The 72,089-nt window shown below is 37.6% G+C and overlaps 1 protein-coding gene across 5 annotated transcripts; it reads left to right on the top strand.

Annotated features, from left to right (window-relative positions):
- Nucleotides 1-27,947: 27,947 nt before the first annotated feature.
- atp11c (ATPase phospholipid transporting 11C) lies at nt 27,948-69,708 on the top strand. 5 transcript variants are annotated; one of them, XM_007892863.2, is made up of 30 exons: nt 27,948-28,454; nt 42,372-42,491; nt 43,032-43,121; nt 43,397-43,477; nt 44,059-44,166; nt 45,182-45,310; nt 46,370-46,473; nt 47,503-47,553; nt 48,198-48,262; nt 48,486-48,567; nt 49,176-49,326; nt 50,620-50,817; nt 51,271-51,444; nt 51,751-51,899; nt 52,841-52,912; nt 54,075-54,148; nt 54,447-54,550; nt 55,003-55,184; nt 55,689-55,955; nt 56,239-56,413; nt 58,094-58,196; nt 58,595-58,740; nt 58,862-58,921; nt 59,220-59,347; nt 59,741-59,876; nt 60,657-60,722; nt 61,144-61,247; nt 62,421-62,577; nt 66,351-66,459; nt 68,537-68,597. In XM_007892863.2, exons 1-29 carry the CDS (start codon nt 28,428-28,430, stop codon nt 66,444-66,446), a joined length of 3,399 nt encoding a protein of 1,132 aa, XP_007891054.2. In that variant the 5' UTR covers nt 27,948-28,427; the 3' UTR covers nt 66,447-66,459; nt 68,537-68,597. The 5 variants fall into 5 exon arrangements, with proteins under 5 accessions (XP_007891054.2, XP_007891055.2, XP_007891057.2 ...); XM_007892865.2 differs by lacking the exon at nt 27,948-28,454 and adding an exon at nt 34,288-34,340; XM_007892864.2 differs by lacking the exon at nt 66,351-66,459 and having other exon boundaries at nt 68,537-69,708.
- Nucleotides 69,709-72,089: the final 2,381 nt, after the last annotated feature.

Below are 72,089 nucleotides of genomic sequence, written 5' to 3'. Positions count from 1 at the left end.
TTTGGAGTTCTGCTCATGAATTGCCTTTGCACAGAACTCCAAAATCAGGTGTTAGCTTCTAAAATATATTGAAAGTTCAAGGTTCAACATATCCAAGAACTTTTAAATCTGCCCATTTCAAACCTGCCCTTCCTGGCCAAAGCCCTGGAAAAAATTAAGCGTTCCGAGATGCCGTCCGACATGAAGGGCGCTATATAAATGCAAGTTGTTGTTGTTGTTTAAGCACGAATTGCCACTGGAATGAGATGGTATAAATTTGTGCTGCAGTGTTCAAGTTGTAGTGTTACATTTATACTGCAGTGCTGGGTTTCTACTGCAGTGCCACATTTATATTCCTGTCTATACTGTGTTGCTGACTGTATATACTGAGGTGCTGGACTTATACTACGATGCTGCTGAAACAACATTGCTGTATTTATATGGCAGTTCTATTTTTGTACTGTGGAGCTGCTCTTGTATTGCCATGATAGGTTTCAGTGCAGTGCTGGGTTCATAGAGCAGTGCTACAAATGTATGTGCATCTGAAACTATCATCAAGATCTTCTCAATGCAATCTGCCTCTGAATCTTGTGTGAAAGCCGGAGGCACAGCATAAATACTTTGTTGGGAAAATACAGAAGCTCCTATTGTAAAGCCTCTATGTCCAGTAATATGCTGAAGAGTATACCTTCAGCATCTCACAGACTTCAGTTTATGTTTATGATCCGATATAATCTGAAGGGCAATATTTGACCACGTAGAGCCTGAAAATTACAGTCCTCTGTTAACTTTTTTCCAGTGGCAATTCTTCATCTATGGGCCTTGACAATGATTGGTGGCAATCTGTTTGATAGCGAGGAGTATTACACACAAGCTCATCAACAGCAACAATTCGCATTTATATAGCACCCTTCACATAGAATCATTTCTCAGACTCTGAAAGTACAACGCAGTACACTTCCCCTCACTGCCACAACTGAGATTAGGCAACCATATAACCCCAGGAATTGAACATTGTTAACACAATTAACAATTTGCATGACAAAACTGTCTTTGTTTGAGAACTATCGCATAAGTACAAGTCATAGGAAACCAAGAAACAAGCTATTTTCTATTAACTTCACTTTCCAATGGTGCGACTGCATAGGAGTGTAATTATTTTAGTGATGTAAAGAGACATTTCGAAGGTGGCATTGGAAAGTGCTCTGACCTTGTTCAAACAGAAGAAAACTGTTACGCTTTCATTTAATTGAATTCCACCAGACTTATCAATTTCTGCAGGAAAATCTAAGGAGCAAATTTATTTTTACCTTGTCCATCAGTACTGATGTCGATGAATGTTAGAAAGGTATTTAACCTTGTTCAGAATGACCTATCTTTTTGGATAAAGGAGACCGTTGTTGTCATGATTAAAGAATGTTATCTAGAAAAACAACAGCAACAACAATGTGCATTTATAAAGCTCTTTCACTGAACAATGGTGGAGTTTGAAGCCAAGCCAGGGAGAAAGCAGAGGGTGACCATAGGCATGGTCGAAGATGAAAGTCATCAGATGCAATTTGAAGACAGGTAAAGAGAACGCAAGGTGGAGGGATTAAGGAAGGGAGTTCCCATAGGTTCAGGGTACAGTGGCTGAAGGCATGGTCACCTTGGGGGGGGAGGGGGCAGACGTGTTGGAGGATGCACAGAACGCCCGAGCCAGCTGAATGAAGGGTGGGTCAGAGGGTACAAAAGGGTCAGACAGGTAGGGAGGTTCTAGGATATGAAGGAATTTGTATGTGAGGGTGAGGATCATGAAATTGATTCTTTTGTATACAGGGAGTCAGTGGATCCTAGCAAGGAATTAACATGAAAATTAGATTTATAGATTTATCGCAAGACATGTGATTCAACTGAACAGGGATGATGTGCAAACTGTTGCACTGTCGTACAAACCGTCATTTAAATTCAACTGTTCTCGTGTCATCTGTTAGACTTAAATATACATACATAGCAATTAGCAGGTAAGGGTAGAGTCGGATTCTGATCTACTGACCTCCACATCTAAATAATCTGCTGACCCTTACAATTTAGCCTATGGCATGAATATTGGCTTCTTGGACATGGTACTGGAGAGAAAACCGTGGACAGCCTTCCAACAAGAGAAACGTGCTTAGCAGATGAAGCATTGGTGGAAAAAATGGTAGATAATATACCTGATAGTAGAGCTCCACCTGCTGGGCCTGATAACACATTGTTAATGCTATACTTGTAAAGGGAGTTCAGGGTTTCTCAGGCAGAAAAATATTATATTTGGAAAATCAACCTCACTATGAACAAATCCTGATTAAAATCTACATTTAAAGAAGCACACATATTAATGTACAGTAACTTTATTGTTCACAATCTTGTACAGTATTTTGTTGACTATCAACTTTTTCTTCAACCAATGGATCTTATTGGGGCTTCAGGGTTTCAAATTTTTGAATGGATAATGTCTCTTAAAGGGGGATTTAAAATCCTACTTTCCTCAGCTTCTCCAGAATATAACTCCTGCGTATCGTACTGCATGTTAAGTTATAATTTTCAGAAATTAGCCCAAATCCCCTGGGCCTGGTCACTATGCAATGAATTTTGCTGAAAGGTATCTATGAAGGGAGAATTAGATCAGGTTATATTATTATGCTTTGATGCCTCAAATGTTGAATATCCTGACAATTGTCTGGATATATACACGAAGAATAGTTGCTTGGGCAAGTTGTTTGGCACCTGTGTAACACTAACCCAGTACGAGCAAGAATAACACAGATTTTCACATTTACAAATGTACTCTTATCATTATTTCCATCCCTTCATAGGTTTATTCACTAACATATGTATTTTTCTGTTGTCAAAAGACTTTTCAGAATCAATGCTCTTTCTCCCTCTGGAATGAATGCAGCATTAATTCTAATTGGAATAAGAGTATTCCAGTCTTGGCACTACCAGTCTTTGAGTACCTCATAAAATCGGATATTATTATTATTATTCAGTAACAATATTGGAGTTCTTCAGTGGACTTACATTTCTAGTACATTCCTACTTTTCGATTGTTTATTCTCCATAACTCACTTGTTTCATGTGTTAAAAGGTACTTGATATTTGTAAGCTCAGTAACATTTATAGCCATTGAGAATACCCTCAGATTTTTGTAGCTAACCTAATTTATTGTCTAATGTGATTATTTTAGGAGCTGAACAGGCTATCATTCTAAGACATATGGACATCTTCAAAAAACTGACCTTATTCCATGAATCAGCCTTTATATATTTGATAGTTATTTTCATTGTATAAATACAGATCGTATTTGTCATTAAGTGGATTGATTATTGTAACCTAATGGATTCTACAATCTTATTGCTAACATCCATGACACTTTCAGCTGCCTTATCTACAGATGTGCTTCTGTGAATACAGGCAGCAGGGGCAGTATTACTATGAAGTATTGTTGTTTAATCACCATTTACATGGAAACCAGTGTGACACTAAAATGACCTACTTCACTTTAACTCTGCTTCCCTGTAGTGATTACAGGGCTGTAGTGGAGCATCCTAATGGGAAGCTGTGTGACAGAGATTCTCTTCTTTTCAGTGAAAGAGCAATGGCCCTTTCTACATGTCATGTACAAGCTTTGAAAGCAGGCATTGCTTGAGGGAACAGAAGGTATGGAATTCTCAATCCTAATGCCACAGGCGTGGGTCTCAGGTGCTTTCTGCTTTTAGTAAAAGGGTGGAAGTTAAATGGATAAATATATTATTTGGAGCAAAGCGTTTTTATCAGATGAAATGTACTCTAAACGGAAGAGAAAACCTTACCAAACTAAAGTATTTTTTATTATAATGAGGTTGCTGGATATTAAAACTGTACAAAACCAAATCCTAGATTTGCGACATGTACTGTAATACATTGTTCTCATCCATAGATATGTATGTGTTTAATCCTAAAATGTTTCATAGGCAATGTCCCTCCTCTACACATGAGTCATTAATTCATCCTCTTTTGCTAAAACATTACCTAGTTCTTGCCCATAATTCTGCCCATGAAAAATAACCAAAAACATATCAGGGTAAATAAAGTGCAGAAAAGAATAAGTGATTGTTAATAAACACGTTCAATTAATATCAGAGATGCAAAGTTACAGGAATATACTATTTCATATTTGTAAAAATGTGTAATTTACATGAACATGATTTTCGGTAAGTACATGGAATGTGGGAATCAAATGCATTGCATTTTATTACTTTAAAATGCAAAGATTGACTTCAAGATATTTTTGGCTCCTGGAAATGTTTCAGGAAATGAATAATTGATAGGATGTGTCAATTGTTGGCAGGAGTCTGAGCCAAAACCCAGAGTGCAAACCCAGCACCTTTCAAATCAATCTGTTTTGGTCTATGTCAACCCACAATATTGAAAGAGGATACAGGAGAGAGAACACTATACACATGTTTAATTTTACCTTCAGCAATGTATTATTTTACATAGCGTGCATTTCAGCCTTATATCAATATCCGTGTGTTACTAGATCTTCCTCGCAAACTTTCAGGTACTTTGCTTCAAACTAAGTTTCATCTTGCAGTCTGCGATTATTGATGAGAATACAAATAGGGGACAAAGGTGGGAAATTCTGTGCTAAGAAAGATGATTTGCCGAGTTTCAAGCATTTCTGACACCCAGTTACACTTGACTTAAAATAAAAATTTATACTTATCTACATTGAATCACATTTCATCTATCAATACATGTACCCCAAATAACTGAAATCTAACTGCTTTATCTCCTATTTTGCTACTGTACTTTAACTATAAATTCTACCATCAAAAAAATAAAGCGCTATATCAAATATAAGTATTATTATTATTGCCTATTTTCTCAGCTACAATTTGTCTCTCTGCTGTGACACTCAACACACTTACATAGTTCCTTTGTTTTTGCACAGATCGGAAAAAGAGTAAAGTTCTCACTATTGCTCCACAAAAGTGAACCTAAGCCTCAATCTTAGGAAAGCAGCTTCATTGCATCAATATGATTTTTTTCTACTTCCCACACAGCCATTACTTTGGTGTGTCTAAGTGAGATTGCCAAATTGTACTACATTATGGTCAGTTTTCTGCTGTGGGCCTGCACTCACTAGGAACTGTGTTGACAGCCAAATTCATTTCAAGTAGGATCCTTACAGCCGGTAGAAAGAGAGAGAGGTGTTTTATTCCATTAGTGTGGACAGGATTCAAACTCAGAGGTGAAAGAGCAGTACCATCCCATTCTTTCTCATGTCATAACATCATGACACACTTTGTATTATGGGCTGTTGTTTTCACTCCAGGTGTTTGGTTGTAACTGACACAACATTAATCCATTGGTGCACTACCTCATTTAGGTAGTTCTATGCTGAGATTTTCACACCACACTACTGCCTCTATGAGGAAAATTCTAGTATAACATGCATAAATATTAAATAGAACAACTGTCCTCATATAACGTTGGGAGTCCCTAACCAAGTCAAGAACTCCCTCTGGTGGAATGTTCAGTGAGCACTTTTGTAAAAATAAATATTTTCTCATGCATGATGAGCTTCATTGCAGTAAGGTATGCTTATTGTTTATTGTGGTGAGATAGTGTTGTGATTTATAACCCATTTGTGGGTCAGTTCAATTCAATTCTTAACGTTGAGGCCCAAACAATGCGATGTATGGAGCTCCCAGTTTGGTTTGGCTGCTCTTAAGTTTGGTGATGGGTTTCCCCATGTGTCAGACACCCAGCTGACCAAAAAAAAGATACTGATGTCTGACAACTTTCCCCTCCAAATGCAACATAGATGAGAAGATGAGTTTTCCCCACTGTCTGCTTCAGTTTCTAAATATTAACAGTCGTATTATAACATTTGATGGGGTTTTGCACTGCAGAGTGGAGTGACAAGAGAAGCTTAGGACAATAAGTAACAAAGAGATTGCAAAAGAAAAGCAATGAGAAACAACAAAAAGAAAAAAACGGGAGAGAAACTTTCGTCAGGGAAAGAGAGAGGAGAAATATAGGGAATAAAATCTGGCAGATAGCTGTGTTTTTTTCTAAATTCAGAACTAATTGATGGTGAAAGTCTGTGTCTCATTCAGTCAAAGAGAGGAAACATTCCAGCTGAGAATTGGGAGCAGAAAGGAATAAGCCATAAAGCCTTTCTATAACTCTGGTCCAAAATGCTTATAGTTTAATTGTTTTTAGAATACACAAAATTGGTAATGTACCATGAGAACGTATAACTTAGGATTGTAAAGGTATTTGTAAAGTTCATTTACTTTTTTTTGTGGGGGTGAGGGGAGGGGAGGAGAGAAGGGCAAAAAAAAAAGTAGGGAAAATTGGTCTCAGCTTAAATGGATTGGGTGGTTTCAAGCTTAAATTGATTGTATGTATACTTCATATGTGGATAGAATGGTCTTTTCTCCTTAGTTTTCTTATACAGGGGGAGGAGGGGGTGGGTGGGGGGAGGGATATCTGTTGCGGTTGGAAAGAGATGAAAGTGATTATTTGGACTTCCTCGTCTTGCACCAACGTACACAGAAGTGACCAGATGAGTTGAAGGGGAATTTTTTGTTTGGTGGTGGTGGTGGTGATGGTGGTTGTTGCTGTATTTTCTTTTCTTTTTTGTTTTTCTTTTTTGTTTTTTTAGCCTGTTCCCTTAGGTGGTGGGGTGGGTGGGTGGGTGGGGTGGGGTCTTGAGGTGGTGGGTGGGTGGGGTGGGGTAGTGGTGGTGGGTGGGTGGGGTGGGGAGGTGGTGGTGGGTGGGTGGGTGGGGTGGGGAGGTGGTGGTGGGTGGGTGGGTGGGGTGGGGAGGTGGTGGTGGGTGGGTGGGTGGGGTGGGGAGGTGGTGGTGGGTGGGTGGGTGGGGTGGGGAGGTGGTGGGTGGGTGGGGGTAGTGGTGGTGGTGGGTGGGTGGTGGGTGGGTGGGGTGGGGTCTTGAGGTGGTGGGTGGGTGGGGGTAGTGGTGGGGGTGGGTGGGTGGGGAGGTGGTGGTGGGTGGGTGGGTGGGGTGGGGTCTTGAGGTGGTGGGTGGGTGGGGGTAGTGGTGGTGGTGGGTGGGTGGGGAGGTGGTGGTGGGTGGGTGGGGTGGGGTCTTGAGGTGGTGGGTGGGTGGGGGTAGTGGTGGTGGTGGGTGGGTGGGTGGGGTGGGGAGGTGGTGGGTGGGTGGGGTGGGGAGGTGCTGGGGTGGGGAGGTGGTGGGTGGGTGGGGTGGGGAGGTGGATGGGAGGGTATGGATGGTGGGTGGGGGGGTGTGGGTGGGTATGGATGGTGGGTGGGGTGGGGTGGGGTAGGTGGATGGGGTGGGGTAGGTGGATGCGGATGGGTTTGGACCAAGGCGGACCCTGAAGATGAAGGGTGCGGTCGGCGGGTGGCCCCCAGTGTGAGGTGTCGGTGATGGGACAATGGCCTCGGCGGCTCGGCGTCACAATGGGGTTGCCTAGTGGCCGCTTCGGGTGCGAGACGCGGGGGGGACGCGGCTCCCCGGCGCTCCTCATTCACCCGAGCGGCCCCGCGCCCGCTGGCAGCCGCTCCCTTGCTTTTTCCACATGATTTTCCATGACTTGTAACCCGCTTCTTGTCACCCTCTTGCTGCTGGTCACGGGACACGTTCACGAGAGAGCCGAGGCGGAGCCGCTCGTTGGTTCCCAATGGAGAAGTAGGGTCGCATTTTATATTTCTGTGTTGGATGCATTACATACATATATGTGTGTGTGTGTGTGTGTAACATATGTATACACACACACACATATATATATACATATACACTAACACCCTCCCCAGGTTTTAGTGTACAAAAGCAACCCATTTGTAAATAAATGCATAGCCCAACCCAACCTCCTGTCATCACCTGTTTGATTCTTTCCAGGATTCCCAAGATCTTCTCCCGAGTTTTATGATGGGGATGAGGACGTAGTGGAATTTGAAGAAGAACTCGCTGATTCACTGGGTGGTAAGGAACTCGTGCAAATCCTTATTCCCCCCTCCGGTACCATTTGTCCAATAAAATCAATACGGATGGTGATGGTGGTGATGATGATAGTGATAATAATCTTCGCGTTTGCATTTGATGCAGCGCCGCGTCGCTGAGACGTCTCAGACGCGCGCTTCACGGAATGCAGTATATTGGAAAGTGGATTTGTAGGTGAAAAATAAAACAAAAAATCCTAAAAATACTTACTGTGAATGCTTTTTCGCATTATCCCGAGGAATTATTTCAGACCTTACATCATACGTTATTCATGCTTGACTGGTTATCAGTCTTAGCATGATTAAATTCTCACAGGCTCAAGTGTGATCAGAGGGGTTAAAGCAAACATGTATCCGAGTGAAGGAAATGTCAGAGATAACAGAGACCTATACTCATGCCTTAGTCAAAAAATGGACAGAAATCAGCATCGTATGATTTCTTAAGTAATTTTGCAATTCATGCGTTCAAGTTGTGAATATGACGTTGTGAGTATTTTTTTACTTCCACATTTTTGGCATCAGATGATCATTTTTAATTCAGATAAGCTTTGTTCACAATTTACAACCTCTTGAGCTTGGTCTGTGTTCTCTCACTTGCAATTGATTGACACCATTTGCCCATACAGGTAAAGAGGATTGAGGGAGATATTGAGGGAGGCTATGATGTCCTCTGTAATATAAGTGACACTCACTCATCTGTCTAGGTTCATGCTACTTGGTGAGCCATCAATGAGATTTCACCAAAAGTTTATTTCGCCAAAGGTTGGCAGCTTCAAGAGCAGGGAGGGGAGAACAACTGGTCCAAATAAGTAAAAGCGCTATATCTAATGCAAGGATTATTATTGTTGAAAAATAGTTCAATATAGTAACAAGATTAAATGATGTTCTATATATTAGATAAGTCTTCAGGAAGTAGAGTAAACAGAAAGTCAGTAATTTTTTTAGTTATTTAATAAAGATAATAAATGCTTTCAAAGAGCATTAATATACAGCTACATTCAAGTTATTAAAATGCTGTTTCTTTTATAGATAATGATCCTGATTGGGAGGCTGAAGATATTGAAATAATAGAGAATGATAACCAAACGATAGTGGAAATATTGGAAAGAATACAAGATGAGTGCCGTAAGTATCATTCAGAAAGCGGTTTATTTTGCCTTGTCTCAATATGCTAATTGGACACCCCCCACCACCACACCCCCATCAATAGGAGTAACTTTCACTGTTCATTGTAGAGTATGTCATACTTTAATCATTTCCTCTTAAACATTTTTTTTTTTAAAAATCTTCTGGTTTGTTATAATTTACAGCAAGAATGAATAAATGGCAACCTTTACTTAAATTTGGGCCTCTATGTCTACCAGTGGGTCCATGGAAACTTTTCTGTGAGCCAATGCTGACATTGACCTTAAAAAAATATTAACACTGCAGCAGTATTGCTTTCCAAATGTAAGGATAGCATCAACCCTAAAATAACTAAAATAAATATTAAATCCAAATCAAATATTTTGTGAACTAATGAAAATTTAAAATATTGATGAATGAAATGCCTTAACATAGTTGTAATCAAGTCAATCACAATGTGATTATCACATATGAAATAAAGAATAAGGACTGTAAACAAGGAAAGCCATCTGGGAATGTCTGGTAAAATGACATTGAAGGTTATACTCTTATATATTCTAGGAATATTTTCTTCATGGCATGGCATACTTATGCATTTATTGAATAAAAATTATTCTTCCATCTCTAGTTGTGAAATAAATATTACAATTTTATTAAAATTATCTTTTTGCTGAGACATAATCTGAATACGAAATATGGTGTACTGCATATATTTCTTTGTGAACCAATGAATATAAATATTGCATGGGGAGGAAACATTACACAAATTGGTTAATGAATGCATGTGGGCTTATATTTTTATTTTCTTAAGTAATTCTTATTTTTTTCTAGGAATTAACATGTCCAAAAAGAACAATGAAAAACCTTTACCTGAAAATTATCATGAAGCAGTGAAAGTAATAATACAAAAGCTAGAGGAAATGGAAACAGATGGTGTGTATAAATTGGATAGAAATCACATTTGTTTTTTGATGTAACCTGACTGAAGTTTGAACGGGAACATTTGTGTAAAGTCGCGCTTATGTCTTCCTTTGTCGAGATGAATATAACTTTTAGTGCTCTATGTCTTATATTTTCTTAGAATCCGTGAACTGTGACATAAATAAGGAAATTGAACATTTAAGAGCAGTAAAACCCAGGGTGATAATTGAAGAAGGTACGAAAATAAACACAGCAATCATTTTTCTTGCTTTTTTTTATTTTGGAATAAAATCACATCTAGACAGTAAAGTTAAATGGTAATCTTTTCTTGGAGATTTTTCAAAATTGCATTGCTCCTATAAGCTTGATTGGTTATAGATATTTTTCTCCTTATTTGAGTATTTATTAATAGTAGCCCTGAGTACCTGTCTGTGCCTTTGTTAGGTATATCATCAGGGAGACATTGCTTAACTCTCCCTATCAATGACAGTTCAAATTCTGAGCAGTTTATTGAAAGTATCAGGCTATACCCCTTGTTTCATGAGGGGTTCTTTTTTACATATTTATACTGCAGTAAAGCTATGATTCTGAACTGTTGTCATTAAATGTATATTACAGTTGAAGATGTGAAGCACTTTGAAAAAGAAATACCAACTAAAATGCCGGCTACAGTGAAAATTATAAAAGATTATGATGGTGAAGAGATTACGAATAGGTTGTTGGAATTGGGGTCACATTTGTTGCCAGGTCAGAATACTTGCCAACTTCTGTTTGTTTACATTTTGATTTAAAAAAACTGATCGAAAATACATGTCTTCAATATTCTAAAGAATAAGCAACTACAAAGATTAAAACAAGAATAGTCCTTGCATTTCATATAGGGCTTTTCACATCTTCTAGATGTCTTAAAACGCTTCATAGAATATCCTGTAAAGTGAATTAACTGTATATTTGTGGGCGAAACAGTGCAGTCGATTGCACACAGCAGTGTCCCAACAGTCGTGGATTTACGTGACCAAATTATTATTGTGGTTTTTTTGAGGGATTATTAAACCCCGGAAAAGCGATCCGCCAATCGACTGACAACCGGGTTCCTACTTACTGCTAGGTAAACAGAGGCATGTAGAGTAAGGAAACTTGCCCAACATTTCCGCCTGCTGGGAATACAACCCAGGTCTCTTGCTTGTGAGGCGAGTGCTCTAACCACTGAGCTACAGGACTCCATAAAATAATAAACCAGTTTATAAGTTACAGTTATTCTATAAAGATGTGCTCTGTCCGCGAGTGCTCTAACCACTGAGCTACAGGACTCCATAAAATAATAAACCAGTTTATAAGTTACAGTTATTCTATAAAGATGTGCTCTGTCCACTTCATTGTAAAAGACAATGCATAATTGCTGCAGACTTGTGCTGTGCTGTTTAAGATACACTTTTTAAAAAATTGTTTCCAGATACTGTCTGAATAATGAAAACAATTTGTGAATGTTTTCATTCACTCTCGGCTACCAAGCCTTCCACAACTTTTTTCTATATTGTTTATTTTTTTAAATGAATTAGCAACCTTTTTGAATCTATTTGGGTACAGGATACATTTATTATGTTACATTGTTGCTGCACTAAGAAGTTTTCAGAAATGTTAATCATGTTAGCAATCAGGATAACTTTATATTGGAAAGGAAACTATTGCTGCTCATCATTTTTAAACTATACAGTTATAAATTCTCTTGGTAGTGAAAAGTGATTATATAATGTTACTGTTAAAAGACTTGACCAATTGTCTTCCGAAATATGTTGCCAGACAAAGAAAATGTTTTCTGGTTGCAAAAACAATTTTACACTTTAATTTGTAAAGAAATCTTTAACAAGTCTGTTATCCCAATTTATGTAACACTGAAAAGTGACTGTAAGGCAAGTGAAATATTTCTGTTGTCATATGAAACCATAAATTGTTTTCCTGTATCAAATATATTATTACAGTTAGAATGAAAATTGGCACACCTCGAAATAAATTTCCTGAAGAAACAGTCATTCTGGAAACTAATGAAGAAACATTTGAGGAGTCTATGGATGGGGTGAAATCACCATTAATGCATGGTTAGAACTTTATTCATCATGTTGTTTAAATGTTGATTTACAAAATCTGAAGTATTATTTCCTTGGGTGAGGTTACCAGTGCCGCAATCTATATTAGTATTCCCAAAGTATTAACTTTTACACGTACATGGAGTCTACAATGAAGTGACTATCAAGTCCTGGTATCCCAAACACTGCTTCAAATCCTACACTTGCTCTTGATCAAAACTATTTTCTTCCATCACCAGAATGTTGCCCACTTGCATCCTTATTTTATTCCCCATACAACTGAAACCCTTATCCATGCCTTTATCATTTCAAAGTTAGATTTTTCCAATGCTCTCCTGGTCAGTCGCCTAACCTCCAATTCAACCAAAACTATGCAGCTTGTATCCTCTCTCACACCTGCCTGTGCACATCCATTTAGTTCACACTCATAAGACTCTACTGGTTCCCAGTACTTGATTTCAAAAAAAGCACTTTTAAGTTATTTGAGATATTTTTCCGACATGAAAGGCACTATATACACTAAAACCCTGGTTAGCTGGACTAATGGTGGGGGGAGAGATCCAGTGCGGCAAGCTGGAATTTCTGGCTAAGTATAATTACAACGCTGGCTTTTTCAGTGCTGAAAAATGCTGGCAAATGGCAGTACTGGCATTGTAACTGTAACTGTTTGAATCCCGGGAACAGAAGATAGCAAATATGCTGCTTGCAAGATTCAAACTGAGTCAAAGTCGAAATCCCTGGCCGCTGAAACCAAGAAGGGCGGTGAGATGGTGCCAAGCTCTAGGACAGTGAGAGGCAGGAGGCATGCCTGTGGCTTTCATGATCTCGCCCCTTCCTATCTATGCCTCAGTGCATTCTCCTGCAACCGTACTCTCCTACGCCTGCTCTCCAATAATCATAATAATAATCCTTGCATTTGATATAGCACCTTATGATGTCGTTTAGCTGTCTCAAAGCGCTTCACGGAATATATTGTAAAGTGGATTGACTGTATTTTGTGGGCAACACTACATGATGAAAGTACAAGAGTTAGCAGGACACCAATTGTAATGAAAGTGGCGATTCTTGAGAGAATTTATTTTTATTTGGGAGTATCCAAATTGTTTCTCTTATTGTAACTTGTAATGCTACTCATCCCAACTACTGTATGGAAATTGCTTTTAAATTATCTTTGGTTTCATTTCTTTCCCGGTAACCTCTTTGCCATTTCTTCTTTTGATGAAATTGTCCTTCAGTTGTGTGTTCGACTCTTGCTGTCTGGAGTACTGTACCTTCTGTTCACACTCTTAGCCTTAATGTTTACAATTATTGGTGCTAATGTTTTGCTGTAGGCCGCTACACTATATTCTGTATAAAACATTACCTGTAATTTATGATGAAGAATAGCATGGTTAATGCAAAGATTAAGTTGCACATATTTTTGTTGTAACCCCTAAATTGAAAAAGGTAAAAATAGAAATCGAACGGGCCGCTTAATCACTGATGAAGAGGTGGTTCAAAGAAGTATAAATGAATTGCAAGCAACACCTTTAGAAGGTTGGTGTATATAGTGATTTTTCTTTCCTTATTTTATTCAAAATAAGATAGCAATATCTTCTTAGAATTAATTGTTCACTGAATACAATCCTACTAATAAGCAACCATATCTTAATATACAGAGCTGTTAAACTCATGATGTGTATCTGCGTGTATTATGTACAACCTAACGTGCATTCTGTCTTATGCCAAAACCTGAGAAAGCATGTAAATGTTACTATTTTTAAAAAAGGAAATAACGTTTTAAAATAGTCCCTATATAGATAGATCAAGTCAACTTTTTAATGTAAATTGGCTTATTTATTTTTAAATAAGGCCTTAAAATAATAAATTACAATGCTATGCCTCTATCACTCAATAGCATGTCAAAGTTCCAGATTTTAAATAGGATAATGATTGTTTCCTTTTATAATGGGAAATGTAAATAAATCAATTTGGCCATTCAGTTAATTTTCAAGTCCAGAAGGCAAAATCAACATCAATTAGTGATAGACTGAGAAGTTTAATATTATAGATAGATAATAATTGACTGAGTGTTTGATTATTAAAAAGGCTTAAGAATGGATGAGGTAGTCCAGGTATATGAACTAGATTTTCCAACAAAAACTGTAATGCTGTGTTGATCAACTTCTTGAAACAACAACTGGTTAAGTATCTGCTCAAGAACAATATTAGAAGATATAGATAGGTACAGTGTGAGATTAATAAATGTTCAATGGAAAACAATGCGTTTTGTGCTTCAGGTGCTCAGCAGAAATGACTAGGTTTAAAAATAGAACACAGTTATAACATGCTTTTTTATAGCATAAATTCAGTTATAGCATGATTGCAGTGTGGACCCTATTCAACCTTCATGCATGCAGCCACCTCTCTCTCTTCTCGTGCACCAACTGGCTCTCATGCTAATATTGCTGTGTTCCAGGCCATTAGATCACTCATGATGGGCCATGATGTTAATGGAGATGTGATGACCTGGAAGTCAGACATAACGTCACTTCCTGAATTGTGCATGCATAGCAAACAGAGATGTCAGCGGTGACCAATGACTCAAACATTGATGAGGTTAAACTTCACTTGTACTCAGAAAAAAAGACTGTCACTTCTCCCACAAAATCAAGCACCTTGATACATGAAACAAATTTAATTTCTTGCCATGTCAAATGTGCATTGCAGGTGAAGAAAAAGGTAACAATCCTATGTTGTCTGGTGAAGGGATAATTGAGGACTCACAAAACTCAGGTAAGAACACTTGTAATTAGACAAGCTAGAGCTCTTTAATCATGAAATGAGATGTCTCAGAGAAACTCTGATGGAGATGCATAAGATGCATAAATGGGATTGAGAAAATAAACTCAAAACAATACATTTGGATGCACCAAGACAGCAGAACATGAAGGCACAGAGTAATGGTTACAAAGAGCAATTTTAGACAGACACTGAGAAGGATTTAATCGCTCTGAGACGCCGTTCAGCATGGAGGGCGTTATATAAATCCAAGTTGTTGTTGATTTGTTTTTACCCAGAAGGTAATCAACAATAAAGGGGTTCCCAGGGAGGGTGGTTGAGGCCAGGTCACTGAACTCATTTAAAAAAAAGCTTGGTGATGTAATAGGATGATGGTTAAGTTGGTATTCTGGAAGGATGAGCCAAAATGCTTTCTACTTTCAATTCTCCCTTGGGATCTTTTGCGTGCTTTGAAGTTGGATTTAAAAAAATCAGGATAAAAATGCTTGCATTTTCAAATAAGAAGAAATTTAACTAAGTTAAATGATAATATAAATAATGTAGATTAGCTGGAAAGCTTTTAAGAGAATTAGGAAATATGGAGGAAAAAAGGCCTGTTTCAACAAATACAAAGTAATATGATTAGCATTTTTCCAATTTTGCTTACTGCAAATAATCATTTGTAAATTGCAGGAGGAACATATCATGGCAAATATCACAAGTTAAAAGGTAAAGATTGTTTTTCTCTAATAGTTGTTTTGGCAATGAGGTTCAAGGAAGTATGAACAGAAAACAAATACAAATGTTGTCCTGTATCCAGAAATCTTTGCCAAATTACAGTCACTTAAAAGGTAACAATGTTTATCTGATTGGAAAGGGAATAGAGGGGTAAAGGAGAGGGGATCAGTATGAGTGGAGGCTCTTGTGGAACATAAACACGGCATCGGAAAAAACAGAACTACAAAACAAATCATTTAATTATGCATCTTTTGTGAAGCAGCTATTCTGGGTTTCAAAATGTTCTGCTGTAAATGGTAAATATGTTTTTTTTGGACTTTCATTTTTTTTAGGAATTTTATTAGGCAACAATAAAGGTGGCTCTGAAAGGAAATCAGCTCAATCCCTAAGAGACATGGTAGAAGATCTCATTGCTGCAAGCCTCATTGCAGTCTTTGTCATTTTAGCTTTGATTGCAATGTTCTACACAGTTTCTTTCGTCAGAGCAAAAGAAAAGGAAAAGTAAGTATGTTTCAATATGGAAATGAAATAATGTATATAATTGAGGCTGGTGCCTACACAAGAACAATTCCAGGAATTTCTAGGAAATGGCGACTAAAAACTTTGGCTTGATTTCCAATGGTCAATTTACATTTGTAGTTTTCATTAATAGGTGAACTTCAAAGACAGTTGCAATTAAAGGGAATTTTATGTCTCATAATCTATTAATATTGATGCTATAAATATTAAGTGGACTACTCAGTTTTAAAGACTGAAATATGCCATTGTCATCTGTTGTTCTATCCTTTGCAATGTCTTCAGAAATGTTGAGATTATTGTGGCAGAAATTCCAGATGCAAATATTGGTAATAGGCATTTAAAATGAAAGCATTTACAAAAGCATGGAACTTTCTGTTTATAACCACACAATTTTACATGAATACATTAGAATATACAGCACAGAAACAGGCCATTCGGCCCAACTGGTCTATGCCGGTGTTTATGCTGCACATGAGCCTCCTCCTGCCCTTCCTCAAGCATAACCTTCTATTCCTTTCTCCCTCATGTAACTATCTAGCTTTCGCTTAAATACATCTATGCTATTTGCCTCAACATCTCCTTGTGGTAGCATGTTCCACATTCCCACTACTATTTGTGATTACTTTATATTGATAGCCCCTGGTTTTGGTTTCCCCCACAAGTGGAAACATCTTCCCAATGTCTACCCTACCAAAACCTTTGATAATTTTAAAGACCTTTACGAGGTCACCCCTTACCCTCCTCTTTGCATGAGGAAGAGACTGTCAAAGATTGTTCAACTCTAATATATGGCTTGGGTGTCATTTGTTTTAGGTGTCCTAGAATAACCATTATAGAAAGTGGAACTTCAGATGGTGCCCAAAGGTTTTCTGGGGGTTCCCGGAGGAGACGCAAGTCATGTCGAAATCATGGTAAAAAATTGACACCAATGAAACGGCATTGCATGCGTCATAGACCTGGAAGGATTTCACCTAGGGAGACAACATCACCCTGTAATTCATCTGGAAGTAGTAACATAACATATAGTCTCCCACCACCGAACATAGTATCTCGTTGCCCACCACCTGATGTTCCACTATGTTCTCGTTCATCATCCAGACGAGAAACACCCAATCTCTCACCATACCGGCAACTAACCCCCAAACGTCCTGATTCATCAGAAGCAAAAGAAGAAATGCTTACTGATAGTCCACTAACATCAAGGTTGAGTGCATCACCACTTAATGCAGTACCTCTAGATCAAGCAACATCTGAAACATTACCAACCAGAATATCCACAATAAATGGTCCAGGTAGGAGCCTGAAATCATTTCAAGATTTAAATGTCATTCGTGTGCAAAAACCAGATGGTTTTCCAAGACCTCTAACTTCTCAGCTATCTGTAACTAGCCCACAACCTGCTTACCTGTCACCGATACTCTCATCACATATTCAGTCACCACATCTGATATCAAAAGAGCGGACGTTTCATGATGGTTCTCAAACTTCTCATCCATCAATACTGAGGGAATTATCAAAATCAGCTATTGCAATACCTCCAGCTGATACACATTCAAGATCCTATAGTTCATTCCCCACCAATATTCCTATAGAAAGAAGCCAATCAAGAAATGTCGACATCTTAAGTAAAAGTAACATCAGTGTTCAACCGCCCACTAGTTCAATGCAGTTTTCACCTACGATCACATCAAGTGCATTACCTCTTGCATCATCGAGTCATTCAGTGTCGCCAGGATACAAAAGACGTGTGCCCATATCATTATCATTCACTCAACCACCATCAAAGAGCCCATCTCATCTTCTATCATCACAGAGAGCCAAATCAAAATCATTTAGCATACCATTTGAAGGTGATGGTAGAAGTATTCATCGATTCACTCCACTGGCACCCGGTCAATTCGCAAGGAGTCATCCAGATATAGCTGGATCACATTCTGCGGTTTGGGGAGAAAGATTAGCCTCTACCTTAGATGAAGGCAAACATGTAATGATTGCTTCAGATGTTCCTCAATCATCATCAACAGACCTATCTCCCACAATTCTACAACCAGCTGTTTCATCCCCGACATTTTCATCACCTAGTCGCTCATTATCTTCACACCAACCTTCATCATCCATTCCTTCTCAATCCAGGCAGCAATCACCTGTATTCTCATTCGAACATCTACCCTCACAATCTGTTCATTCCCACTCCAGGCAGAAAACTCCCAGATTATCATTTGAACCACGATCCATGCATTCCATGCCACTAATGCCCCCATTATACCAACCTCTATCACAATCCATTCATTCACATGATATGCCTCCAATGCCCTTGTCACACCATTCACTGTTACCATCCATTCATTCAATGCACAAACATGAATTGCCACCACAATCCATTCATTCACAATCCATGTCATCATCCACACATCAAGCACGATTACCATCTGTTCATTCAACATCTAGACATCAAAAACCCTCTTTCTTATCACATCCACTATCATCCTCCATTCATTCAACATCGAGACATGAACCACGATCAGCATCCATCCATTCAACTTCCAGACACCAAACCCCCTCTTTCACATCGCAGCCACCGCATTTACTATCCAAACATCAAATGTCCTCTTTCTCACCACAATTGCAACGATCGGCATCCATTCATTCACCATCCAGACACCAAATGCCCCCTTTCTCATCAAAACATCAGCTATCATCAGCCTCGTTCCATTCAGAATTACCGAAAGGGATAAAAGAGGCAACACTACAGGATGATTACCCAAGTCAATCGAAACAGAGAAGAAGATCAAGATCAGTTAGTGTATCTCAAGATGAGCTGTTCCCAAGACCTGCGGATTCATTTCAAATTAGTAGTCCACTACCAGTTGTTCCACCCCCTGCTTTCTCTCCATCCTCTCACTCACTCTCACAATCTCTGATCCAAACATCAATTCCATCCTTCTATGAATACCAACCACTTTCTCCTTTAACTTTACCATTTCTTAGTGAAACACATGGAGTGAGTTATGCACAAGAGCAAAGCCATCCTACAGATGCTTCTTCATCACTACCAATGACAGTACCATTATCGGTTAATGTATGCCCGCGTGCAAATGTGAGTCCACAATCCCAGAGTGGATTAAGAGGAAACATTTCTACAGCTGGGGATGCCTTAACAGACTCTCTTTTATATAACAGTAACTTTATAGATCAGTCACCCATATCTCAATCATTCATTTACAGAGAACCCCATGAAAAACAATTGGTACCACTATCACCCATTTCCACATCAAGTTTAAAACTAAGAAAAATGCATTTTGATGATGAAAGAGAGGTAAAATTTCAAGAGAGTCCTTCAATTCTTTATCCTGCATCAACACCAAGAACAAGACCACTACCAGTCAATATAACTTCTGATGAATTTGAAGCCACTGATTCTGCAAATGGCAGTTCTGGATCTTCAGAAGAAAGTGAATCCACCAGAGAAACTAATGAAGGAAGCTATCCGACTTCCTCAGAAAGCGTACGTCCCGAGGAAAGTGCTGACAGAAGTAGATACTATTCAGCTCTGTCCAGCGATTATTCTGTTAATGAATTAAGTAGTGACATGGCTCCCGATTATATGTTTATGTCAGCTAACAACGTCTTTGCCAATTCCAGTGGAGACAGTGATAGCTTTAATTCTAGGAAATAAGGAACTATTTATTCAGTAATTGGAATAGAAATTTAAAAATTATGTATTGTGATAAATCAGTACACAGCATGGAATTATTAGTTTATCAGCAAATCATTGTTTAAAGAATGATTTGATATATGTCTATCAGGTGGCTTAAATATGTATAATCGTTGATCGGAATAAAACAATATCATAAATAAAGACTTTATCGTCCTATAATCATGAATATTTTTCTCTGGTATGGTAGAAGTTGCTGGTAATTGCTTATATTATGGGACACATTCCAATAATGTTGTGAATCATCTATGGCAGTCTCAGCAGTTTTAGAATCAGGTGAATCCAAAGTATTCCAAGGCAAGCACTGCTGATGGCAGATCACCCAGGCTGGCTTGTTAGCAAGATATGAAGGAGCAGACCCCAGTCACAGAGGACAGGGATTTTATCTACTCAGCTGCTGCTAGCCCTGCAAGCTGAACCCTAATATGTAGAGTGGCCCTAACTTGGCCAGCAATGGGAATTGGAAGACATTTGTTTTAGTGGCAAGCTATGGACGTATACTGGAATCCCCAAGTCTTGGCTCTTTTCAACCTATGCTGGGTACTTTCCAGAATCAAATAAGCAGAGGGTGTGTCCCTCTGGGAAGAGAGTGCACATTCCAATCATACGGAAATCTTATAGTACTGGATTTAAAGGATTCAGAGGAAGTGAAAGATTAGAAGCTACAAAATTAAACTTACAACAGTCAGTTCAAGTATGGCGTCCTTTGGATGAGACTTTAAACCGAGGTCCCATATACCTGTCCAGTGGGGATGTTAAAGATTCCATGGCACTATCCAAAAAGAGAAAGAAGTTTATGCCAGTGTCTTGGCCTACAGATGGAATTGGTGACTTGCTGTTTGTGTGACACTGCTTTATGCAAAATAGTCATACCAATTCATTGTATACCCTGTGAAGTGTTTTGAGAGGTCTCTACAACGTGGCTAGGCACTACATCGATTGGATTTCAATATTTCATGGGTGAAAATGAAAAAGCAAGACATCTGAAACAGAGCGAGTTGAAAATTCCCAAAGATATATGATTCCTTCATAATCTAGCATAGGAAGGATAACCTGAACATAGAAGAACTAAGTTATAAGTATTTTATACTTAAATAGGTTACCATAATATTGTTTAAATCTAAGGATACCAATACTGATAAGAGTTTAGAAAGAGAATTTTGGAGGTTATAAGAAACTGAGATCAAATAGTAAATAGTGGAATAAAAATTGATGTTGCTTATATAGTCATATAATTTGTGTGATGGGTATTATTCTAACTTTGAACAATAAAGTGGACGAAAGTTTGCAGGTGCAGACACTTAAGTCAGAGGGATAGGTTTCTGGTATCCAGTGGCATTCTATATATTGGCATTCTTTAAACTGACAGCATACTTCCATTAAGTAGTTCATTTAACTCCCCTGGGCAGCTGCCTGTCCGTCAACCTACGGATGGTTGCTCCAATAAAATGACTGGCATCATTTTATCCACACATCTCACTAATTGTTTATGTAAGGGCACAATATATCAGAACTGCCTTCACATATCAGGAAATTTTAAATGCATTACCACCAATCTGTGCACATTCCAACCAGTGTGTCCATCAGACAACTCGTCTAACATGGATCACAGACCAAATAAAAATGAAACAACATCTCTACTCGTCTCAGTCTTCGAGTCTGCAGCTCACATTCCAGGCAATGTTCACACATCTATCATTCAAGGCAGAGAGGAAAACAAGAGATGGCAAATAGTCAGAAAATAGCATCCTGCTTACTTTGTGATTTTTTCATAGAAAAAACAAACATTAAGTGTTTGTAAATATCATCAAATAAATGCTCTCAAGCAGATCATGAACTGCCAAAACATTTATTTATCTCTATACACATTTACCTTTGCTAATTTGGAAACACATTCTGAAATAAAAATCAGCAGCACCACATGCAATTGGAACATCTTATACGCTAACCCTATTGAACCCTTCTAATAGTTTAATCAACTCTATTGGGTTCCCTCTTACACCTCTGTAAAGAAATGCTTCCTGGTATTGGTTTTAAATTTGCCATTTAAAATCCCTAATGTCTACCTTCTTGTATTGTTAAATCTGAAATTAACATTTTTATGTTTCAATAATACTGTCAATTTCAATTTTTAAATGTGCTGCTTTCCTGCGACAGTATATTTTCAAGCTTCATAGGTATGGTAAAGCAATATTTAGTCCATTATGTGGTGGTAAGAATATTGTTTGCCTAGTATTAAAGAGGGAAATCTCAGAATTAAGAGCATTTCACAGAAGATATCTGAATGTAAGCAAAAGAAAAAAATACTTGACACTATCATTAGTTATGTAACTTTCTGACTCAGAGATGAGAGTGCTACCACTATGTTGTCAGAGTGCTATCCTTTGGATGAGATGTTAAACTGCCCTATATAAATGTAATATTGTTGTAGCTGTGAAAATTGACTGCTGGATTTTTCTATAAAAATGCAGTCACTGTGCTTGATGGTAATTATGCTTGTGAAATGCTTTAAGACATGTTGACATTATATCTGCAATATCAAATGCAAGCATTATACTTGGAGATATTGCAACTAACTTGTCATATATTCCAGCTTTATTATATATTTTTGTATTATGGAATATGGTAATTACATCACTTGCGGAAGTAATTCTGACAGGAACCACATTATATAGTTTTGTGCAGTTCTGCTTCTAATAGAACGATTAGACTGAACCCTTCTAAAATCTCTTGAAGGAATTAATAGTACAAATGCAAGAAGAGTTTCAAAGGAATGCCGATTCATTTTAGGGATTGTGAGGATGAAATGTGCCAGCAAAACTTAAAAACAAAATGTCAGAACAAGAATGTGGGCATTGCTGAACTTGGGAAAATATGATGTTATATGCACTTTGTACCACAGGATGGCAGACGATGCACATAAAAACTGAAGAGCTCCTAATTGATCTATTGTTAGCATGGTTGAATGTTACCACGTTCAACATAAGTTGCTTGCTTAGCTGGTAAAAGAAAAATGCCAACATGGAACCCCATATATTTTTAAATGCCCTAATTTTTCTCCTACTTTAGTTTCCCCCATGTTTTGCAACATTTTCAGCTGATACCTGGAAGAGCTGCTTCCAAGCACTATCCCATCCAACTACAACTATATTAGATGATATTTGAGACCAATACGGGGTGACACACCCTTTAGTTTTAATTTTAAAGGGTGTGTGTCTCATTGTGAAAGTACATACACAGGAACTTTCCTAGCCTATGTTCAAATTTCTCTTTCCTGCCTGAGAAGTCAAGATTAATCAATTCTTTCAAACTATTTTTTCAATTCCATGTATCTAAGCCAACCCCCCAGTTGGAAGAGAAAGTAAAACAGCATGTCATTTTCCATCCAGGATTATACTACAAAGGGAACACTCCCTCTTCCTGGCCACTTACTCCAACAAGTCTGTCAAGGTCAATGAACTCACTCCCCTCCAGAAACTCAAATATAAATCACAAAATCACTAGTGTAACAGATTTGGGGATTGGCAATAAAGGAGCGAGGCCTGCTAAATAATAAAGGTCCTCCAAAGGTAGGGTGACCATATTTTGTAAACCAAATCCAGGGACACATATACATGTAAAATGGAACTCACTACAATTCCTGATGCTGGCAATACTGGAGAAGCTTGTTGGATTCATGGCTGTATTTCTCTGCTGATTGTATCTGTTTTAGAATTTTATTGTTTTTTGTTTAGCTTGTTGCTGAATTCAAGCCAGGACACTAAAAAATATTTTTCTCATTTATGAGGTCTTAAATTTATTACATCCTGCAGCAAGGTTCCTCTAAACCTAGCGCAAAGGTCTCTTCCGAAGTTAACAAGATATAGAATTCAAATAGAAACATTTAAAAATGATTGATGAATTAGATGTAGCATCTTCTGAACTCCAAACATTGTCTAGTAGCAAGCACAATTTTCTTTTTTTGCAGAAATGCAGGTTTGCAGTTTTGCTAGATGAAATTTGCTGTTACTGTTTATAGAGATTTACTGTTTATAGATTCGCCACTTTTTCATTGATTGATTTCTCCCGTGTTTTAATAAAAATATTAAATATGCACTGCACTGCACCCAAAAAGTCATAATATTTAAACAAAGGAGGTATGATCCCAACATATTTGAAATGATATTTGTGAAAAAGTGTAACTGAATTGATGGAATGCTTTCTTGTTACCTTGCATGACTCAGACTTCCCAGTAGGGAAATAGAATCTAAAATAACTATAGCATTTGGTTATTTACATTTGCATATAACACATTAAAAGGCCTGTAATGGAGCTAAAGTTTGATACTGAATTCTTATTTCTTTAACCTATATTATCCAAAGTTAATTAAATGCTATTTGTAATTGTACGGCGATTATTGTTTCATATACAATATGTGGAATGTTAGTTTTACTCACATTTAGCTCAATCTATTGAGTATGATGTATTAGTATTTGAGATTTGTTCTCAGTGTTTAGATTTTTTGTGCTCATTCAATATATTTTAGGAGCATAATTGTTGATACTTTTCATTATTGCACAAAATATTGCACCTGAAATTTTTAATGAATACAGTATTTCAATGTAGGGTTTGTCACAGAAACATACTGAAATTTGTATTATATTGGCTACTACAAAAGAGGAATAAACTGTAAAGATTAATATTAGCTACAGGAACTTCAATTTCTGATTTTTTTAAAATGGCAGACAGGACAGAGCTGAGTGGAACAAGTAAACATATACTTTCAACCAAATCAAAGAAAGTTTGTTTTACATTGTAGGATACTCTGTCTCCAGATCAACAAGATAAAAAAAACTTCTCTGGACTTAATGCATCCCAAGCAAATTAAAATATATGAAAATAATGGAACAATATGCTGAAACAGTTATGCCTTTGTATGTTTGGCAGTCGCCCACGATCAAACCACACTCTTTGTTCTTGCTCACTCTACAGACCATACCACATGTTCACTGGCTTTTACTTCATCAATATCGTTCAGCTATGAACAGGAAGTAGCCTGAATTTGTGCTATATATAGCTAGCTCAGCACTGTACTTCCTTTTACTGGAGAAAAGTCTTGAATTCTCATCAAGAATATGAGGCAGTCTCATACAATATTAAATTAAGATTAATTAAGAAATTAAGATCCCTTTTCGTAACTGTCTACTTAATGCCATAATTAATGCTCAGTACAACAACTTCATTTATATAGTGCCCTTCATACAGGCATCTTTGATGCGAGGCTTAACACTGGTGGAGCCTTAAGCCGAGTCAGGGGGAGGTGACCGTAAGCAAGGTCAAAGGAGGTCTGAAAATTAGTTGGGTAAGAGGTATTGCTCAGAACTTCCTTTGTCAACTTGCTCTAATCCTGCAGTCGGTTTAGTTTAACTCCAATTTCCTGTGATTAACCAGCTACTGATAACAATGTGATCTCTGTAGGTACGATTATAAACAGTGAATAAAATGTACTGTTAAAAATATCTGTGTGGTACCTACCTTGCATAAAATATTCTGATGGTGTGGAAAGGCAAAAATATAGAAACCATTGTTTAGCATTAACATCCAAACAAAGAGGATTACTCCATCAAAAAAGATATAAAATTCACCAGACTTTGATTTCCTTTATTATCTCATATCGCTTAACATTTAAATTTGCTGTTCTCTTCCCGAATACACACCAGCACCACGCAATGTACTGGCATAATTCAATTAACAGTGAACATGCTTCATTGCCACTGCTGCTATGTTAGTGCCAGAAAACCGATGAGCCCTGGCACACACTGCAGGAACAAGCTAAAAGAGATCTTTTCTATAAGGTACAGTTGATAAATGTGAACAGATTGAAGTTGAGGACTGGCTACCAACATTGATACATTGTTCAGGTGCCCCTGAAGGAACTTGTGATCTCCTGCTCTAACTGCCTCAGGATTGTGATAAGCTCCTTGACCCGATCACCTCCATCCTTGTCCTGCTTCACTGGCTTCCCATCCCCCAGAGGATGGAGTTCAAGATTCTAGTCCTCACCTTTAAAGTCCTCCCTACCTCTTGCTCTTCCCTACCTCTGCCACCTACTAAATAGTTACCATCCTGTCTGCTCGGCAGGCACAGGCCTATTCATTATCTCCTGCCCTGCCTGTTCCACCACCGTACCATTCAGCCTTTCTGCCCCCAACCTCTGGAACTTCATCCCGGAGTGCCTCCACTTCACCTACTTGCCTTCTTGAAGGCCATCTCAAGACCTTCCTCTTTGACAGTGCTTTCAGTCTTCCACCTCCACCTTCCACTTGCTCTCCACCCCTCGACTCCAACCCCCAGCTCGGCTGCAAACCCTTCATTATCCAATACCTTGGAACATGCCTTGGACGTGAAAGGTGCTACGTAAATGCAATTTGTTGTTGATGTTGTAGTGATTGTGCTAATAATTCCCAGTAAAAAAAATTGACAGGGCCTTATGAAATCAATGGATCCTCCAAATGTAATCCTTAGATTGCTGACACGTACACAGAAAAGAAGTTACATGAACTGTCTGTACTGTATGACACATTTCACTATTATCATGCTTTAAAACTAAATACTAATACTCATGTAATAAAGCTACCCACTCAGTGGAACTTTATTATTAACTGCAGATTAGTAAAATAAAAACCACTTTATAAGATAAAAAATTAAAATTAAAAACGGCACAATGCTCAATCCATGGTCAATTGTTCCCTTATTTTCTCCTCTCTATTATGTATTTCACTGTTTCCTATTTATTCTCTCTTTTCTATTTAACTTTAAAATGTGTTTTTTTTTCCATATTCCATTCATTGCCCATTTAGGAAAGTCAAAGCAACTTTTTTTTAATCATGGGATTTTCTTTTACTCAAAAGTGGTCCGACAAGAAAGAGAAAAGGTAAAAGGCAACGGTTGATGGAGCCTTCATCTTGTGGTACAAGTTATGGATTTGAAACAGGAGTAAGCAGGACAAAAAACTCTTGATTAAAGCATGGACATGCCTTAACTGTGCTTGTTAACTGTGCTTGGGACGTCCTCCTGACGTGAAAGGCGCTTTATAAATGGAATCTTGTTGTTGTTGTTGTTGTTGTAACCCGACTAGAGAAACCGTTCCTACTTTTAATGCCACCTTTGGTATGAAACGAGCACCGAATAACCCAGTAAATGAAAATCTCACGTATGGCATTTCCTCCAAAAGATAAAAAGACAAGTTTAAAAGTTGCGTTAGGAAAAAAAACCACCGAGAACGGAAGTCGTTGGGAGGAAAGAGACAGCCGGTCAATCGGCGTCTGCACGTGAAAAATCGCCCAACGCCCAGATGAAGACGACGCATCATCACAGCTATTATCTTTTCTTGCTTCTGTTTACGATCGTTTCGACTCCAGCCGTCGCTGGGGCGGGGAGCTGCAAGATCTGGCCCGCTCCACGCGTGGGAACGCGCGTGTAAAAAGTGCGGCCAAGAGTCGACGGATTTATTACAAACGCTCGCAAGTCTTCGCCGTTCAGCGCCTTGGGACGTCCTCCTGACGCGAAGGGCGCTTTATAAATGGAATCTTGTTGTTGTTGTTGTTCCCTTGCGACAGCTCGAGATAACGTGGGCGAGAGAAGCAAAGAGTAAAAACAACAGCGACAACCACCCTTGCATTCGGTTACAGCGCCTCTCATCGCGTCGTCGAGGCGTCTCAAAGCGCTTCGCGGAATATACCGTGAAGTGAATCGACTGTATTATATTTCTCTTGGTGGGGGGTGGGGGGGGGGTGGGGTGGGGGGGAGAGAGGAAGGGGCAAACGAGGCGGATCGCAGGAAAGTCCAGCCTTGGAGATTTGATCACTCCCCCCCCCCCCCGCCCCCCCAAGGGCCGTGACGCGTGGTGACCTGCCTGCCGCCGCGCTGCCTCGTGGGGATTGTAGTCTCTCGGAGTATTAGCCGCTTGCGGGGGGGGGCGATACAGACTACACCTCCCAGGATGCGTCGCGCGGCTGCGCAGGCGGCACCCGGGTGGAGGTGGAGAGTTGTGCGTTTGTGTGTGTGTGTGTTGTGTGTGTGTGTGTGGGGGGGGGGGGGGGGGAAAGGGGTTGGGTCCCGGGCCGTGGGAAGGACGGACGGAAGGAAGAAAGGAAGGAAGAAGGAAGGAAGGAAAGGAGGCGGGTGGAATTTTGCTCGAGTCAGTTGTCAATAAAATAATCCCAGACGTCGAGCCCGTCGGCTCCGGGGTAAAGAAATCACATGTGGAGGTTAAGGTACCTGGAGGTAACGTCGAGGAGGGAGCGGAGGGCGACGAAGACGACGGGTTGTCGCTGCTGCTGTCGCTGCCGCTGCTTGTAGTGGGGGGGGGAGTCGTCTTCATCAGTTGTCTTGAGAGAGAGGGAGAGAAAGGAGGCGGTGGCGATGAAGTAGTAGCAGCGGCAGTAGCAGCAGCAGCCACCACACGGCCATCGAAGGAAGTGTCTGAAACCTTGGACTGTTGTGTGCAGAGCGAGAAGAAGCTCGGGGTGGCGGTGGCGGTGGCGCTGCGGTGGTGAAGGGGAGGAAGGGGGGGGAAACCAGTCGTCGGCTCGTTGCGGTGCCGCGAGATGTTCCGCCGGGGAATCGACCGTTGGGTGAGTGAGTCCCGCGCGAGCGCTCGCTAGGATTTGAATGGGCAGCTCGAGCTGTCCTGTGCTGCTCTGTGCTGTCCTGCCCTGTCCTGTGCTGCCCTGTCTTGTCTTGTCTTGTGCTGTCCTGTCTTGTGCTGTCCTGCCCTGTCCTGTCTTGTGCTGTCCTGCCCTGCCCTGCTCTGTGCAGCCCTGCGCTGCCCTGTCCTGTCTTGTGCTGTCCTGTGCTGTCCTGCCCTGTGCTGTCCTGCCCTGTCCTGTGCTGTCCTGCCCTGTCCTGTCCTGCCCTGTCCTGTGCTGTCCTGTCCTGTCCTGCTCTGTGCTGCCCTGCGCTGCCCTGTCCTGCGTCAGTCACTCCCGCAGCCGCTTGCTCGGCGTGAAGGTGGGTTTGTGTGTGTGTGTGTGCATCTGCGTCTTTTTTGGGGGGGGGTTAGTGTTTGCACAGACACCTCACGCTGATATTAACTGCTCTTGGCAGATGCTAACCCCCCACCACACACACACACACACACACTCGCGTGCAAAGAAACAAGAAGAGAAAGCGATTCGTCTTACTTGCTTTCGCACTGCTGCAGTCGTTTTGTGAGCCTCTCCCGCCCATAAAGTCGCGGATGGGTAACTCTCCTCAAGTACACGGCTATCTTTTGAGTCTTTTGAGGTGTTTCTCTCTCTCTCTCTCTCTCTGTCTGTCTGTCTCTCTCTCTCTGTGTCTGTCTGTCTCTCTCTTTCTCTCTCTTACTTCGAGTTCTTTCAAATGTTAATCTGTAAGATGTTGTATTATATATATTTTTTAAAAATTCCAACTCAGCCATCCACCCTATCCATCTGTCTTATCTCTCTGCGTTAATCCGTTAACCGCATGGTGGAGATTATGCGGAAGAAACTTTTGTTCCAACTGGTGTACAAAATACTGCTGAGGCTCTTAACGTGAACGTGTACATCTTATTGCACATTGTTTATACAGTCCAAAGCCATCGATCACTACACTTTAGAATAGTCACAACACTGTAAAGCACTTTGAGACGTTTGCACGTACAAACTAAGTCTAAGCAGGTAACAGCAACTGCAGAATATTTTTGTGCTTTTCTGACAGTGGATTTTTACTGTCCACACAATGCAGTCAGTCCCCTTTACAGTATATCCTGCGAAGCAATTTGAGATGTCTCAACAAAGTGACAAGGCGCCGCCACATGTGACAAGAGAGAGGGGAGAGAGGCACGCGGGCCTGACTGGTTGTCTGCTCTCACAGGGCTCCCGGGAAACTGTGGTCCGAAAGTCCCCTCCGCAGCAACATTCGCCTTTCGTATCAACAATGAGCTCAACGCACCCTTGAATTACAAGGACTGGCATGCCCTGCACTCCACGCGCACACGCACACATATATACCGGGCCGGAGAGTAGTTGCTGTGGCCACACAAGATCATGTGGCCACAGTGCACATTTGAGAAACGCTGCTCGAGGCTGACAGTTCAATACAATGCTGGGGATGCACCAACTTGTCAGAGGTGCCATTCTTTGGCTAAGCCTTGCATTTTAGATATAGCGTCTTATCACATCTTCTAGACGACTCAAAGTGCTTCACAGAATATGCTGCAAAGTGAATTGACTATGTTTTGTGGGTGAAACGTGACGAGGCATTAACAGAACTTGTCTGCAGCTTAACGTTAAAGTGAGTTTCTCCCAGTGTGCTGGCCAACCAACTCCCAGATAAGATTGATCACTCATTTTGTGGATGTTTGTGAGACACAAATGTATTACCACATTCACCTACTGAACTCTGCAGTAAATTTGAGAAATTTCAGCAGCATTCAGTCTGTGCCTCTGCAGGTAGGGTGTTAAAGATCCTATAGTATTATCCGAAAAGAGAACGGTGTTTCTCCCAGTGTCCTGTCCAAAAATTCTCCAAATAAAATTGGTCATTTGTTTCTTTGGGATGTTACTGTGCTCAATTGATCTGCTGCATTTGCCCACAAAATGCAATCGTTCTATTTCACAGTAAATTTTGTGAGTGTGACATGAAAGGCACAATACCAAATACAAGGATTATTATTATTAAATGTAAGATTATAATTTTTTATTAAATGCAAAGATCCAACTCATTTTGAGCTTGGGCCACTAGAGTGGCAAAACAGACGTGGCAATTTTGCTCATTTCTGTGTACTACATCTTAATCATTTTCAATCTATCAGTGACAAGTTGTGTGAGAGCAGTTCTTAAAACAACAATCCATATTTGGTAATGGAATGATAGAAAGATGTACGGAAGTTACTAATTGGACTGACAGATATTTTTCTTCACTGTTGCCGCTTTGAGAATTGTGATAATACGAATTTGGAAGGTCCCTGATAAAATTAAATGTTTCCCATGGTTTCACTTTAATGCTTTTATTCTAAAACTGATCTGATCTATTATTTTTGAAGAAAGTTACATTTAAGTGTTAGGCTTCTAGGCTCTTGAATATTTTATTACTAAAGCGATATGTGCCAAAATATTCTTCAGGTCTTCTGGAGAAATATGCACTTGAGAGATATGATTGCTTATCATATCTCTAAATTGCATTTATCAAATCATCATTGGAAAGAAAAGTTGCAGCAGAGCTGATTGTAAATCCCCGCCCTTTATTTTGTTCACAGTACTGTCCTTTTCCAAAGTTGGTGTGCCAAGCTTGGTTCCATGGGGAACAGTACAGCCTTCTTGGTACCTCATCTAATTTGCCTGGTTTCATGTGTTTCCCCAGACAATGATGGGTAGGCAGTTTGATGATAGTCACAGCTGAGCCCCAAAAAATTCACGCATGACATCCAAAAGCAGACTTTCTGCAGGATATTAACCAGCAACTCTGCTTGTTGATTTTCTTTGCCTGCCCTCAGCCTTCCCACGCTGAGACTTCTACATTAGCAGCTGAGAATGCCTAATAGATCATGGATCAAGCTTGGGACTTTTTCTGGAGTATGTGGTTTAGTGCCAGATTTTGGATTATAAAATGTTTGTTTTTAAGTTAAAATTAAATTGAAAGTGATGAATGCAATTTATTTGCTGCAATTTTTAGGAATTTATAGTACAGTTGCATTACCTCTAGAGCTGAATATTCAAATGTTTTCTCAATACAAGTGGTATATTTTACCTCTTATATGTGCCCGGTTGATTGTTGTTTGATGGATTCCCTTTTTAAATATCAGGACAGAATTTTGCCTGATAAATCTATTGTCTTATAATAATAATCCTTGCATTGGTACATAATGCCTTATCATGTCTTCGAGACATCTCAAAGTGCTTTACAGAATATACTGTAAAGTGAATTGACTGTATATTTTATGGACGAAACGCGGCAGCCAATTGCATACAGTAGTGTCCCACAAACAGTGGTGGATAGTGACCAAATTATTATTACTATTTTTGGAGGGATTATTACCCCCTGAAAAGTGATCCCCGAATCGACTAACAACTGGGTTCCTACTTACTGCTAAGTAAACAGGCGTGTGGAGTAAGGAAACATGTCCAATGTTTTGCCCTGCCAGAATCAAACCCAGGTCCTCTTGCTTGTGACACGTGTGCTCTCACCAATAAACTACAGGACTCCCTTGTATACAAGGGACACAAATCGAAATTGTCTTTAGCGTGTCATCTATACAAAATAGTATTCATATTTTGGGCCATTATAGGACCATATTTTACTAAAAATATTTCATTTAAAAAATTGAGATTTGGAGGGGATCAAAGAAAAGATGATCTGAAGTGTGTAGAATACAGTAATATTAGGTTTGCATAGGCCTCTAGAGTGTCTCTATCTTGTTTTATTGATTTTTAAAAGGATTTAAAAAAAATACCTTGCCTATTTTGTGATTGTTTTGCAATGTCTTCCTAACTGAACAACAACAACAAGATTTCAATTATAGAGCGCCTTTCACGTCGGGAGGACGTCCCAAGGTGGTGGACAGTTGGGTCGGGACCCGAGCAGGGGGGAAATGGTCAGGGTGAGGGGAGGGAAGGGAGGGAGCGAGGAGGGGGTAGAGAGTCGAGAGGGGAGCTGAAGGCACGGTCAAAGAGAAAGGTCTTGAGACCGGCCTTGAAGGAGGAAAGGGAGGAAGCAAGGCGAAGTGCCTTCACGTTGCTTCCTCCCTTTCCTCCTTCAAGGCCGGAGAGGCTTAAGGCCCGGCCACCGATGGTAGGGCGGTTAGGGCGGGGGACGTGGAGCAGACCGAAGCCAGAGGAACGGAGGGTACGGGCAGGTAAGTAGGGGGATAGTAGGTCGGAGAGGTAGGAGGGAGCAAGGCCGTGAATGGCCTTGTAGGTGAGGATGAGGATCTTGAATTGTAGCATTTGCTGACAACGTTTGAACTAACCAGTTAAATCAGGAATTGAGAGGTGGGGAGTTGACAGTTTGTGTTGTCAACAGAATACAGCGCTTGCTGCTGAGATAATGACATACACGTCAAACCAAGAGTGTGCGAGAATGAAGAGTGGAGGGGTTTGTTGGGAGCTATCATATAAGCAATACAGTATTTGCTTATGAGAGGTATAAATTCAAGTCCACAAAAGAAAACATAGTTTTCCACACATTTCTACATTTATAGTGTCAGGATAAGAATGTGTAGTTTTCGAACAATTGGAACTGGTATTGTGCCTCTGATGATGTTGCCTGGAGATTAGCGAATAAGGGATGGCATAATTACTGTAGATTTCATTTGAAAAGCAAATGTTATTGAGGTTGAATCAAGCCAGAGTTCTAAGATTAGAAGTGCATTCTGGGCAAACTAAACCTAACCCAAACAATCTTACAATCATTAGGTCTTGTATAGTTAAACTTTGCAACAAAATAAATTGAATGATGTCATCAGTTGACAGAAGTGTTGATTCCTCTCCTACCAACGCTAAACCACGAATGTAGCAAGAAGCATGACACAAACTATTTTAACAGGATGTTTTTATTCTTTATTGTTTCTGGTTTGTACATTGTTCATTTCTAAGTATAGAATAGCTGGAGTTCCTTTACTTTAGATAAAAGCAATGTTAAGTGAAAAATGCTATACAGAATATTTCACATGAATAGAGAAGTTTGTTGGTTGTAACTAATTATGGTTTAAGTATTTGTCAAATATGCCAGGCTAATTTGTGTGTGTTGCTGTATATATATTTTCTGATCGTTGACATATTGAAATGAAAAAAGGGAAATTTAAATCTGATGGAAGATCAAATTACATTGCAGTTAGAAAATTTTGTTTCCCTTCGTAATTATTCATTTTCTGGCAAAGGCCTGGTGACCACCATGCAATATTTTGGAGGAATAAGTACATACAGTTCAAATTTGGAATCTTCTCTACACACTTTCTAATTCCTTTATTAACATGCCTAATAGTAACCACATTTGTGTCGTGTTGGATGATGGCAGAAAACATGGCTGGAAGATTTTCTTCATATATTCACAGAGCATACAACACTTCCACGACACTGAGTGCTATAATGGTATGATTCTTGGGGATTCAATACTTTCAGGGTTGAGTTGTGGTGTTACTTTAGTGATTAAGTTGGTGCCACTACCTAAAATATCAGGCCTACAGTCCTGCTGAAGTCTTTGCCTTTTTGGGTTGTAACAGTGCCTTAGGTACTAGGACAATCCTGGAGCAATGGAAGGCTGATTTATAAAATGGGCTTTTGTTTTTGTTTAACCTTGAACTTTTGGTCAATCTACTGATGTCTTTCTAGAATGAGTGAAATCTGGGGTAACTGCCAGAATTTATGACAAATATTTACAGAGATAGGTCTTTGAACTTTATTCAGCGAAATCTATTCAAATATACGTCAAAGGACTACAATTGTAAACTTGCTGCTGAAAAGCTTTAGAATATGGGATATTGCAAGACTGAAATCTATATCAGACATTAGAGGAAAATGGTAAGTGCTGCTTGCTGATTATGGCAATATTAGAATGTAATTTTGAATTGTGCGGAAACCCAAACTTTCAAATATCCATATTTAATCTTTAAAGTTGACAGTGTTTTCCATGCTTCCACGTTGAGCGATTGGGTAGAAATATTCTGTTTGAGCTTGCACCACTGGTGCACTTTCATGAGGGTTTTAATTTTAAAAATTGCAGTATTCGTGCCATCTCAGTCTCTCACTGTTTTAGCAGCAGGAGAGTGTGGCTTTAAAATGACCCGTGAAGAACATTACAGTTGCATAATACAAAAATTATTTTGAATACAATACATTTCCAATGCAAAACATTGAGCTAGATTTTCAAAGTAACAATAATCCATGAAGTTATAAATGTTTCAATTGGGAAATATTTTGATTAGATTGCAGCTATTTCTGGATTCAGTCATGAATAATATCATATTTTTGTGTTCTCCTTCAGTCTAGTTTGTATAACCCATTTCTCTTGATGTGCACACATCTTACACTGGGAGAGATCTGATTTCTGCATAAGAAGAAGAATCCTTATAATAATCCTTGCATTTGATATAGCACTTTTCACATCTTCTAAACGTCTCAAAGCGCTTCACGGAATAGACTGTAAAGTGAATTGACTGTATATTTGTGGGACAAATGCGGCAGCCAATTGCACACAGCAGTGTTTCACAAATAGTCGTGGATTGAAATGACCAATTTCTTATTGTTTTTTTTGAGGCACTATTATCAGGTGTGTGGAGCAAGGAAACTTGCCCAAGGTTTCGCACTGCAGGGAATCGAACCCAGGTCTTTCGCTTACAAAGCGGGTGCTCTAACCACTGAGCTTCAGGACTCCACTGTAGTTCAGTGTTTGCAGCGTTTCTGTATCCTGGAAATGATTATTTGTCACTAAACTAATCGCAGTGCTTAAATAATATAAGTTTAGTAGAATTTTGATTAGCGTCATAATCTAGGTCCCCATTGATTGATAACTAAAATTGGAAGATAGGTGATCACAATTCCCACTTGAACCTCACAGTTCTCCCTATTAATTAAAGCATATTTATGTTTCTCAATACTGTTTAATCTTTATGACTAGCCTGGTTCCAGTGTGTTTTGACTGAGAAAATGATTGGTTTTACAAATTAAAGTTTTTTTAAAATTTGATTAACATTTTATGACTTATCAACTCTACTGAGGCATGAAATTCATGAATTAGTATATTCGGGGAAAATTATTGCAGTCTTATGGAGTAATAAACTATGTTCTTTGGTGAGATTGCTTCATAGCCTTCTGCCATGTAACAATATATAACTGAATTGATTACCAATAACAACAACAACAAGATTGCATTTATAGAGCGCCTTTCACGTCGGGAGGATGTCCCAAGGCGCTGGACAGTTGGGTTGGGACCCAAGCAGGGGTGAAATAATCAGGGTGAGGGGAGGGAAGGGAGGGAGCGAGGAGGGGGGAGAGAGTCGAGAGGGAAGCTGAAGGCACGGTTGAAGAGAGCAGTTAACAGTAAACAGAGCAGGATTGTAATTTGCTGTGTTAAAATTTGTGGACAATCCCCAGATCAAATGGATTACATTGTTCCACTGATTGGCAATGTTTATTGTAGCCACTGTTAATCCAGGACTGAAGATTGCATAGAGAATTTTTACTTTCCGTTACATCTTAAATTTATTTAAGCAAAGTGTGTATGATGTCCATATTTAGTTGAGCTAAATTTGTATTAATAATATTAAGTAACCCTTTGTGGAGTTTGGTAATACTGTATATAGGCAATAACAGTATACTTAACTTTTGATATTAAATAGCTTTGTTTAAGTGATCCTAACCATGTGGAAACATTAGACTTTGCTCCTTAGGGATTGATTTGTTTGGTAGGGTATGTTTGCGCTTGTCTAAATCATGAGGTCAGATTAAAAGTGCTGAAAAGGTTTTTTTAAAAAACTGGATGAGTGCTCTTTTCTTGTTATTCTAAATTCTTAGAATTATACCTCGCTTCTTATTGGAAAAACTAATTATAGCTCATCATTGAGAGCACTGTCTGGCAAACGCTATCCATTAGGGCTTTGGCTTTAAGGCTTAACAACAATATGACCCAAGTGATAAGAATTCCTGCGTCCAGTGATCACTCTGCCATTCCAAATTCTGATGATGAGGCACACAGACTAGTCTATTACCGGCAGTGCCATGAAGCACCATAGATTCGCCTGGCTCAGGAACCAGACTCCACAAAGGATTGACTCAGTTTTGAGGTTTCTCAGTTCTGACATTCCGTTGCTAAGCACATCACCTTGGAGCCAGCTCAACGCCAAAGAAATCCTGCTCACCTCTCTCCTACTCTTTCCCCCCACCCCTACCCCAACCCTGGAGAATAGTCACTAATTGGTCATTTCACATCCAAAAGCATAGGTTTGAGTCCTTCACTAAATAGATAGCAGGAATCAGCAGCTGAGGTTTCCTTGTGAGCAGCACAGCTCAGCATTGCCACCGACCTCTTAACCACAGCTCAGACATACATCCCTTCCCATTGAGCAATGGTTTCCGTTAGCTGGCGATTTGGAACTTGAGCAATAGCTGCTTACACCAATCAATGTGGATTTCTATTTTCAATGGACATTCAGTCCCTCTCCACTTCCATCCCCCACAAGGATTGCTTGTAGGCCCAACACATCAATTTCGAACAGCAGCCCAACCAGTCTCCATCCACCACCACCCTCCTCCACCTGGCTGAACTTGTTCTGACATTGAACAACTTCACCTTCAACTCCACCCACTTCCTCCAAGTAAAAGATGCTATTTTGGGAACCCACATGGGTTCCAGCTTTGCCTGTCTGTTTGTTGGCCACCTGCAACACTCTTTGTTCCGGGCCTCCTTAGGTCCACTCCCTGACCTGTTCCTCAGATACATTGATGACTGTATTTGGGTTGCTTCCTGCTCTCGCAATGAGCTGGAAAAATTCGCCAATTTCGCTTCCACCTTCCACCCCTCCATAACAACATCAACAACAACAAAATTACATTTATAGAGCGCCTTTCACGTCGGGAGGACTTCCCAAAGCTCTGAACAGTCAGTTGTTGGGGCCCGAACATGGGGGAGGGGTGGTGTAGGGGTGAGGGAAGGCAGAGAGGTGGGAGGGAGACCAAAGGCACGGTCGAAGAGAAGGGTCTTGTGACCGGCCTTGAAGGAGGCAAAGGAGGAAGCGAGGCAAAAGGACAGTGGGATGGAATTCCAGAGTGTGGGGGCAGAGAGGCTGAAAGCCCGGCCACCGATGGTAGGGTAGGTCGGGTGGGAGACATGGAGCAGGCCGGAGCCCAATGAACGGAGGGAGCGGGCAGGTTGATAGGGGGTCAGCCGGTCAGAGAGGTAGAAGGGGGCAAGGCCATGGATGGCCTTAAAGGTGAGGATGAGGATCTTGAACTCGATCATCTGAGGGATGGAGAGCCAGTGGAGTTGGGTGAGGGTAGGAGTGATGGGGTCACAGAGCTTGGTGGGTGAGAGTACACGAGCTGCAGACCTTCATAACATTCACATGTTCCATTTTCGACCCTTCCCTTCCTCGATTTCACCATTTCTATATCGGGGCATAGATTATCCACAGATATCTTTTACAAGCCCACCAACTCCCGCAGTTACCTGGACTATACCTCCTCCCACCCCGCCTCCTGTAAAGACTCCATTCACTTTTCTGAGTTCCTCCGCCTCTGCTGCATCTGCTCTGACGATTCCATCTTTCACACCAGAGCAACTGAAATGTCCTTGTTTTTCCTCGACTGAGGATTCCCATCCACTGTAGTAAGCAGGACTCTTGACCGTGACCACGCTATTTCCCGTACCTCTACCCTCACCCGATCCCCCTCTTCCCAGAACCGTGATAGGGTCCCCCTTGCCCTCACCTTCCACCCACCAGCCTCAACATCCAACAAATAATTCTCTGCTATTTCCGGCACCTCCAGCGTGATCCAACCACCAAATTCCCTCCCTCCCCTCAGCATTCCAAATGGACCGTTCCCTCATGATTTCCTGGTTCATTCCTCCATCACCACCAACAGTTACTCTCCTATCCTTGGCACCTTCCCTTCCTATCCCAGCACAGGAAATGCAATACCTGCCCTTTCGCCTCCACCCATAAAACTGTCCTGGGCCCCAAACACAGTTTTCAAGTGAGACAGTGATTTACATGTACTACCACTGTCGAACCCAGGATGTAGTCGCTATAGCTAGGATTAAACGAACACTCACAAACAGAGTTTGCTCAGAAATATAGTTTACTTAACACTTGCAGCAAGGAGAGGGAAAGCGAGAGGCAATACAATAGTACGTCTTTCAGTAGAGTCGGTACTCTCCCTCTACCAATGAGGCAGTCCCATCAGTTTATATACATGATTATTTGCGATCACCTCATGTCTCAAAACAATTCTTGCTGTTGATTGACAAGCAATATTCAGTCATCACAAGTTTAATTATACATTTGCAGACAGGACAGGACAGGGACACTGGTTCTCCTCTAATTTATCGACATTGTTGCTTAAAAAATAACTTTAATCTTATCATAGTATAGACACTCTGTACTTTACGTATTTTAGTCCTTTTACATTCGCACACCACCAACAAGAACTACTACTACTACTACTTGTGGAGTCCTGTAGCTCAGTGGTTAGAGCACTCGCTTTGCAAGTGAGAGACCTGAGTTCAATTCCAGGCAGGGCGAAACCTTGGGCAAGTTTCTTTACTCCACACGCCCAATAATAATCCCTCCAAAACTAAAAACAATAATTAAATTGGTCATTTTCAATCTACGACTGTTTGTGGGACATTGCTGTGCGCAATTGGCTGCTGCGTTCGCCCACAAATATACAGTCAATTCACTTTACAGTGTGTTCTGTGAAGCGCTTTGGGACGTCCTCCCGACGTGAAAAGCGCTATATCAAATGCAAGGATTATTATTATTATTACTTGGATTTATATAGCACCCTCCACGTCAGACGGCGTCTCAGAGCACTTCGCAGCATCGGATCCCGGGACCAATGTAGTATACTGCATTCACTGCTCACGATGTGGTCTTCTCTATATTGGGGAGTCCAAACGTAGATTGAGTGACCGATTTGCTGTTCTGTCCGCAAGCACAACTCTGAGCTTCCGGTTTCTTGCCACTTCAACTCTTCCTCCCACTCGCACTCTGACCTCTCCATCCATGATCTCCTACATTGTTCCAATGAACTATAGCACAAGCTCAAGGAACAGCACCTCATCTATCTGCTAAGGACCCTGCAGCCCTCTGGCCTCAATATTGATTTCAATAATTTCAGACCATAACAGCTTCCCTCTCCCCCTCTTCTGTGACCATTACCACATTATCTGGGTCCCAAACACACCTCTCTCTGGTCTGCCTGTTTTGTTGCAATTCCCACCCCCTTTGTTTTGCATCATTAACACCTCTTTAACCCATCACCCCTCCATTTTCTCCTTTGTCTTCCTTGCCCTGCTCCCGCCTCTCTGTTAGTCCTTAAAAGCCTCTCCTTCCCAACATGCCCCAGTTCTGACGAAGGTTCGTGGACCTGAAACATTGACTCACTTTCCTTTCTCCATAGATGCTACCTGATGTGCTGAGTGTTCCCAGCAACTTCTGTTTTTGTTTCAGATCTCCAGTGTCTGTAGTATTTTGCGTTTTGTTCAATAACATTTTTGTTTCATTTCTGAATGGAGTTATTGAAGTAAACAGTATGCTGCAATGAGAAGTTAACATTTTGGGTTAACCCGTCATCAGAATAGAGCTACTGAAGTATTGTTTTCAGCTTTAATCAACTACTGACCTTTTTTCCTGCTTTTTTGTTGTTTTTAAAACAATTCAAATCACTTATTTACAACAACACCAACTTGGATTTATATAGTGCACTCCATGCCGGACGGCTTCACGGTAACAGTAATGTTTTATTTAATAAATTTAATAAAACGTTACATCTTAACTTTGTGAGAGGTAATTTAATCTGCAGGCAGTAGTGTGAAACAATCACTTTTGAAATTAACTGAAAAGATTGAACACAACAAGAAGACTGGTTGAATTCCTTCTATTTGAAGTATGTTTTTGAAAATACAGCTTGTTATTGTTCCTTTCACATTATACTGTATGTCTAAAATGTCATTACTGTAAAGGAAATTGGACATTATGACATAGAGTATCGTGTTTATTGCAACAGAGGTAGTTATACTGGTTTCTAGTTCAAGTTATCAGTATAGACTTCCGCAGCTGTTTTGGATTGTTTAGACTTCTATCCTTCCTCAGGGGGAAAAAGCCTTGATGATCCTGTTTTTGAAAATCCTGTAAATAAAGTAATGAAGAAATGGGCAAGGCAACTTTTGTTTAAATTGTGTTTGCATTGTTCTAATCGCATACTTTAACTTAGATAATCAGCTGGCGCTTTGCGTACTAAAAATCACACTTTTGCTTAGTTTAACTCCTTTGGAATATTTATATTATTTCTATTTACTTAATTGTTTTGGAGTTGTTTCATATTCTGTAGCAAGCCAGGCTGTCAGTGTTGTTTGTGGTTGCCAAGAATCAAGAGAAACTATGAACTTCAAAATGTTGTGATTAAATGCATTGCTCAAGGTGTTCAGGGCCAGGCAGTGACATTTCATATTTTGCTTATCAGCACAATCATAAATCTAAGGAAACTAAATTGATATATTATTAAATACATTTCTGGTAGTTGTTTAGATATGCAAACAAAATATTGCCACATTATGCAGTTCTCTTCCGTGTTTTTATCTAGTAACAATTTAATGTGACTTTGCATGTTGAAACTGAAAGGACATGTTTTAACATGCAATTAAACTAAGTTGCAATGCAATAGGGTCAACAGAGCACAGTGTAGCATGAGAAATTAGTTGAATGACAACTGGGCCCTGAATTACTTTTTGCTATAATTTGTTTGATTCTAATTGGATAAAATTGCCCTCAATTAGTGTGACATTATTGTCAAAATCTACTTTGACATGGTTGCAAAACACAAAGGTGTGCAATGCTCATTAAGTGATTACTGAAGGGAAATTGAACACAGAAAGAAGTTTTTTGTTTAACCCATTCCATTTCTATCCTGCATACCATGGTTAAATAATCCTCTTTTCTATTTCTACGTATATTGTAATTTACGGCAGTTTTTAAGAAAATAAAAATGTTTATAATCGTGCATGTACACTTATCTGAAGGATAACAAGTACTACAGAATACTCAACATTCTATATGGTAGGATAGATCCTCATTGATACCCTGTTCCTTTCAGTATTTTATAAATAATAAATAAGGAACAAACATATTTTGCTTCAGTTACCCTGTTTACAACGGAGTAGAAATTCTGATGATGGGCATATTTTACCTGCAAAACGATGTATATCATCACCTTGTGTGCAGAACTTTACGAATTGTATCATCTAGAACTGAGCCATTGACTGGGGGGGAGACTTGTTATGATTTTGTTTTTTAAAAAAATTCATTGTGTATCAATGCTAGATTTTAATATCGACCTTCATCCAACTAACGACAACAAAATTACATTTATATAGTGCCTTTCACGTTGGAAGGATGTCCCAAGGTCCTGGACAGTTAGGGGTTTGCACTCAAGGTGGGGATAGGAATCAAGACGGGTGGAGAGTAAAGGTCAATATACGGTCAAAGAGGAAGGTCTCGAGATGAGCCTTGAAAGAGGCAAGTGAGGCGGAGAGATTCCGGGATGGAGTTACAGATAGTATTGGCAGAAGAGCTGAAGGCCCGATTACTAATGGTAGGGCAGGGCACTTGGTGTAGGCAAGTGCCCACCGAGGAGGAGTGGACAGGGTGGTATACTGCTAATAGATCGCAGTGCTAGGTAACTAATATGGTGAAACACATCTCTTCATAGAGAGAAAAACATGACCATGACTGTTATCTTTTAGCAAAATAACAAAGGAGTGGAAAAGATGGAAAGGTCTTTGATGTCACCTATTACGACTTTAAGCTTTTCCTTTTTTTTTCCCCCCTCCTCCAGTGTCCTAGAGATGAAAAACGGGTTGACAGCCGCACGGTTTATGTAGGACATCATCCACCTCCTGGCACAGAAAGCTTTCTTCCACAGCATTTCCGTAACAACAGAATAGTATCTTCAAAGGTAGGTTCATGTTTAACTTTGATGAACGGGGTTCCAGTGCATTGGTTAGGTCCCAGGTCCATTTCAATGGTGAGTATTGTATTGCAGCTGCATGCTTTGCATTCCTTCTTTAATTCTCACATAGGTGACATTAAACTTCAGATACATATGTCAAAAGTGCTGCTAATTTTAATCTTAGAACAGGAGAATTTATCCTTGCCTTTTTTTGTGTTCACAATGTCCAAAAGGGAAGCCTGTTTTGAAGCGGCATCTTTTTTTCGAAATGAAATTAAACCACTAAACTAATATTAGTGTACCGATTCCGGATAGAATGAAGTGCAGGGAATGAGGGAAAAGACCTTGCCATTCTTGTATTGTACATTACTGTAAACTATCCAAACATTGCATAACAGAAAATAGAAATAATTTATTGGCTGGTGAAAAGTTACGAGTATTATAATGTTGAAAGTGACTAGTCTAGAGAGTAGTAGTGGTAATTGAACTTGTTTGTCTTCTATATTCTCTTTCTCTCCCCCCACCCGCCCCTCCCTTTTGGCACAGTACACCTATTGGAACTTTATTCCGAAAAATTTATTCGAACAGTTCAGAAGAATTGCAAATTTTTACTTTCTTATCATATTCCTTGTACAGGTAAGTTTGAGTTCATGGGAAAGCTCTTTAACTGATAATATCAAAATAGTAATTGATGTATAATGTTCAGAATATGTATTGGACTTTAAGATTCATCTATTTAAAAGTAAACTAAATGTAAATAACACAGTATTAACATGGTTTCTATACTTTGGGTATCAGTAATATTTCAACATTCTTTAGTGTTACTTGATAAGCTAACAAGCAGTAATTGCTTTAATTATCTTACTTCCTAGTTAATAAGCGTTTTTTTAAAAAAATTCCTTTTCTCTCAGGTTATTGTTGATACCCCAACCAGCCCAGTCACAAGTGGACTCCCTCTCTTTTTTGTAATCATTGTAACTGCAATTAAACAAGTAAGACATGTCCATTGTTGGTTTGTTTGGAATAATCTCATGACTGTCTGTGATTTGTCTGTGAAACTTTTTTTCATTTGATCTGAAACACGTTTCTTCTATCCTTTTGAACCTCTTTAAAAGTTTGCAGTTACTTCCTCATTTTCCTCCCCTTTCATTTAAAGGATGTGGTTTATTCAAAGCAATAAGTTATTGAAATGCCTAAATTATATATTGATTATTTTAGATTTAATATGATAGATACATTGGTATAAATATCTAGTTTGTAACAGTTTACAGGATATAGCAGCATTTGTTTTTTTTCACAGAATATTGTATTCCTTTGTACCAATAATGAAAGTTTTATTGCATTGATTTGTAAGATTCAAGCATATTTTGATTTAAATCACTTATTATACATTAAGCATATTTTGATTAAAATTAAATTATCCATTCAGTAAAAGTAATCTTTTTGTTTTGGATAAGCTGACTGTAGATGTAGATAGAAAAACATTACATGATTTAGAATGCAACCATATTTAGAAAATTGTTTGACTATTTGATATTGGCATTTCACATTTACTTTTTCTCTCTTTTTACAGGGTTATGAAGATTGGCTTAGACACAAAGCAGATAATTCGGTGAATAGAAGTCCTGTTTATGTTGTTGTTGAAGGAAATGTAGTAAGAACACAAAGTGAAAAAATTCAGGTAATAATCTTATGGATAGAATATTGTGTATAATTTGTTCTTTTTTCCATTCAACAACTGAAAATATCCAGTAAACTTTACAAAATATATTGGTGCAAAGGTGCGTTTTATGCACAGAAGCACATGTTAACAAATTATTTTCTTTTCGTACATTACTGACGTCTGGTAGGATCTGATATTGGGAACTTTCTATTTATTTGCGCACCTGTGTGTGGCTATCGGGATCGTAATTTTAATGCAGTTGCACTGAACCTACAGTATGAGGCAAGGGCAAGATCTATATAAGTGTAGATTTGATCAGAAAGACACATATGCACTTTTTTTTGAGTTTTAATTTAAAGGTTATGAAATTCTCTATCTAATTCTCAGATCTAGGAACTGACATTAAAAAGATAGGCATGTTGCTTCCACTTTTCAGCCAAAGCTTCTGGGATGTGTGTGTGTCTATGGCCAAGGAAGATGATGATATTTTCTCTTCCCTTTTGCACCTTCCAATTCACAGGCCCAAAATGCCAACTACTCTTAGCCAATAAGACTATTTTGCCTTAAATTTTAAGATTGCAAAAAATTGTTAAAAATTCTTAAATTCAGCTTCAATTTAGAAGCTGCTTCTTTTTTAAGATTTGGCTAAGATTAGGTGGCAGTTGGGCCTCACATCTCATCATAAGATCTTGGTTTAGATGGAAGACTATGATGGAGTACAGACCTTTGTGCAACCGTGTCCTGAGCTGACTTCCTGATTAAACTTTTATGGCTATGTGTGAGTGAATGAATAAATAAAATCTGGTTTGGGGTCAATGCTTGTAAATATTAATTGAATTCAGATAATTTCCTTTTACTTCTGAAATGTTGGGTCTGATTGCAGCCTTTTAACTCTATAGCAATACGACTGCAGCAATTAATATTTTCACATTTCAAAGTTAGTTAATTTACTGGATTTAAAAAATGGCCCCACATCTAGAATTAAACCTATGCAATAACAGGTCCTTGGTTTAATCAGTTGTTCTTTTTCTAGGTTGGAGATGTTGTGCGCGTCAAAGAAGATGAAACATTTCCATGTGATCTCATCCTTCTGTCTTCTAGCAGGGACGATGGTTTATGCTACGTTACTACTGCTAGTTTGGATGGAGAATCGAGCCAAAAGGTAAAGTCGGTACAAAGCCACGTGATTTCTTCTGTGATATTCAATGAACACTAATGCTTGTGATACTGTAATAACCTTTTTAGTATATTTAAAAGAGTTTCTGCCAGGAACAATTTCACTGACTTTTATGAATATTAAAATTCTTTGCTTTTGTTTGACGGCTACTTCTCTTCGTTTTCTGTTTTTGAATTCTTCTGTGTTCTTTTCCTCTCCCAAATAAGCAACCATAAGATAATTTAGAAAAATATAACTTTTTAAGTAAATAGTTGCAGAACAGAATTTCTTATTGTTGGTGCTTGAAAAATGGACCCAATGTGAATATGGGCACAAATCCTTAGCATATCTCGGCATGGGACGTATTGTGACTGCTGTTTTATTTGAGATTGTAGTTGATTGAGGGAATTTGCAGTTCTCTCAGTTGTGCAGCATCATTTTCCATATATTCTATAACAGTTCAGTAAATAGTAATAATCCTTATCTATTAATAATTAGTGGAGCAATAAAATAGTGTTTCTGTTTTATCTTTTTTCAGGCTGAGTCTGGAATTTTATGATGTGAAATAAAACATTTTAATTGTCCAATGAGGTGACTAAACAAATTGCTATTTACGCAAAGATAAAACATTTTTGTAGTATGTGATGTATCAATGCAGAGCCAAAATAATGTTTTATTTTTCTAATAAGAATTTTTTTGAGATTTCCCTGTCAGTTTTTCTACAGATTCATTGGGCATGAGACTTTTCTTTTTTTTTGCATTCAGTCTCTTGATGCAGTTCGAGCCTTATACAGTCCTGTTGAACTTGTTTCACACATTTTATCTCTTGTGGCCATCTTTTGATCGTCATCCTTTTGTTTTGCCCCTTCACTTATTTTCAAAAGCCAACTTTGAGTGTGGTTATTGCTATATATTTGGCTTCTAACTTTAGTCGGATAGTCACCAGTTCCATCCTCTTACATAGTTTGTTTAAAAAAATGTTTGTCAACTTTGTATGGCAATTTATTCATTTCCTTGTCTTACTTTGCGATAATTCTTACATATATTTTTATAATCCTTTATCAGACTTACTTTGCTGTCCGTGACACCATTGCATTCCGTACAGACATGGAAATTGATTCGTTGAATGCCACCATTGAATGTGAACAACCTCAACCTGACCTTTACAAGTACGAATCTTATTTATATAGTAAGGTTGAATGTAACTAACATTTCATAATCTAGAGATTTGCTAGAGATTTTTTCATATGCCAACATTCAATTAAGGTTTATAAATTCAAATTTCAAATGAATTTGGTCTGATATTTGCAGCAGAGTACTTACAGTGTAATTCATATTTACTTAAGGACATATTTCTACAATGTTAGAGCCTTGTCTGTCAGGAAAATGTAGAATGTGGGTTTAACAAAACTTGTTGCCAAAACCTTGTGACTTAGTTTCTTTAGTCTTCTGAGTAACAATTAGCACACTTTGGGTATTCCAGTTGTGGTTTCTGCTGAGCTACCATATATTTTTAAAAATGACCTGCACATTGACCACAAGTTGAACCATTGAGCAGCAACTAACAAAGACATAGGTTTTTAATCCTTTATTAATTCGTTCATCTCAGATTGAAGGGGGCTGGGCGTGGTAGTTGTAATGTTACAATTGCTGGTTTGGAGAAGGAGCCATCAGCTAAAGCTTTTTGCCCATGTTCTTATTGAGCAATCCCTGAGAAAAGTTGGGTACATAGACAAGCAAGAGATGACCAAGCAGTGACAAGTTTCTATTTTTTAAAATTTAAAACAAGTTACAGCGAAATGTAAATGGGACCTTATTCGACTGGCAGTGATCTAACATCAAATACTTGTGTAGTTTAATACTGGATTGATGCTTGTAAAGGCTGAAATCATTCACAGTACTTTACATCTGCAGGAAAATGGCTCCAAGTAGAGATTTTTATATAAAAATAAACTGCATAGGATTGAACTGAAACCAAACAAGCCCAACATTTTTATCCTCCCAACTATATGACAGATTTTGGACACACAAAATCTATAAATGCTGACATTTCTGAATTGAGTTTACTTTTTTTTCTGCTTTTGATCTTTACTAAATTCTTACCAGGTAGGGCTAAAGTTGTTGGTAGCATTTCAATAAAATATTCTTGTGGAGCAATTTTACAAATTCCATATTGATGTCCATTTTGATAATTACAGGTTTGTTGGTCGAATTCATGTTTTCAGGAATAAACAAGAACCAACCGCCAGGTAATTTTATTATTGAAGCATGAAAACTATAGAAGGGTACACCTTTGTGTTGTATAAAAGTTTTCACTTCTATAAAATAAAGCTGACATTGATCAACTGTTCACAAAAATATAGATATGATCTGTTGAAATAAGCAACCTGCTTATTTGTACATGTCTATGTTGTTCAAAATGTTGATATTAGAATAGAGCATTTTATACGAAGAAATGGTATTCTGTAGTAAATTTAAAAACTCATTGGATTCAGTTTGTTCCTATAATAATGATCCTTAAATTTGATATAGCGCCTTTATCACGTCTTCAAGGAGTCTCAAAGCACTTCACAGAATATACTATAAAGTGAATTGACTGTATATTTTGAGGGCGAAACAAACTAAGGTTCTATTACCAAAACACAAATAGACTAATGATGTCTGTTTGTTTATCCAAAAAGTAAAAGGGTTTCAAATACATATATATTATTATTATTTTATTATTATTTATTAATAAAAAAATATATATTGTATGTATCCCATACAATTTAGATCCTAGTGCATCCTGTTTATTTTTGTTATGATATAAACAGTCATTTGTTTCTTTGAGGTTCGAGTTTGCCTGTTTCAGTATTAAACTGAAGTTTAACCATCTTTGTGTTTTTACATTTAGTTCTTTGGGGCCAGGAAATCTATTGCTAAGAGGAGCCACATTAAAAAATACTGACCAGATATATGGTAAATATTATTTTCAATTGCTTTGAAACTACTGTTGTTGTAAAAGAAATTTTAATTAAATAAGAGTCTTAATTAGATATTGGGATTTTGGATGATTATGGATGTATTCTATTCACAAAAGATAAAGTAATATTTATGCTATTGAAAATTGCATTTAATTGTAATGTTACTTTCTATATATTGAACAATGGACATTTTTTCCAAATGTCTTTATGAATTTCAGGTGTTGCAATATATACTGGTATGGAAACTAAAATGGCCTTGAACTACCAAGGAAAATCGCAGAAACGTTCAGTGGTGGAGAAGTAATTCTATTCTTGTATTATTCTCGTTCTCATTGTTATAGAAATTCATGAATATGTTTTTTGGATTTATACTCTTGTATTTTCAGATGCAATAGGTTTATTATTTATCATTTTGGCAAAACTGCATGATAGATTAAATAATAATAATATATGAATGCAGTTTACAGAATTTCAGGCAGATTACTGACTCTTCCCAACATGCATGCACAGTATGTGCAAGAAATACAACTGATATCCCTTCTCCCTTTGTTGGAGTAACGTTTGGAGAACTTCCTGCTTGTGTACAGGAAATGTGCATACACAGGAGGAGACATCAACGGTGACTCATCGACTTGTAATAGATTTTTTTCTTTTCCGTTACCCTGTTCAGAAAGACAAAAAAGGCAAGTTATTTTTTTCCCCAGTGACCAAAAATCCTCCAGCTAAATTAGTTGTTCACTTCATGGTTATTTGTGGGACCTGCTGTGTACAAATTGACGACTACAAATAGACTTGATAATTACCTGTGAAGTCCTTTTAAGACATTTGAACTGTGTAAAATTATATTATAGTTGTGTTATATACTGTCAAACCATTCAAACTAATTTTGTTTTCTTTTACGCTTGCAGATCTATTAATGTTTTTTTAATAGTTTATTTATGCCTATTGATCAGCAAGTCTGTGATAGGCACTATATTGAAATATATCTGGCAGAATGCTCCTACTAATGACGAAGCTTGGTATAACCCCAAAAGAGCAAAGGATAAAGAAGGCAACATGGTAGCGTAACAATTGAAATTGTAATCGACAATACATTAAATTATGCTGACAGACAATTGTTGCACTACTATTACTGGAACATCTTTGTGGATGATGGGGTGATGTATAAAGAGTTATTTAAGCGCTCTGAGACGCTACCCCACTTGAAGGCTGCTGTATATATGCAAGTAGTTGTTGTTTACGTTTTGATGGTTATTTCAAGATTTTAGTGCAAATAAATGTAAAACAAAAAGTGAATAGTTTAAAATAATTTGGATTGCTGCAGCAAAGTACTTAACACTAAAGCAACTACTAGGTATGCATTTTTACAAAATACCCTGCTTTTAGATTATCACACTTTCTATTCGTAGAAAGTTCAACATCCTAACTTCTTGGAATTTGACATTCACGACAATTGGAACACATTGAAAATAAGGGGCAGAGGAAAGTTTATTTGATGTGCATTCTACATTCATACAAAATGAATTTAAATCTTTTATAACATTTTATTAATTAGTGTGGAAGGCATTTGGAATCCTCCCTGACCCCTTCCTTTTTTTAAACTGCAACAATTAGTGGGATATCCCACGCAAATGTTATTGGTTATTTTCTTTTTGTAACAGCAGTCTAATAGGAATTTAGCAAAATAATTTTCTTTCAGTTGGAAGCTAGAAATTCATGTTTCTGTATATCTGACAGTTTGTGCTGTCTGGTGCTGTTTTTCTGGTTGATTTTGAGCTCAAGTGGATAACATCAGTTTTGTGGTTTGGTGCTCAAGCTGCCAGAGTTTATTTTTAAATAGAATGAAAGTAGCAAAACCTTCTGTTGGCCATTTAATTGTCTGCGCAGTATCCAGATTTATGATGGAGAAAACTAATACTATTTATCTTTTTCAGTATACAATGAATCAAGTTATTTAAATGTAGTAGCTATCTAATTTTAAATTCGCTGGCTTACTCCCATTTACTGTCCAGATTTTATTCTACAATGAATCATGATATATAGTGATGTGATATACATTGAACATCACTAATCATAAATTATAGTATGTGTATGAGTGTTGGAAGGCGAACTGGATGGACCTTGGTCTTCATTTGCCTTGAACATTCTTATGTTCTTATGTGTAGATGCATATAAATTTATTTTATATATATATATAATGCATATATATATAATACACATATAATATATAGGATAGGTCATCAAGTGCTTCTATGCATATCATAATTATCAGTTTTGCTATTAAGTGATAAATATGCAGAGCGATGAAGGAACAGAAGATATTTAGCTGATTATTTGTGCTGCTCTTTACAGCCTTTGAAGATATTTACTGATTTCCTCTCCTACATGGTGCTCTTCAACTTCATCATTCCTGTCTCCATGTACGTTACTGTGGAAATGCAGAAATTCTTTGGTTCCTACTTTATAACGTGGGATAAAGATATGTATGATGATCAATTGGGAGAAGGGGCATTGGTGAACACCTCCGATCTCAATGAGGAACTAGGCCAGGTCAGTGCTTCAGAACACTTATTTCACCTTGAAATTGATTGTACAGCAAATAAAAGTTGACAAAAGCATCTTTTTCTTTGATATTAAAGAATTAGAGCAACAGCACAGCCAAAAATCTCCCTGTGTGAAATTAAGAAGATTGATTGAACTGTATTTTCTGTGTAGATATAATTTTGCAAAAAAAAGATATTATTCTGGTAATTTAAAGGTTGTTATGCCTATGTTGCAATACATATCACTTAAGTTTTGACCTGGCTGATTTTTGAATCCATAATTCTACTACTTGTAAATATAGTGTTAAATTTAGATTGTTAATTTTACAGGTTATCCAATGACTTAATTTGAAAAGGGAAGATATTACATGAAATACATATTACAAAAATTCAGATGCAACACTGACTTTTGCTTTAACTTTTTTGAATGCTTTGAAATATTTTCTCCCATTCTGTGCAGATTCAGTATGTGTTCACTGATAAAACTGGAACACTAACTGAGAACAACATGGAATTCATTGAATGTTGTATAGATGGATTTAAGTACAAATATCCAACTATTGATGCATGTGTTGTTGATGGTTTACCCACAAATGATGGCACCTTCAGTAGACCTTATGGAAGGGCTGAAAAGGTAACAAAACTGTATTTGCTTTTCTTACTTTTAGCACAATTTTAGTTAGCTAATTAAATATAATCTAAAGATGTTTGTGTGCATAGTTGCATGCTGCTTTTTTTTCTTGAATGTGCAAATAGTTATTTTTAATAAATACAGAACCCACTGTCAAATTAACACTGAAATTTCAAAAATTGCCAAAATTCTCAAGGTGCGTTACCTGTATGTGAAGAAACAAAGTTCTTGATTGCTTGAAGTCTTGGAATTAATTTAACACACAAATTGTCACCTCGTTAAATCTTTGATTTGATTTTGTGTTTTTAGGAAAGAGAAGAAATATTTTTCCATGCTTTGTGTTTATGCCACACTGTTCAAGTTAAAGAAGAGGACTCAGTGGATGGGGTTGTAAAACAACAATGCACATACATTGCATCCTCTCCAGATGAAGTTGCTTTGATAGAAGGTGCTAAAAAGTAAGAAATTAGAAATATAAAGTGAGGGGAGGAGGTGGAAACAACATATTATCTTATTTATTTGACTGTTCATTGGACACCTATAGCATTTAGTTTTCAGCAGAGGGAACTTATGATCATGGAAATGAATGATAGATAATAAATTGTAAGATGTTAATGATGCATATATGAGCACTCAACCTTTGTATGCAGTACACAGGAAACTGGACGGTAAGCCTCAACCACTTGTAATGCACTAGAAACGTAAACGAGAGCAATCACAGCTGACTAAGCAGTTTCTTGCCTTCATGTGCAGGAAACCAATTTACATACCATAAGTGGTGTCAGCAATGAGCTGATGACCAAGTGGCGAGACTGTTGTGGTAATCTGCCCAGCTATGATGTTGACTATTTAAAGCAATAAATGGTTAAAATAGCCAGCTTGCAACCTAGGGGCTTGCATGTGTCAATGAATGTACATTTGGGATGGAATTTAAAATGTTCATTGATTGTTGTTTATAACTACAAGCCAATCTACATATAAGGATTTGTAGTTTGGATATCATAAAATGTTATCATCAATGTACTGATGTTTTCCTTTTTCCTGAATTGTCCTCAGTAATACGGAAAATAATTTACACTGCTAGTTAAGTATTACAACATCTTGGATTTATGAACTCCCTTCATGTAAAAAACCATCTCAAAGTGCTTGACAAATTAGTGATGGATACTGAGCAAGGAAGTAAAACGTTTAAAGCATTTGAACAAAGGCATTGAGATTTGTTTTAAATATTTTTGAAACTGCAATACAGGTAGCAAGTTGAAGTGAATTTGAAAGCAAGTTCTAGGGAATAGTCACGGCAAACAGTGGTGAAGCAAAGAGATTGGGGAGCAAGCTATAAACTGAACTCAGAGGAGTGGAATGCACAGTCTTTATAAAGTACACTTTTTAATATTTCTAGGCTTGGCTTTACTTTCCAAGGAATGGAGAACAATTGTATGAAAATACAAACTGGAGACAAAACAATTGAAAAGTAAGAAAATTCCTCTTGTGTTCTGCTTCAAATTCTTTCTCTAGCTAAATTTAAAAAAGATTGCAAATTGCAGTAGTAATTATGTTCATTATTTAACGATTGTTAATTATGTTCTGTCCCTTTAAAAATATTAATCAAAATGTCAACTTCCTACACACATATGCTCAGCAAGAAACCATTTCGCTGAATAATCCTGATCTGTTCAGTGAAAAGAATGGAACAAAGATCCAGTTTAAAATGAGGGGTGGGAGGGGTGGGGGGAAGAGAGGAGAAGAATAATTTTATTACAAGATTATGAATAAAAAGCAGTGTGACTGGATAATTTACTTGAATCGCTGTAGAAGTTTCCACAACATTTGTACCACAGAATAGGTATTGATTCACAAACATTGAACCAACTTTAAAAGTAAAGCAAAACACTGCTTTTAAGTGTATTGATTAATTTCTGAATCATCTCAAAATTACCTTGAGGCAGTGTTTTCAATATTAGCTGCAGTATATGTTTTTTATGGCCAATTCCAATTAACTTAAATGTGTTCAAAGGATTTGGGTTAGACTTTTTATTGTACTTGTACTGTGTTTATATTGTTAGGAGTGAAGCCAATTCACTTTATGGAGCGGAAAGTCAACTTTATACTGCCATTTCAGTAGGGTGTTTTCAAGTTAGGGTGTTTTTTTAAAAAATATACAAATTTGGACATTTTCTGCATGTCAGTCACATGATTGACTCTTAAAAAATCTTCTGAAGTTAATGACCAGAAATGGTTGAACGAACCCCATTTGAGAAATGATTTAAACCTGACAGATTTATTTTGAATCACTCCAGAATCTCTGAAGATGAAGAACATCAGAATTATGTGTTTCAAATTTTCTTGGATATCTTATCAAATATCCAATTTATAAAATGTCACAGCTTCACCACCACCACTTTTCTGTACAAAGAATTTTGGGGTAACCTATAACCTTAATTAGGAGAAGGGGAACATTAGTGTCAGACATTCAAATTACAATAAAACCTGCCCTAATAACCTGCTTTTTAATTATGTATCTGTGCTAATCTTCCAGACTCTCTTCATTTATTAAAAGGGTCTTATTGGTTTGTCATTTGTTAATTGGTTGTTTTATTCAGAAGAGTGAGACTCTGTAATGTTTTTGACTTCAGGTACCAGTGTCTTCATGTTCTGAATTTTGATCCTGTCCGCCGACGTATGAGTGTAATAGTACAAGCAAGTTCAGGTAGTGTGTTCTACATTGCTTTCATCATGTGTCATTTTGATAAAGAGTTATAGTCTTTTGGCAGTTGGGGCATTAGAGTACGTAGCTTATTTGCCTCATTACATCTAATCCTAAAGGTTTCTACCAATACAAAGAGCATGGAGACACAAATGTAAAAGATTTAAATGGGAAAGAAGATGAGTACAAACAGTTCCCACACCAACTCTTAAACTTCATATTAATTGTATTCAAAATGTACCTATTTATATATTCTCTGGTTGATGTCATCTAATTAAAATTTATATTTGCTATACAATAGGGAAAATCCTCCTCTTCTGTAAAGGTGCAGATTCTTCAATATTCCCAAGGGTGAAAGATGGAAAACAAGATGAGATAAAATTGCACGTAGAGCAGAATGCTCTGGTAAGGTGAAGCATGTTTGAGGTATTTAAATCATTTGAGAGAGTCTTAGTTTCTGTAATTAATTCTGAATACCTAGATTGTCTTCTCATGCACTCTCATCATATTGGCAATATGTGAAAACATATTGCTCCATTATAAGAAATGAATTTAACAAAAAAGCTATAATCTCGAAATCCTTGACCCCGATAGACATCAGATAATTAGTGATATTGTTCTGACTAAAGTGACATATCTATTCCCGCATAAGCAGATTCAGTCAATTGTTAAACAAGTTGCATAACACTTACATTAGTGAATTTTTCAAAATCTCTAGAAATTTTAAACTAGTCTACACCTCATTGCTGTAAACAATGTTTTTTTGCATTAAATTGTTACTGTTGAGCAAAATGCTATAGATGTTAAACCGTGACTATATTTTACTAAGTTATTGTAATATAATTGCACATATCTAGACCGGTCTGCGAACTCTCTGTGTTGCATACAAAGAGCTTACTCAGGACGAATATGACCATATCAATGCACAACTCCATGAAGCCAAAATGGCCCTTAAGGATCGCGATGAAAAGTTAGCACAAGTTTATGACGATATTGAAAGCAATTTGCATATAATTGGGGCAACAGCTGTGGAAGACAGGTAAGTCTTTGAAATAATCAATTATTTTTCAGCTTTTATATTGCAGTAGTCCAATAGTTCCAATTCTGAATGCTTCCTATTTCCATTCTCTTGGAATCTTAATCCCTTTATTTTTTTGTTGGCTAATTGGCTGCCAAGATAGAGGAAGGGATTAGCGTTCTAGAGTTCAGTCAGTCTGTCTGGAGAATTAAAGAGCTCAGGTAAATCACCTCCTCAACAAGGAAGGGAAAATTTAGTGGGAGTAACCTGGGTAACGCTTGCACATATGTAGTTGCTGTTAATGAATGATATTCACAAGTCGCTTGACAACTGTCTCAGCAGGGAACAGTGAATGGGGGGGGATAAAATCCACCCAACTTTTTTTTTGAATATTTGATATTTGTAGCCTCACAACTGATAATTTATGAAACGATTGCTAGTATGTTGAAGGGGAAATGTGTGCTGTATCATGAAGATTACTTGTTTTTTTAAAAAACAAACATTTTTTCTCTTTTTTAACGAAAGTCTCCAAGAACTGGCTGCAGAAACTATTGAAGCCTTGCATTCTGCAGGTATGCATGTTTGGGTGCTAACAGGGGACAAGATGGAAACCGCAATGGCAACATGTTATGCCTGCAGTCTTTTTCATCGCAATATGAAACTTTTACAATTGACAACAAAGCACATTGAAGAATATGAAGCAAGAAAAGAGGATAAATTGCATGAGCTACTATTGGAGATGCACAAAGCAGTTGTACAAGATAAAAAATGCTCTTATCCAAATTCTTTAAGGCAAGTATTTGAAATGCTGATATTGATCTGAGTATTAACACCTGTGGTAACGCAGTAAACAAATTGCATGTAATAATTCCTTTGAGTATCTAACATCTCTTGTGTTCAGTGCTCTGTTGTACATAATACAGAGCATTGTCAAAATATACTGACATCTAGAGGTATAATATTGTAACGCACAAATTGCATTTGATCTGGACACAGCATTGGTGCTTATGACATCTAGTTTTTGTGACGAACGTATGGCATTTCATTTTAAAGATTTATGTTCACTTTGTTCCAGAAGTTGGTCTGGTATACAGGAGTATGGATTGATTATTGATGGTGCTGCTCTGTCATTAATAATGAAACCATCTCAAGACGGTAGCTCAAGCAATTATGAAGACCTCTTCTTGCAAATATGCCAGAGATGTACTGCCGTCTTATGCTGCCGCATGGCACCGTTACAGAAAGCACAGGTATGGTGACACCCATTTTTGCTATGTAATAGACTAAACTTTTTCTTACGGATTCAGAATCTGTTATTAATATATTATCCATCACTCATTAATTGTTCATATAATTTCAGCCATCAACAACAATAAATTACATTAAAGTGGGAATGGACTTTCAAAGTTTGTTTTTGTCCTATTGTTCATGTTCAACTTTTTGTCAGAAGCCAAAATTTAAAGTGGGTGCAATAAATTGTTGCATGAATTATTGTTTTGTAATTAGACTATTGTAAATAATACGACAGGTGGTGGTAAGAGTGTAGAGTTTATTGCATAAGTTGAAACATAAGGTTTAACAATCTGTAATCAAATTACGCTACATAACAGTACAGCACATCTATGCAAGCAAAACATTTACCATGCAGCATGCCCTCAGGGGTTTCTCAGTGGTCCAGACAAACGACACACCTCAAAATACACAGCAGAGATCAGCCCCAGAAATCCTTCAGGGACAACTGATTCTGTAACACAAACACTAAGAAGGCATTGGCATCCGGTAAACCCTCGGACCGGGCAGCATGTATCTGGGTCTCACTTCGTACTCCAGCTGAACGGCACTAGAGATTATACTTCAACAAACTTCTGCCCAGAGATCAGTCTCTGGAATTACCCCTCAGATGCAACCGAATTTCGCAATATCAATAATAACCTGGGAACGGGGTCCGGTAAACCCTTGGACCCAACCAGTCATACACAACAGTCATACTGTCGATACAGGGACAACAACACGTATCCAGGCAATGTTTTGTACTCCAGACTAAACAGTAGACCTGGGATCACATCTTGACATACACTGGAGAGATCACGGAACTATCACACAGAATCACAGAGAGTGGCTCCTGTAACTCAACAGGAACAATCAGCTCTTAGCCCAGCACCTCACTTGTGCTGCCGACCACTACTACTCTTTCACTTTTATAGGTCACTTTCTTACTGGAGATAAATTCACTCACCCCTGTACATATACATAGATACAGTAGAATCGATATTGATTCCACTGGGAAGTGTGCCGACCCTCTACATAACTTCAGCTATTTCAAAGTTACATCTTTTATGTGTTTCGAACTCCACCTCCCCTGGTCACAGAGATAGCCCCCACCCTTCACAGGCTGCTTTGCACAGAGAGAGATATGGACAACTTCTGGGCAGCGTTCCACAGCCTGCTTGTTTCTCAGCCTGAAATAGACAGGTGTCTAAGGCTGTAGCCTTTTCTTTCTGTGGTCCATTGTTCTTAAATCTATGCTCAAGGACCCGATTGCTCATTATCTCAGAGGAGTGAACATCTTCCCAGGAAAATATGAAATGTAATTAGAAGCTGAACTCAGCCCGTCCAGCAAAACTACATTTAACTTTAACTATCAAACCTTCTGGAACATTCGATTACGGTTTGAAATATGCCAAGTCACTCTGAGGTGATAGTCAGTATATTTCAACACTATTATATGGATTTTAATGTGTAATATTTAATGTTTAAAATAACATAACTATTTTCTTTAAAAAAGGTTATTCAGTAGAAGCTATTGCTGGTACAGTATATGGTGTCATTTTTAGCATTCCATCAGTGTAAATTGAAAATAATCTGATAATAGGTAAGCACCAAAGATGATCTGAGGAGACGAGCCCTTTTTAATTATTTTTCTTCATTAGATTGTAAAACTGGTGAAGAACACAAAGGAAAATCCAGTAACTTTAGCTATTGGTGATGGTGCAAATGATGTCAGTATGATTTTGGAGGCTCATGTGGGTATAGGTAAGAACTACCCTACGTAGGTAAAGCAGTACTCTGATAGCAGCTCTACGATATTGTTGCTAATTAGTAATCTATGCTGTTCATTAAAAACTAACACCAGTTTTATTTCATTAGTATAAAGTCAACATTAATCTGTATCTGAAGCTTTTTATTACATTTTTATACTTTTCATTGTTAACGTGAAATGTATTTCTGTACATCTGAGTGAATTGATAATTATATTGCTTTCTTACTGCACTCTCTTTTAAACTGGAAAATCTAACTGACCTTTTAGATGAAAAATAGGCTTCACCTTTTAGATAATAAATCCGTCTAACCTATTATTTTCTGCTAATCTTAAGGATTGGTCAGTATATCACTCAATAAATTTTAAGAAGTATGTTTCTAATTTCTTGCAGGTTTAAAGGGAAAAGAGGGTTGCCAAGCTGCAAGAAACAGTGACTATGCAATCCCAAAGTTTAAGCACCTACGAAAGCTTCTCCTTGTTCATGGACATTTGTACTACATTAGAATTGCACATCTGGTGCAGTATTTCTTTTACAAGGTATGTCTTTTCACACAGTATTTATTTCTTATGAATATTATAATCTTAGAGAAACATTTTCAAACCAAATTTCTCCAAAGATACTTCTGAATAATTTGTTTCATGCTTCTTAATTTTACAGAACCTTTGCTTCATTTTACCTCAGTTTTTGTTCCAGTTCATTTGTGGATTTTCTCAACAGGTTAGTAGCAGCAATTATAAATTAGGTAATACCAATGTTTTGAGGGCCTACAATTTGTAATATTGTCACTGACGCATCTGGTGTGAAATAATTGCATTGAACGGATCAAGTAGTCAAATTGTAATTAAACCTCTTAACATTCTTTTAAATTGAAGAGTGAATGTTCAAACAATTTCTACCTCTCCTGAATCTCCATAAGAAAATTAAACTGAGCAACAATTTTAATCTTTGAATGAATTACTGAATTATACAGATTTATACTAAATCATTTCCCCTTCTTTCCCCTCATGAAATCAAGCCACTCTACGATGCAGCATATCTTATATGTTACAATATCTGCTTCACTTCACTCCCAATTTTGGCATACAGTCTCCTGGAACAGCATATAAACATGGAAGCACTGAAAAAAGAACCCTCCCTCTACAGGTAAGAAATAATTATATTGCTCGCCTTCTTATATTCAGTATTGATAGTATTATAGAGAATTCAAATGCAACTTCTGAAGTTTTAGGCAAAACATGAAAGCCGAATGATAATACTATGAATATGATATACATAAATTTCTTAAAGTGGAGCTTCTAGGAATTTAAGTGAGAAGTCTGCTGCAAAGCATTTGTGTCACGTTCAAAAAAGTTGGTTAATTCTTTTGCCACAAGGTGGTTTTGGCACTTCAACTGCATACATTATAGATACTATTACACATGAAATGTTTATGTACAATAAGATTTTGTGTTGGATTGTAAGAAATGTTTTAAGGAGTTCTAACTGAACTTAAGCTGACATTTGTATAAAACTATTTTTTCCTCTAACCTTTTACAGAAATATTGCCAATAATGCAATGCTTCAATGGAAACCTTTTCTTTATTGGACGTTCTTGGGGCTGTTCAATGGTCTGGTATTTTTCTTTGGCACTTACTTTCTCTGCAACAATTCAATTCTTGAAAACAGTGGTCAGGTCAGTACAAAGTATTTTCACTCTTATATTTTGTTTCTATTACCTTCTCTCCCTACCCTGTCCCACGAGACTGGGGAATTTTTCTTTCCAACCACATAAAATACATAGGGAACTCTACGAAACAGAGAATACTTGTGCAAAAGGATATCACTAATTTTGATCATTTTTCCACCTCGTAGATTTTCTGTCTCCTTAAGCCAAAGCCCAGGTGGAAACAAAAGGGCAGCCGATCTCCTTCTGTATCTTTGCTTCTTAGCTTGTGCATCTCTTGAATCAGCCACTTGGTGTGGCATACGATCAGTTTGATGACAGCTTCCTTTAGCTTTCATCCTCATTCCCTCTTTCGTTAGGGAAGTGCCTCCCATTGGTAACTTGACAACAGATAGGGTTGGTTGTGGTTTGCAAACCTAGTCTCATCACCATGGAATTGTATGTAAATAGCTGTGTAATATCTAATAAATGAGTTATTTATGTTCGGTATAACTTTCTTGTAATTCACTTACTCATTTTTACAAATAAGTAGAATATTATCACAATTAACATATAAATACGTACATGGTATTTAATGAACTTTCACATATAAAATCTCAACTAAGGTATTTCACCTTTTGTTTGCAGAAGAAATGCTGATGTTTAAATTAGCAGTAATGGTGTGTAAAAGGAGATCCATTGTATCATTGCTATAATATGAAAGCAGATATATTTATATTCTTAAATCATTTCTTCTACAGTGACTGTTGATTTTCATTTATTACGAACCATATATATGATTTATTACAGGTATTTGGAAACTGGACTTTTGGAACAGTTGTCTATACTGCTTTGGTATTTACCGTAAATCTGAAGGTTTGTAAATTTAAAAATTACATAATATACTTTGCTATTAAACTGTTTCATATGCAGCTGAATCATGTCATATTCATTTATAGGGATTATAATAAACACTGAAATTAAGTTATAGTTTCTGGAAAATAATTGTATTTTTCAAGCTGGATGTTTGCCATCACAGGTGTGATACAAAACTTACGATGTGTAAATATTAGTTTACACAATAAATGCTTGGGAGATGATATTTTTAGCAAAGTTAAATTAGGAACAAATTTGACTTTGAAACTTTTTTTTAAAAACTGACTTGTCTTTTTGGGGTAACATCTGTTGAATAACTTATTAATTGCCATTTTAGATTAGATTGTGAAACGTTTAAAAAAGTATGGAATACAATTAGTTTGCGAGTTTATTTAATATTATTGCTTTATTCTGTTTCAAGCTTGCATTGGATACTCGTTGCTGGACATGGATCAACCACTTTGTATTATGGGGCTCTTTAGGTTTCTTCGTCATCTTCTCTTTCATCTGGGGAAGCATCATATGGTAAGTACATCTGAAATTATGAAAGCAACATTTTGTTGGAATTCCGAATACAATTAAAGTAAAATATTTGCATGTGAAATAGCTCCTTATCATGCAATGTCTCAAAGTGCCTCATACAATGAGTTGCTTTGAAGTGCATTGGATTTTATAATGTAGGCACAAGCAGCAGCTAATCTACGCCAACAATGTTCCATGAATAGCAAAGAATGACCAATTAATCTGAAGCATTTTTGTCTGAGTTAGGATGAGAGAGGAATATTGTCTTAAGAATATTGCCTAAGAAATACTCCCTGTTCTCTGAAACAGTTCAATGGGATCTTACCGCCAGAACCAGCAAATAAGACCATTGTTTAGCATCTCATCTGAAAACGTTTCCCAAATTCACCCACAAGTTTTTTGCATTTTCAAAAGAACATTTGACAACCATGAGTTCCCATGTATTTTAAAACCAACACTTTCTAAGCAATATTATTTGTTACTGGTATGTACTCCCTGGCTTAATAGTAAATTTTAAATTCCAATGAATCACTTAATATAAATGGAACAATGTTACAATCCTGTAAATTCTTATTTTTATTAACCAGATTTTGCTCTCTTTTTATATGAACTGTTTATATTGGGTATGTTATGTAAACTGCAGTAATTATTATTCTGCTTACTTAGAACTCGCCCACAAATACTCGCCCACAAATATACAGTCAATTCACTTTACAATATATTCTGTTAAGCGTTTTGAGATGTCGAGAAGATGTGAAAAGTGCAATATCAAATGCAAGGATTATTATTATTATATAACTAATGTATTTCTAAATTCACACACTAATTGACCATTTTTTAAAAAATGCCTTGTCTTCAGAAATCTCTGCTGAGGACAACAGAAATTCCTGTTTAATAATATGAATTCTATTCAGGGGGTTTCAAAGTGTTGATGTCAGTGAATTAGATTATAATTTGCAGAAGCATATTTTATTGACTGACCACTTCAAATGTAACAAAATTACACATTTTAAAATAAGGTGATAAAAATTGTATGCAACTGCGTCTTTTTTGTACAAGTGCTGCAGTTCCAACCCAGGAAGAAGGAAGCTTGAATTTTTTATGAAAAAAACAGTACATTTAGCTTACTTTTTTTAACTGTTTATAGAGTTTTGATTTTGACTTTATTCTTTACAGGCCTTTCCTGACGCATCAAAGAATGTACTCTGTGTTCATAAAGATGTCTGCCTCCCCCCCAGCATGCCTTACTATTATGTTATTAATAGTTGTTAGCCTGGTGCCTGATATTGTGGTAAAAATTATAAGGAAGCCAGTAAGAAGAGAAAAGCTGCAGGTAGGTGACTAACACTTAAGTGTCTATTTTGGATGAAAATGCACATTTATATGTGTAAACCTTGATGACTTCACAACTGTTTTGGTAGATCATTAATAGGGAGAAATTCGGAAATCCTAATCTTCAAATCTGAAAGATAATTAATGTATTCTAACATACTCTTTCACATCTGTCATTGATGTGTTAGTAATTCTCAAGTTACACATGTGTAACTTGAGAATTAATAACAAATGTGTTATTTTAATATATTGGTCCATGTTGACTTGGCTGGTAATGATAATTAGTTAGACTGAAAATAATTACTTTCTCACATGCAACGGTTCTTTTGAGTCAGATGTGATTACTGTTTCAGTCGGTGTGCAAAACTGTAAGTAATTTGATGAATTTGGTCCTTGTGCTATTGAAAGGAGTAATTATCTCTTTATACTAAAATGAACCTCAATTTTAAAACTTGTCAAATTAAATCAGTTAATTGTATCTCAGCTTTAAGTCAAATGGACAAGAATCTGCAGGGAAACCTGAAACCACTTTTTTTTTAAAAAAATGGGTTCTATTTTTAATGAGAGGATAGTTTCTTTAGTTGAAAGCATTTTTATATAAAAATGGCATAAGAATTTGTTTTCGTCACTTAACTAAGAGACAAGCTCTCGTGAGGATATTGGAATTCCTCAAGCAATTTAATTTTCCCCCCACAAGGAACACTATATTCCTTCTTCAAACTCTGTTCTGTGATTAAGTCTCTAATTGAGCCTCACTGGAGGGAAATTGATTTTCTCTCACCTCTCACTAGTTAAGTGTTGAAAACTGACTAAACTCAAGGGAATAATGTGGTACTTTGCTCTAATTCACTTTAATCGACTTCAGGATCCTCACCCCTGTCTTCAAATCCCTCCACTCCTCTGCAACCCCCTATCTCTCTGACCTCTCTCCTCAAAACAGTGCCCGTTGCCTTCGTTCCTCCTGGTCTGACCTCCTCCTTGTCCCCCGAGTCCTCCGCTCCACCCTCAGCAGCCGTGCCTTCAGCCACTATGCCCCAAGGCTCTGGAACTCCCTTCGCCTCGCTCTCTCCCTTCTATTCTTAGGTCTCTGCTGAAGACCTTTCTTTTCTACCGCGCCTTTGGTCACCTTCCTCTCACTCCCCCTGGCTCGGCCCTGGGATCCATTACTGTGAAGCGCTCTGAGACGCTGTCCGGCGTGGAGAGCACTATATAAATCCAAGTTTGTGTGCAGAACATTAAAATCTTAACTAACATAACCGCACCAACAAGTCCATTTTTCCTGAGATCAAGAACTACTACCAAACATTTCTGATTGGCGAGAGTATAATGTGTTTCACACTATTCCATTTTAACATGAGGTGGAGTAACTAACTAAAACATAGCGAAATGCATATGTATCATTAAATCTGGAAATTAACATTACCTGTATTAAGAGTCCATTTTCAAATCTTTCATTTAAATATTTCAGAAATGTTATAATGCTATCTCGTTACCTTAACTTTATGGAGAAACCATTTTAAGTATTGAAAGCTCCCCTTTCAATTTGTGTACAGTTAAATCAAAGCACTTTGCTATTACTTTTTGAGGAATTAAACATGAAATACTATTTCAAGTCCTCCAGTTCCAAAACTTAGTAATACCCACTTTACAATGCAGTAGAAACTTAGTTTCACAAATTAACATTCCAAATGTTCTGTGAAACTGTCAATAATCTTAAATAGCCTACCTACCATGAAATATTAACTAAATCTACTCTATATACCAGTCATTACCACATTCCTGGAAGAGGAAATTTTCAGTCCTACACATGCTGTAAATACAAAATTACATGATTACATTCTTTTCAGTGGATTCCAAGGGAAAATAGAATATGAAGAGTCAACATTGACGATCTACAACTGTTGGAGATTTGCATACTGTGAAAGTTGTATGAATCTGAACCATATTTGTGATGTCTTTTCAAGTTATCCTTTCTCTGCCATAGTTTCTCTTTTTTAATGACTTTAATCTACTATTTTAATTTCTCTTCTCTCTCTTTCCCCACCTGCTTCCCCATGTGTGTAGGCAAGACCTCACTTGCCTTCATCCAGGCAGTCTACAGTTTTTATGCTCTCTCAAACTTCCAGCAGTCAAAGTTTCTCTTGGAGTGAATGAGGTGATATCTTTTGTTGTGCATTTTCTAACCTGCACGAGCATCCTGTTCATACTATTTCTGGTGAATTTTGGAACAGTATGAGTATTCAGTAAATGCATGGCTGTGACAGCAAAGCTCGACTTTCACACTGAAAACTCTTTACTGTGACATACCCTTTGTTTCAATTATTCCTGAATTGATCCTATCCAGTTTCAGAAACAGCATATCCTTTTACTCTTTTAAACTGATTCTATCTAACAAAAAACTGTTTTGATCAGTGAACAAGCTCTGATGACTGCAAGGGTCTTCACAATATTGTGTGATGTTTGTCCTTTGACTAATTAACAGTCTTAATAGAACAAAAGATTAATTTAGTAATATGCTGTACTTGTAACAACTCATAATGCTTTTGTCTGGTAAGATGTATAAGCCTTTTATCCAGTTAACATGTTTTGTGGCATGTCAAACTATTATGGAAAAAAAAGACCATGAGTAAAAAAAATTAGTCACTATAATTTTGAAACTGCTCAATTGTAAAATTGTGCACTGTTTACATTGTACTTTCATACCTAATTTTATTATGGAGGGTAGAGTTTGGCATTTTGCAGTTACTTTTGCATTTATGTTGCTAACATTCAGAAACGCATTTAATGTGCAAGTGCCTTGTGCATGTGCTTAACTATTTATTTTCCTTTTTCTCATAACACGAAAATTGTTTGTGTGTTATAGAATCCCCCACACTCTGCTATAAGGTATTATAAAATATTTTTTTTACTCCTACTTTGGTTGATTAGGTATGAACCAACGAAACCTGTCAACAACAGCAACAAAATTACATTTATAGAGTGCCTTTCACGTTGGGAGGACGTCCCAAGGCGCTGTCTTCATTTAGTTGTGTGATTTGTTCTGCTCGGCTTCATTCGTTCCCCATCCCTTAGTGGATCTGGTTCAAGACCCTCGTTCTCGTACCTCTTACCAGTGGACCATAAAACAACATTAGCTGAAGCCATTGATTCTCATTTGACTTTTCAAATAGAATGCATTAATAACTAGCGATATAAAGTTGATTGGATCAGCAAGTGGTCCTAGCATCATTACAACAACAAGATTGCATTTATAGAGCGCCTTTCACGTCGGGAGGACGTCCCAAGGCGCTGGTTTTGTTTTGTTCGGGTTCTTATTAGCATGAACCTAACTGATCAGCACCTCAGAAAGATGACCAGTGAAAGACCAAGTGTATCTGCAACCTTCTAGACTCTGAAAATAAATTTAATGGCAGTAAGCTTTTTTAAAAAAAAGTCAAAGTAAAAATGTCTGAATTGATCAGTATTTTGCAATGTCAATTTTGAACAGAGGAAATGGTTTCAAAATGTCTTTTTCTTGTTGAGTAATATTACTGAATGACTTACCAATTCACAGCAAAGGATAATCTTATTTTTATTCAAAAAGGGGCGCTTCTTTTGGGGGCGATTTTTATATTACTTCAATCCTGTAGAAAAACATCCCCTTGATGTTGTTTCATATTGGAAATTTATAGGCTAAAACTTCTTTAGGAAAGCGTGTGTCATCTCAGACAGATTCCCTTCACGCAAGTCTGTGGTTCCATTGGATTCTAAGAATTTCTCAACTCATTCTTACAGAATAAATTGCTCTATAACAAGGCTGCAGATTCAGTATCGACTCCCAGATCCCCTGTTGAACCACTTCTTGCAAGATCATTCTCAGTTGAATCATGATTGTCATTGACAGGTACTTGTCTTTTGGCAGTTATTGTCAAGATTGATGATGTTAAAACCTATGTTTATAGAACATTTGTGTGACATCAGACACATTCTTTTTAAAGTTACTCTGTTGCATAACCTTATTTACTGCTGATATGGAGCGCTTCTATTTTGATACTCGTGCATAAAATGTAAATGCATTTTTAGGCTATGTGTCCTATCGCATGCAAAGCTTTATTATAGAACTGAATATTTGATCACTTTCAAAGTAACATAGGGTGCATGCAGCTTGCTTTGCTTGACTAGAATGATTATATTGTAAGTACTATAATTCCTTTATAGCCAGGTATTTACTTTAAATTTGAATTTATAAAGTTTGACAGTGTTGTAAATGATTTTATATTTTAAACACATAGCTTAATGTTTCTGATTATCTAGATCAGTGGTGGTCAACCTTCATGGTGGGACAACAAATGAAATTTCTTGATTAAATATTTATTTATGCCAAGAAATCAAGAAATATTCAATCAAGAAAAAACTAAACATTCTACTGATCAAACATGAACTTATCTAAATTTGTGCAAATATTCAGGGGACTCAATGGTCACCAGCGATCAAGACATTACTTTAGGCTGCCGACGATTTGTACAGGGGGTATAGGGAATATTTAAAAAGCAGGCCTTATGCACACTCAAGTGTCTACATTCCCCATTTCATCGCATTTTTCTTGGTGCAAATTATGCACTACACATTTTTAATTGCATCCATTCCTTTCCTACCATTCACTTCTGCACTTCTTGCATTTGTGACTTGATTCATGGTCTTAACCAGCCCATTCTTATTCATTGGTGAACATTTTTTTTATTCCATCATGTTCATTTTTGGGGAACAGAGAAAAGAAACATTAAATATAACCACACTAGGTTGGCTCTAGCACGCCCTCTATTGAGATATGTATGTTATATATTTTTTTTGTATGTGTCAATCTACAAAATCAGCTTGTCAGGGAACACTTCCATATCTTAATTTCTATTTCAATTGACAATAGGTTATATATTAACACAATGGGATGGGTTTAGCAATCATTCAATTCTAGTGGTTCAGGAAATTCCTTATGGAAAAAGTTCAAAGCTTCAGTCAATTAAGACTGCGTTATTTGAATGCACTTCATTATCAATTAAGTGGTTTTTTTGTCAAAACTTGGACTCCTAAATAAGGCTCACCAGTATCAATAAAAAACTGTTGAATCCAGACCCCAGACATTTTAAGATGTGTTAGTGGCAAATTTGAAATCGCCTCAAAAGATTACCGGTTTCTATTTGTAATATTTTAAAAAAATCCAAATAATAACTGATGATACTGTTTATCACTTAATGAATTTTATACCTAGGTTGTTTTGGCTTTCCTACAAGAATCAAAAATGTTATTAAAATTCAGAAATTCACAATGCCCTAATTGTCAGATTCTAATTTATTGGTGGTTCAGTTGAGCATCAAACTGATAATTATTAAAAACTACACCTGCTGATTTTGGACAAGCACTTGCCAGGACAGGGGTGCTCGTTCTGCAGATGTAGGTTTCCAACTCTTAAGTCCAGTTGGATTCCAGCATACATGAAACTTTCAAAACTTTTGACACCTTTCTTTTTTTATGAGAGAATTCTTTGTTTTTCACATTTCTGCTTTGAAGTGTTTTTTTTTAACTGATTTCAATCACAAGCAGAAATGAGCTCAAGTTAACTCAGAGCTTAACGAATCCTGATTTTTTTAAAATAAATTTAAAAACAGGCGAATGGGTTACATCGTTATTATTTCCACATGGAGGATCTCACTTTATTCTTATATCCTCATTGTGACAAATTAATGTAATTTCCCAAAGATTAAGGATGGGGTATGTAGAGCAGCAGTTGTGATATCTGGTCCTCCCACAGAAGTATTCCATTTGATATCAACCAAGAACAACCAAAGAGTGCAGATGGAAAAACTTATATCCAATTTTTAATTTGTCAAGACATTCTGATAGATTTTAAAAATGACCTTACAGCATACAGTACTTTTTATTGCAATAAATGAATGTAACTTGACATCTGTCTTAATCCTTTCCAGAATGTAAAACCTCTAGGACCTGAATTGCTGACTTTGAAATACTTCAAAGGTGATGTTTTCAGTGCAGACCCAAAAAATTAATCGGGATTCCCAGCCTGCAAAGAGATGCTTGCTTAAGTGGTCAGACTGCTAAATATATGCAAACCACTATACACCCTTGTGCCTGTGGCATTTCAAGGCTCAGAAACCTCTGATTAATCTCAACATAAAATGGATCTCCTGAGGACTATGATAATATGAATTTTACTTTGATGACTAGAGTTTCTGCGATTGATCAGAAACTGAAGACTGATCTGTGTTCTAAGAATGCACTTTTATTAATGTGATGTAGTCAGATAGACTGGATCGAGGTTGTCTGGTCCTACAGCCTTCTGATGTCATGTATTACACATAATATGATGCAATCTTGTGAAAAATAGTTTGATTTTTTTTCAGTTGTCAACATTGACATCACTGCATTTGTTATGTACTTCAGTAATCAGGGAATATAGAATTGTGTACTGGTGAATACTGCAGCATATTTGATTTCATGATACCAAATGACAAATCCAATGTAATTGAGTAATACTTGCCTACTGATTTGAATAAACTATTCAATATTTAAAATAATATACAGTTCAGCAGTACTCAGCAGTTTAGTTTATACATTATTCAACCTCAGTGTATAATATGGCCATTTTGAATATCCCAGGATCTAAAATTAATAATCTGTACAATACATCCCAATTTCCTATTGTTAAACCAATGAGCTCCGATGCTGATAAGAGTCGATTTTTTTTTGTTCTCATTTTAAAGATTTTATTTACAGGATATTTAAAATCGTGTAATGCAAATACAAGCCACCAAAGTTATTTTTCTGCCTTTACAAAGGTGATTGGTTGTCTTTCTAATGTAGTACTTATCAAATAAAAAAATGTATATAGTAACTTTTTAAAGCATGAATATAAACCAGCATTGTTTTAATTTTTTTTAAATAATATCTTGAATTGAAGACTTGCAGGAATGTATAAGAAAAATATTATAGTTAAGAACCACTTAACTGTACAGTGTATACTTATTGTACAGAACTTGTCATGATTGAATTATAGAATGTGTATGCCAGCATTTTTAACACGTAGAAACAGCTTGTTTAAGAAGCCTGATATGCAAGAATAAACAAATATTCTTCAGAAGTATTGTTCAGGTTGTAACTTTTACACATGTAAACACTTTTACACATCTGCATCACCTTCATTTTAGAATGTTGTAATTTATTCTCAAGAAAATAGAAGGTTGCATTTAGTTTAAAACCAAAATATTCTGTTGCTTACCAAATAGATTGTGAGTATGTGATGTACAAACCAATGCAAATCTTTGCTGAGTGATTGAGGATTTCTGAGACCACAACAGTTATGTCATACATGGCCAAAACTTTAATTGATTTTTCTCAACTATACAACAATTATTTGAATATATAGAATAGTGTGTTTCATTTAGAATAACGTCCGAGTGTTTGACAATAACCGGGACAGACGCTGAGTAGGGGGAGTGACTGCTGGTGTGGTTGAAGAGGTGGGTTTTAAGATGCGACCTGAAGACGATGAGCTAAAAGGGAGGGGTTTCCAGACCCTAGGGGTATAAAATCAGAAAGCTTGGTCACCAAAGGTAGGATAGGGGACACGCAGCAGGTCTGCGATAGTTGAGCAAAGGGGACGAGACTGTGTGTGTGATAGCAAAGTAGTCTCTAATCTAATTGCATCGGAAGTACACTAATTTCAAGCGCTACACACTACAGATCAGGTCAACAGTACAGCAAAATGTCGATTATGGGATTTCAGTGGCAATAAAATCCATTTCTAAAGAAAATAGAAGAAACCTGTTTAGAATTGCCAGGAACAATCGTACTTTCAATAAACATGAAATTCATGCCAAAATAGGTCTTGGAGATGACCTCCCCTTCATAGTTCTAGTTTAGACACTGGGATATTGTACTTCACTTTTGAACAAGATTTAGAAAGATAAAAGATCTGTGAAATTTTTTTACAAAAAAAATTGTAATAAAATAATGAAAGGGTTAGCAAGATTACCTTTTTAACTAACTTGATTAATGCAAGTGTACATTATTTGGCGGTAAAGTCCATATTCTGGGCACAGTTGCTGGCCTGTCAGTTTTTGCTTATTGTTTAGGGAAAATGTATTTGACATCTCAACACAATTCAACAAAATGTTGCTTCAACTAAAAAGGGTAAAAACTAAAATTGCTGAAATTTTTTTTATTTAATCTTGACTATTATAACCTGAATAGATTGAAGACTACCATAGCTCCTAGAGCTGTTGAAACTGTGGCCAATGATGCTGTTCTTTTCACATATAGTCCCAACAACTTCCTGTGAAGTGCCTCTTCACTTACAAGTTTTGCTCTTTTACACCAATGGTGTATGTTTTAGACTCCCAGCTGAAGCGTATCAGGTTTCCTGCTGTGAGCCATGTACACGGAAATACACTACTGCTTCCTGACAAGCGTAAGAAAGCTACTCCCTTTTTCATACTCAACCAACCAGGATTATGTTTGGACTACTTGTAAATTTTAGTGTGTTAGTCACACCTTGAAGTGGACTTTTATGACCTGAGGAATGAGAGTAGTTTTTTTCTGAATAAAACCCTTGCATCGGGTTTTACTGGAGGTAAAAAATATGCACCACCTTTAGAAAGCTATGAGACTTTTGATTTAAAAACAGTAACATTTGTGCTTCTGTAACAAAGTATGAGAAATTATTTTCCTTGCCCAAGTTCTCCATCCCTGAAGTGTAAATACCATCAACCTAGTTAAGAAGAAATGTATTTTTTTGACAATTCAGTGATTTCCCCACAGTGCAAGAATTACCAGATTTTAGCAGGATTCTAACTAATAAGTAAAATGTATCTAATTTCTCACTTACGTTCATGGTGCTGCACCTGCTGGTTCCAATCCCATCACCTTCACTACATTTCCTCCAATGGCTTCTCCTCCCACCCCAGCATGTCACCCATGGCATACCTCAGGGACAAAAACAGAAGTCGTTGGGAACACTCAGCAGGTCAGGCAGCATCTGTGGAGAAAGGAAAGTGAGTCAATGTTTCAGGTCCATGAATCCATGCCTCAGGGATCTATTCTTGGTCTCCTTCTCATCCATATGCCTCTCCTTGGTGGCATCAGTCCTAATGTGGAATAAAATTCCATATGTAATAAATGTATCTATCTCTACTTCCATCCTTGATTCCAGGTCCTCTAGTACCTGACCATTTGCCTGTCAGACATCAAGTGAAGAATGAGCCTTAACTTCCTTCAGCTTAACAGACAAAACCAAAGTTTCTCGCCACCCAACACCCTCCCAATGATCAGCAGCCAAAGCTTCAGCCTCTATGCCCCTAGCCTTTTGAATTTTCTCCAAAAATCCCCCTCTCTATTTGTTTTAAACTCTCCTAAAAAATTCCCTACCTCTCCGACCTCTTCATTCCCCAATCCACCACCTTCCGCTCGACTGGCACCGACCTCCTTCTTGTCCCTCGCACCCTCCATCACACCATCAGAGGT

Source organism: Callorhinchus milii, unplaced genomic scaffold (assembly GCF_018977255.1).
Source record: "Callorhinchus milii isolate IMCB2004 unplaced genomic scaffold, IMCB_Cmil_1.0 Scaffold15, whole genome shotgun sequence".
In the NCBI taxonomy this organism is placed as follows: Eukaryota; Metazoa; Chordata; class Chondrichthyes; order Chimaeriformes; family Callorhinchidae; genus Callorhinchus; species Callorhinchus milii.
This window is presented reverse-complemented; position numbering and strand designations above follow the sequence as displayed.

Bases quoted from the DNA above. Each gene is read 5' to 3' on its own strand.
- atp11c (XM_007892863.2), top strand. From the start codon at position 28,428: ATGTTCCGCCGGGGAATCGACCGTTGG. The intron at 55,956-56,238 runs GCAAGTATTTGA...ACTTTGTTCCAG, and splicing joins TCTTATCCAAATTCTTTAAG to AAGTTGGTCTGGTATACAGG. The intron at 59,348-59,740 runs GTAAGAAATAAT...AACCTTTTACAG, and splicing joins AAAGAACCCTCCCTCTACAG to AAATATTGCCAATAATGCAA.